This window comes from Pleurodeles waltl, chromosome 3_1 (genome assembly GCF_031143425.1).
Source record: "Pleurodeles waltl isolate 20211129_DDA chromosome 3_1, aPleWal1.hap1.20221129, whole genome shotgun sequence".
Classification (NCBI taxonomy): Eukaryota; Metazoa; Chordata; class Amphibia; order Caudata; family Salamandridae; genus Pleurodeles; species Pleurodeles waltl.
In genome coordinates, this window is record NC_090440.1 from 646,138,037 (window position 1) to 646,210,125 (window position 72,089).

Consider the following 72,089-nt stretch of genomic DNA (forward strand, 5'->3'; position numbering starts at 1 on the left):
AGGTCTTCATAGCCTTCAACTGGAAAAAGGGCCCAACAGGTGAGTTGGAGATTCCAGAGGGAAGTAGACACTTCCACCACCTACAGGTGAATGGAATCCCAGCCACTGCCCTGAGAGACACTTGTGCCAGTCACACTATTGTGCATGACAGGCTGGTGTTCTCAAACCAGTACATCCCAGGTGAGATGGCCAGAGTAAGAGTTAGCCCAGACAGGGTCACTGATAGGCCTGTGGCTTTTGTGCCCATAGAAGTGGGTGGGACTTTTAGCTGGAGAAGGGTGGTAGTCAGTACAGACCTCCCCCTTGATTGTCTCCTTGGAAATGACTACCCAGAGGTTAGTCAGAGCCCAAGAGAGGAACTGGTCCAGTGCCAGTCCTCTCCCAAGGATTCTGGAGTTCCTGCCTCTGCAGTAAATGCAAGTAGGCCCCAGAAGAAAAAGAAAAGAAAACAGTGCAGGAAGGGTGGACAACCTTTAGCCAAGGTTCCAGCAAGCCAAGGAGATTCTGCTCCAGTAGGGGAGAACTCCAAAAGTGGCACTGGTAAAGTCCAACCTGACCCACAAGAAGTCCTGGCTAGTCAGGCAACTGTTAAGCCTGAGTGGATGGCTCCTCAGCTAACGGAAGAAAGAGTGGAAGAAGGGTGTTTACTACAAGATGTGGTAACCCCTCACTCTAATACAGCAGACAGGCACCCTGAACCCAAAGAAGCCTGTAACTTAGCCCCTTCCCTTGTAGGTGAAGAGCTAAAGGTGTGGTTCTGGGCACTGACAGCTGTCAGTGGCCTCTGCTGGGTGTTAGCCTTTATGGCTGCACTATCCTTGGCATGGTGGTCTGACCCCATGCCACATAGCAAGTTAGGCCCCCTGACCCTGTTGGTCATGGTGGGGTTACTCCAGCTCTGGGTAACCTCTTTGGGTAAGCTAGGGGTGACCCTGGCTAAAATAAGACTAGCAGAGGTGGATACCTCTAACCCCAAAATAGAGAGAATGGGTGGAGACATTAAAGACACAGACAAGAGGCAATTCAGACTAGGTCCTATCACTGTGGAAGTGGGTCAGTTCCCCAGAGGGAATGACCTGAGCAGGAGGATGTAAGGCAGAGTAGGCCCTGCAACAAACCAGCCTATTTCCTCTACTCTTCCTCGCCTCCCAGACTAGGAAGACTCTCCCAGCTTTGGCTGAGTCTCCTGGCCTGTGGGCTGGGGGGGGCTTGTGTAAAGAAATGGCTCCCTGTTGCAGTTACCCCCCACTTTTTGCCTGATACTGATGCTGACTTGACTGAGAAGTGTGCTGGGACCCTGCTAACCAGGCCCCAGCGCCAGTGTTCTTTCACCTAAAATGTACCATTGATTCCACAATTGGCACACCCTGGCATCCAGATAAGTCCCTTGTAACTGGTACCTCTGGTACCAAGGGCCCTGATGCCAGGGAAGGTCTCTAAGGGCTGCAGCATGTGTTATGCCACCCTGGAGACCCCTCACTCAGCACAGACATACTGCTTACCAGCTTGTGTGTGCTAGTGAGAACAAAATGAGTAAGTCGACATGGCACTCCCCTCAGGGTGCCATGCCAGCCTCTTACTGCCTATGCAGTATAGGTAAGACACCCCTCTAGCAGGCCTTACAGCCCTAAGGCAGGGTGCACTATACCATAGGTGAGGGTACCAGTGCATGAGCACTGTACCCCTACAGTGTCTAAGCAAAACCTTAGACATTGTAAGTGCAGGGTAGCCATAAGAGTATATGGTCTGGGAGTCTGTTTTACACGAACTCCACAGCACCATAATGGCTACACTGAAAACTGGGAAGTTTGGTATCAAACTTCTCAGCACAATAAATGCACACTGATGCCAGTGTACATTTTATTGTAAAATACACCACAGAGGGCACCTTAGAGGTGCTCCCTGAAACTTAACCGACTATCTGTGTAGGCTGACTGGTTCCAGCAGCCTGCCACACTAGAGACATGTTTCTGGCCCCATGGGGAGAGTGCCTTTGTCACTCTGAGGCCAGTAACAAAGCCTGCACTGGGTGGAGATGCTAACACCTCCCCCAGGCAGGAGCTGTAACACCTGGCGGTGAGCCTCAAAGGCTCACCCCTTTGTCACAGCACAGCAGGGCACTCCAGCTTAGTGGAGTTGCCCGCCCCCTCCGGCCACGGCCCCCACTTTTGGCGGCAAGGCTGGAGGAAACAAAGAAAGCAACAAGGAGGAGTCACTGACCAGTCAGGACAGCCCCTAAGGTGTCCTGAGCTGAAGTGACTCTAACTTTTAGAAATCCTCCATCTTGCAGATGGAGGATTTCCCCAATAGGATTAGGGATGTGCCCCCCTCCCCTTGGGAGGAGGCACAAAGAGGGTGTACCCACCCTCAGGGCTAGTAGCCATTGGCTACTAACCCCCCAGACCTAAACACGCCCTTAAATTTAGTATTTAAGGGCTCTCCCTGAACCTAGAAACTAGATTCCTGCAACAACAAGAAGAAAGACTGCCTAGCTGAAAACCCCTGCAGAGGAAGACCAGAAGACAACAACTGCCTTGGCTCCAGAAACTCACCGGCCTGTCTCCTGCCTTCCAAAGAACTCTGCTCCAGCGACGCCTTCCAAAGGGACCAGCGACCTCTGAATCCTCTGAGGACTGCCCTGCTTCGACGACGACAAGAAACTCCCGAGGACAGCGGACCTGCTCCAAAAAGACTGCAACTTTATCCAAAGGAGCAGCTTTAAAGAACCCTGCAATCTCCCCGCAAGAAGCGTGAGACTTGCAACACTGCACCCGGCGACCCCGACTCGGCTGGTGGAGAACCAACACCTCAGGGAGGACCCCCGGACTACTCTACGACTGTGAGTACCAAAACCTGTCCTCCCTGAGCCCCCACAGCGCCGCCTGCAGAGGGAATCCCGAGGCTTCCCCTGACCGCGACTCTCTGAAACCTAAGTCCCGACGCCTGGAAAAGACCCTGCACCCGCAGCCCCCAGGACCTGAAGGACCGGACTTTCACTGCAGAAGTGACCCCCAGGAGTCCCTCTCCCTTGCCCAAGTGGAGGTTTCCCCGAGGAAGCCCCCCCTTGCCTGCCTGCAGCGCTGAAGAGATCCCTTGATCTCTCTTTGACTTCCATTGCGAACCCGACGCTTGTTCTAACACTGCACCCGGCCGCCCCCGCGCCGCTGAGGGTGAAATTTCTGTGTGGGCTTGTGTCCCCCCCGGTGCCCTACAAAACCCCCCTGGTCTGCCCTCCGAAGACGCGGGTACTTACCTGCTGGCAGACTGGAACCGGGGCACCCCCTTCTCTCCATTGAAGCCTATGCGTTTTGGGCACCACTTTGAACTCTGCACCTGACCGGCCCTGAGCTGCTGGTGTGGTAACTTTGGGGTTGCTCTGAACCCCCAACGGTGGGCTACCTTGGACCAAGAACTGAACCCTGTAAGTGTCGTACTTACCTGGTAAAACTAACAAAAACTTACCTCCCCCAGGAACTGTGAAAATTGCACTGTGTCCACTTTTAAAATAGCTATTTGTGAATAACTTGAAAAGTATACATGCAATTGAAATGATTCAAAGTTCCTAATGTACTTACCTGCAATACCTTTCAAACAAGATATTACATGTTAAATTTGAACCTGTGGTTCTTAAAATAAACTAAGAAAATATATTTTTCTATAACAAAACCTATTGACTGGATTTGTCTCTGAGTGTGTGTACCTCATTTATTGTCTATGTGTATGTACAACAAATGCTTAACACTACTCCGTTGGATAAGCCTACTGCTCGACCACACTACCACAAAATAGAGCATTAGTATTATCTCTTTTTACCACTATTTTACCTCTAAGGGGAACCCTTGGACTCTGTGCATGCTATTCCTTACTTTGAAATAGCACATACAGAGCCAACTTCCTACATTCATCAAGAACCCTAGGTACCCAGAGCCAATAAAAGAGCTGTACCTTGAAATGGGTTTCCATTCTATACCGGGTATACAGCAATTTATTTGCTTAAAAATAAAGAGTGAAATATAGGTAACAAGAAAACCTTTATATTTCCAAAATGGGCACAAGATAAGGTGTTGAGAAGCAGTGGTTATTTGCACATCTCTGAATTCTGGGGCGCCCATGCTAGCATGTGATTTACATGGCATTTCTCAAATAGACGTTTTATTTACACACTGTCTTACATTTGGAAGGAAAAACATTAGAGAAAGACAAGGGCCAATAACACTTGTTTTGCTATTCTGTGTTCCCCCATGTCTCGCAATAAAAATGGTACTTCACTTGCGTGGGTAGGCCTAATGCTCGCAACAGGAAATGCAACATGGACAGTCACATTTTTACATTGAAATCTGAAGTGTTTTTTGCAAAGTGCCTAGCTGTAGATTTTGGCCTCTATCTCAGCACCTAGGGAAACCTACCAAACCTGTGCATTTTTTAAACCTAGACACCTAGGAAAATCCAAGATGGGGTGACTTGGGGGCTCTCAACAGTTTCTGTTACCCAGAATCCTGTGCAAACCTCAAAATATGGTCAAAAAAACACTTTTTCCTCACATTTTGGTAACAGAAAGTTCTGGAATCTGAGAGGAGCCACAAATTTCCTTCCACCCAGTGTTCCCCCAAGTCTCCCAATAAAAATGGTACCTCACTTGTGTGGGTAGGCCTAGCGCCCATGACAGGAAATGTCCCAAAACACAATGTGGACACATCACATTTTCCCCAAGAAAACAGAGCTGTGTTTTTGCAAAGTGCCTAGCTGTGGATTTTGGCCTCTAGCTCAGCCGGTACCTAGGGAAACCTACCAAAACTGCACATTTTTAAAAACTAGACACCTAGGTGAATCCAAGATGGGGTGACTTGTGGGGCTCTCACCAGGTTCTGTTACCCAGAGTCCTTTGCAAACCTCAAAATGTTGCAAAAAAAACCTTTTTCCTCACATTTCGGTGACAGAAAGTTCTGCAATCTGAGAATAGCCACAAATATCCTTTCACCCAGCGTTCTCATCAGTCTGCCGATAAAAATGGTACCTCACTTGTGTGGGTAGTCCTAGCGCCCATGACAGAAAATGTGCCCACAATGTGGACACATCACATTTTCCCAAAGAAAACAGAGCAGTTTTTTGCAAAGTGCCTTGCTGTGGATGTTGGCCTCTAGCTCAGCCGGCACCTAGGGAAACCTACCAAACCTGTGCATTTTTGAAAACTAGACACCTAGGTGAATCCAAGATGGGGTGACTTGTGAGGCTCTTACCAGGTTCTGTTACACAGAATCCTTTGCAAACCTCAACATTTGGCCAAACAAACACTTTTTCCTCACATTTCGGTGACAGAAAGTTTTGGATTCTGAGAAGATCCACAAATTTCCTTCCACCCAGGCTTCCCCCAAATCTCTTGATAAAAATGGTACCTCACTTGTGTGGTTAAGCCTAGCGCCCGTGACAGGAAATGCCCCAAAACACAACGTGGACACATCACATTTTCCCAAAGAAAACAGAGCTGTTTTTGCAAAGTGCTTAGCTGTGGATTTTGGCCTCTAGCTCAGCCGGCACCTAAGCAAACCCACCAAACCTGTGCATTTTTTAAAATTAGTGACCTAGGGTAATCCAAGATGGGGTGACGTGTGGGGCTCTCACCAGGTTCTGCTACCCAGAATCCTTTGCAAAACTCAAAATGTGGCCAAAAAAACACTTTTTCCTCACATTTCGGTGACAGAACATTCTGGAATCTGAGAGGAGCCACATATTTCCTTCCACCCAGCATTCCCCCAAGTCTCCCAATAAAACGGTACCTCACTTGTGTGGGTAGGCATAGTGCCTGGGAAAGGAAATGCCTCAAAACACTATCTTAACACATCAAAATTATCAAATACAAAACTACCTGTTTTTGCGGGAGGGGCACCTGCATTTTTGGTCCTGGGCTCAGCAGCCATCTAGGGAAACCTATCAAACCCAGAATTTCTGAAAACTAAACACCCGAGGGAGTCCAGGAAGGAGTGACTTGCATGGATCCCCCAATGTTTTTGCACCCAGAATCCTCAGCAAACCTCAAATTTAGCAAACAAATCAAATTTTTCCCACATTTCTCTGTGGGATCACTGCACTGGGACAAATTTCCTACCACCCAACATTCCCCTCAGTCTCCTGGTAAAAATGATACCTCACTTGTGTAGGTGGGCTAAGTGCCTGTGACAGGGAAGAGCCAAAAACATGTCAAAACTGAGGGGTAACCAAAGCGTGTCCAAAAGGGCAGTTTGAAAAGAAATATTTTTAGGCTGACAAGTGCAGCAGAAGCTATGTCAGTATAGATGAGACAATGCTGGGTAGTAGGAATTTTGTGGATGCCTGCAGATTCCGGAAGGTTCCATCACAAAAATGTGGGAAAAATGTGTGATTTCCAGCAAAGTTAGAGGTTTGCAGGGCATTATGGGTAAGAAAGTGGTGCGGGGTGCATGTGAAGCACACCTCCCAGGAATCACCCAGATGTTTATTTTTCAGATATGTCTAGGTCTTCTGGATTTTTCTACATGGCAGCATCCCCAAGTTCAAAAAGTGCAGCCCTCACCATTCCAAGTGGGACGATTTTGAGAGTTAGCCAAGCTCTCATAGCCCGAATGTCAAACCAAAACCGAAGATAATCAAATGTCCTCTTGCTGTGGGATAAGATGTTTTAGTGTGCAGCAGGAGAGCTGAAAGACTGTTACCCCCTTCAGTTGGGGTGGGAGCATAACCAGGCCCATACTGGTTGGTAGCCACCACCCCACTATTTTTTTATTTTTATTCCGTGGCATATAGTAGACTTTCTGCCCCCGGGGTGTGGATCGGGGTTAATTGCCCCATCTGCTCACTGGTGGGCAGAAAAACTTTGTTCCCATTTATTTGAAAAAAAAATCTTCCCTGGTCTCTGGTGGACTTTCTGCCCCCCTTGGGAGCAGATGGGCCTTCCAAAAATAGGCCGATCTGCCCCAAGGGGGCAGATATGGCCAACAGTAATGTGCCCCCAAGGGGAGTGAACCTTGCCCAAGGGGCTGCCCCCAAACAAAACACACACATACGCACACTACAATCCCTGGTGCCTAGGTGTTTTATGCCCCCCCCCCGGGGGCAGATCGGCCTAATAATAATAGGCTGATCTGCACCCAAGGGGAGCATGAAATGGCCTAAAATACATTTCCCCCCCCAGGGGAGTGAGGGGTCACTCCCCCATTTAAAAAATAAACTTAAACAAAAAATAAATTATCCCTGGTGTCTATGGGGTATCCTCCCCCCCTCTCCCTGGGGGCAGATCTGGCCTAAAAATAATTTGCCCCCCTGAGAAGCGGTCCTTGCCCAAGGGGCTGCTCCCCTGATGTAAAAAAAAAAAAAACCCTGGTGTCTAGTGGGCATTTCTGCTGCCTGATTGCATCACCATCGGGCAGCAGAAATGCTGAGAAAGGCATCAAAGGAAAGGAAAGGCCTTTCCTTTCCTTTGATGCCTTTCTTGGCCCCTCCATGTGATCGGAGGAGAAATGCAAAAGGGGCAGGCCTCTGATGAGGTCAGGGCGTGATCGCACGCTAGCGTCATCAGATGCCACAGGGGGCAGGAGAGGCTGGGGGTGGAAGAGGAAGCGATTGCCCTTCCATCCTTGCAGTGGGGGCACTGAGGCGAGGCTTATAGGGGGAGTGCTAGTGCTCCGCCCATGATCCGGTCCCAGGACATAATGGTTACGTCCTTGATGCCTCAGCGCCGCAGCCAAGGACGGAACCGTGCGTCCTTGACTGCGAAGGGGTTAATCATTCAATGCCTCTACCTGGCTGTGGAATCAGGATCAGGATAACAGTTGGGTTATTTGTTAATTCACTCTAGACAGTCACACAAAGGGAGCTGAGGTGTGTCCTGCATATCCTGATGGGTCTTCTTGGGGTAGAGTAGAAGGAAGAGCTGACACCTGCATCTGAATAAGACTGTGCCTGTCCTTACACAAAGCAGTCTGCATCCAACAGGAGTGTGTCTTGGGCCAGGACAGGGAGTGTCAGGGTATTCTACACTACAAATACTTTCCTTTTAAGTTTGCCTACTTCAAGGACAGAAATGAGTATAAGTATTGGGCCTCAGAGACCAAAACTTTAGAACACTTCTGGACTGAGGACATTCAGTTAGGGTGAAGAGCTGGATGCCATAAGAGGACTGTTGCTTTTCTGTGCTGGCCTGCTACTTGCTTCTTCTGCGCTGGGAGTGAAAGAACTGGACTCTGTTTTCTACATCCTGCTTTCCAAGGTTCTACAAGAGATTGAACTGAGCTTGTCTCTTGTTAAGAAGTCTCAGTAGCATCAAATACTTCATCTGCCAGTGCCTGGGCTTTTCTGCTGAGAGTCCTGACTTGCTAAGTGGTGCCAAATCCAATCCCTGGGCCCTTGGAAGTGGAAGTTCGTGACCTGAAGATAAATCCATGCACCAAGCCATTGCGACATAAAAATCGATGCAGCGCCTGTACTGCAGCTGAAAAATTGACGCAGTGCCTGTCTTTTGGCTGCAGATCCAATGCATCTCCTGCTTCAGCATGGATTCGTCTTTGCTGTTCATCTGGATTTTCCACACATCATTCCTGGGCATAATTTTCTTCATTGACGCTGTAGGGAAGTAAGGATTCTATGCTTCATCTTACTGCAAGGAAAAGACTTGACGCATTGCCAACTCGGTGGGAAAAGAATCAACGCATTGCTTGCTTTTCTGACTCATCACCTCCTTTGTGGCACGCACCGTCTTTCGGTTTTGACCCATCCAGGGTACTGTGTGTTACAAGGATACAACCACTGATTCGTCAGGATTCATTTTTAAACTTTAAAAAGTGATATTGCTACTTGTGTATGCTGTATTGTTGTCGTTTTGGTCGTATTTAACTCAGACAAATATTAGAAATTTTTCTAAACTGGTGTTGAATGCTTTTGTGGTGTGGTGGTGTTTTCACTGTGTTACTGTGTGTGTACGTACAAATTCTTCACACATTGCCTCTGAGATAAACCTGACTGCTTGAGCCAAGCTACCTGGGGGTGAGCAGGGGTTATCTTAGGTATGTGACTCCTTTACTCTGACTAGAGTGAGGTTCCCCACTCGGATAGGGTGTAAACTGACTGCCTATGAGAGACCCTATTTCTAACAAACAGGCTTCAGCTGGCTGAGGTACGAAGATTTATTCCCAGTAACTAAAGAGGAAGTTGTTGCAGCAAACCACTACAACCGGCTGCCACCAACAAACATCTTTCGAATTCTCTGACATCAGATCTCGGGATCACACGGCCATAGGCATTCCAAGAATGCAAGAAGCCACACTTCTTCCTTCCCACAACAATTAAATGAATAAACTGACAACTATGCATGCATACAAGTATCACATGTTCTGTTGCATTAAGATTATATATCTTTGTGAGACATACTAAATAGAATAATGAGGATAAACAAATACTAACACCACCTAATGATATAAATCAAACATTATATTTGCATGCAAAAATAACCATAAACATCTTAATACATTTCATGGTCTTTGACCCACCCCAGCGCTCTCAGTGATCTTCTCTGACCAGCAAGGAGGCTCATTAGACTGCAACACCTTTCTTGTTCTCCCGGGCTCATTAGTGATACTATCAGCCAACGTAATTTTTTTTTTTACATAACACACATTTCTGTCACTCAGATGAACACTATTAGAACTTGGAAGAGATCTGAGCACTTGGATGTTCCCTTTCTACCTTTGTGTCCACAAAGCACAGACACACAGTCACCAACCTCAATGTGCCAGACACTTTTACTTCCCTTGACACACTCTCTTTCATCTCCCATTTCTTTATTCCGCCTCTGCACCCCACAGACAATAACATTCTCAGCTTCCAGCCCCATATCAACTCACAGGGTATCTTATTAGTGATGCTATTAGGTGCAGTCCAACATGCCCTCATCAAATTCCATGCCGCCTCATTCATGAGCCACTTTGACCCAGAGCCAATTGTAATCCTTCTTTTAATGTTCTGTTCCACCTCTCCAACAATCCATTCCCCTGAGGATAACAGACTGAGGAATGAACGTATTCAGCACCTCACTTCTTCAGGAAATCTCCCATCTTACATGACACAAATTGCACTTCATTATCTGTTACTATTACTTCTGGGACACCTTCTCTGTTCCATAGCTCTTCCAGGAACACAAATACCTCTTGAGTATTAACTTGATGTGTAAATTTCACCTCTCGCCATCTGGAAAGGTAATCCACAGCCACCAGACCATATGTTACAGCATTCTGCAACCTAAACCACTCCACGCACAAGTCAAACAATTTTGAATAGTGTGTTCCACACGGCCATTCTTGCTAGGCAACCAATGCTCAGCTCTTAACCTTTGTTTTGTCACACTCATTCCTGAATTACCTTCATGTGCCATTCCCAAAATATGACTCCTCCATACCTTAAGCATCACCAACACTCTTTCCTCCACAACACCCCTTCAGTCATTGGTAATTCATCTCCCATTTGCTGATACTCATTAGTCGGGTCTGAACCTTCTCCTCTCTTCAGCACCCATTTTTCCCATTTTTTATCACTCCTTGCAACACTTCATCCTCTGCCAAAGCTCGTGCCCATTCATCATGTTAAATTCAGTCCCTTCCACAGCACAGACACCGGCTACCATCCAACCTCTTTCATATAAGTCTTGTTCTTCCAAATAGTTGATTGGCAACCTCGACAAACAATCCGCCACCACGTTCTTTCTTCCTGGCATATATTTCACTACATAATTGTACTCCATCATTCCCATCATCCACCGTCAAATCCTGGAAGAAGCTCTGCCTGCCCCTTTAGTAGTCAAAAAATCAACCAACAAGTGATGGTCAGTACGTAACACAAACTCAGTTCTCCACCTAAATTTTTTTAAATGACTATTACCCCACCAGCATGCTAACGGTTCATGTTGGATCATAGTAATATGTCAATTCCATCTCCCTTAATGGTCTCGTTGCATATGCTATTGTTACCTCTCTTCCTTCTCATTGCTGCAACAACACCACACCGAAACCTACATTGCTGGCATCTGTACAAATTATGATCTTGTCACAAGTGTCAAAGAGTTTAAGTAAGGGAGCTGATGATATGTTTTCTTTCACTCATACAAACTCATGTAAACACAAAACAAACTTTCAATTCTTTGTCATTAGCTTTCTCATGTTTGCTGTCTTGTCCTCAATATTAGGTACACATCTTTAGTAATATTCTGCTAACCCTAAGAATGAGTGGAGTTTGTCTTTGTCCATAGGGGCGGGGGCATCTTGTATGGCTTTCACCAGCTTCACCTTGGGTGACACACCGTGCTCATCCAACCAATGCTCCAAATACTCTGCTCCATCCCACTCAATATTTCACTTTTCCAATTTAATTTTTAACCCACTTGCACGCAATTTTGACAACACATCAAGCAAAGTCTTGTCATGCACTTCCTTGTCCTTCCCATATATCAGGATATCATCCTTCCAATAAGTTCTATTCTGCATCTCCTGGGACACATGGTGCATTGCTCTCTGGAAAATTGCCAATGCAGACGCAAACCCAGAGGGCATGTGTACAAATCTGTACACCACCTCCAGTGTAAAAAATGAAGTCAACGATCTTGATTCAGGATGCAGCAGAATCTGATGATATGCAGATGATAGGTCTAAAGTACAGACTTTAGATCCCTTCACCAACTTCAGCATATCATCTGTGTTGGGCAATGGATGCCTCTCCACCCATATCTCTGCATTGATATCCCAGATAGCCATGCACATTCTTAGATTACCATTAGCCTTCTTAGGTAGCATGGGGCTAGCCATTCCAGCAACTCTATAGCCTTGATAATGTTCTCTTCACACAATATGTGTACATCCTACCTTAAAGGCTCTCTCACAACGAACAGTTCAGGACGTGCTTTATGCACTTTGGTGTGGCATTGTCCTCCACTTAACCTGCCCAATTCGTCACTGAAGACTTCAGGAAATTTCTTCCTCCATTTGCACTGCAGTACACCATTGGCGCTGGATATAACACAAGATTTCTCCCCATCACTTGATCCGGGTGATTGGGGTCTAATTTTATTCGCCAAAACATTTTTTGCGGCCACCCCAATAAACAGGACCCTTCCTTTGCAATCTATACCCTGGTCACGGCTGACACACCCTAAAACTCAAAAGCACTTTAAATTGGTTTAGTGCCAAATGCAACTAACATGATGTCCAGTGATTTCACACCCTTTCCAGGAAATGTACACGTGTTGCTCTCCAATCAGTGTATGATGTACCCCTGACTCCACCATCATTTCCACTTCAACATTTTCAATAGTCATTGTGAAGAAAGGACTATCTGATTGACTTACAGCTCCCACTTCAAACACTTGTAACAGAAATACCTCTGGCACCACTATCTCCTCATTCCTGCTCACGGAGGCAACCATGATTTTAGCTTTGTGAGCAAAACTCCACTTCTGCTTATGCACACTATAGGATAATGTACAAGCAATTTACATTTTTGACAAATATGCCCCACGGCTAGACAATCAGGACTGGTTGCAAAGTGCCTCTTCAGACCACACATCTTTGTTAAATCCTTCAACAGCTTTTCCCGTGTCTCTTGCTGCTTCATATTGATGTCCTTTTGAATTTCCCTAGTTGCATTCTTCACTTTATTTACATCACCAGATGCCATTTCATTCAATCCTTCCTGTGTATTCTCTGCCCTTTCTACTATCTCTACAGCCTTGCTCAGTGTGAGCCCCTTTTTGTGGTATTCTATCCTCTATTTTTTGCACCAGTTGATTTCTCAACATGCCATCCAAGAAATTCCTATAATCACAAGTTGAAGCTAATTGGCACAAATCATCCATAAAGGTATCAATTGTCCATCCTGATTTCTGACTTTTCTTCAGGAACGTGTACCTCTCTATTTTCACATTACATTTCTTTCAGTAATTATTATCTAGTTTGCGCACCATCACTTCAAATTTATCCAATTCATTTTCCTCCTCCCATCCAAAGAAGGAAGATGTTTCAATGTGCATCGGCCCCCTGCACCTAAACAGTGTTTAAGCATAGCTGATTTGCATGCCACCATGAATATATCCTCCTCCATCTGCCAATACATAAACTTCAAAGCCTTCTATCCAGTCTTCCCTTAAAACTATTGGTTCACCTGGGGAATTAAAAAATGCAGTGGGAGCCATTACTCCTTCCATTGTAAAGGTTAGATGGTTAGTTTTCAGATGCTTGTAATTACTATAGATTATGCAACACACAAATAATGATCATAAAGTGTATTTTAGTCAATGATCTAGACTTTGCACAGTTGTGTTTTACATACATACACCAGTTCCTGCTTCAGCCACATTGAGTATGATGCTATGATGCTCTGTCATATTGACAATGAGTATTTGCTAACAATCTTCTTTTTTGTCCAGAAACAAGTTACGTTATTCCAATTGTCACTTGCCACATGCTCACGTCAGTTTTCCTTTACCAATGTCGTGTTCTCATGCTGCACTTTGCCCGGGCCTCACTGCTGCTGCCAGAACAACTCAGGCTCATGTAATAGTGGCAAATACTGTGCCCACGATGAGCTAATATTCCATGGCTTCACAGAAATGAGTGCCTATGCCTCCTTTCATCGTGCCTTCCTGTGCGCACATCACTGGTGAGATGAACTACGAGATACACGTGGTGCAGCAACATTTCCCTCAAGCTCAGGTCTGATCGGACACTAGTTGCCACTATAACATCTTAAGAAGAGGTTTCAGCTGGATGAGCTAAGAAGAATTATTGCCAATAAATACTGAGGAAACTGTCACAGCACACCATTACATCCTGCTGCCACCAACTAACATCTTTCAAATTCTCTGACATTAGATCTCGTGACCACACGGCCAGAGGGATTCAAAGAATGCAAGATGCCACATGCTGTCATACTATAATAGTCAAACATAAGTCATTAGTTTGTATAGTTTATAGTTTTGCTCCCATGCAATGGTGTTACAGGACACAATGTGGCATGAGTAGCTTAAATTTCCACTTTTCCATTACAGTCAAAACTGCCACTCAGGAACTGAAATGTGCAAGCTGATGGTGTCCTCCAAGAATTGCATTAGAGTATAATGGAGTAAAAGGAGGAATAAAGAGTGTTTTCCAAATTGCTAAAGAGGTGGTGTGGAAGAGAAGACTAACATGGCCCCATTTGTTAAGGAAATAGAGATCAATAATCAGTGTCTTAGGGTAAAACACAAAATTTCTTCCCTTAAGGTTTTCACCAACTTCGATTTGTGCTGAGACAGATAAATTATACCACAGTATAAACACCTCACTTTCGAGTGATGAGAAATTTGTAAGGTTTCAATAGCACAGACAGAACTAAAAATAAGGGAACATCACAAAAGTAAGAGAAATGGTGATTCTTAAAGCTTCAACTGTGTACATGGGTGGGGTAGCTAGTGAGGAATCAAGTGTAGCTCAAATAACTCTGAAGTGAGTGATAGGATGAAGGGCGATTACATCTACCAAAAGCATGATGTTGCAGAAAGCTTACAGACCCTTTTGGTTTTTATTTATTATTTGTTTGTTATTAGATTATTGGAATGTTGGGGCTCCATTGCAGACAATTGAGTACTCTGGGCTTTTACTGGCTGGTAAAAGCCTGGAGCGTCAGCATTCCAATGTTCTCTTTGTTCACAGCAACAGTTGTGAACAAAGCCTCACGGAGCCTGATGGGATTTTAATCCCCTTGAGCCTCATGAGGAATTTGTTTTATTTGACAGAACATTCTGCCCTCGATTGGCAGAATGTTCTAATAGCCTTATAACCCGCCGCAGCAGGCTCTATCTGCCATTAAAGACCCTCTCCCTTGTTAAAGCGGGAGCGGGCCTTTAATGGCCGGTAGAGCCCGCTAAAGCAGTATCTAAGGCTACAATATAACGCACAGTCACTAAAGACATCTTAACTGAGAGGGGTGCATAGAAAGTAGATTAGCAGAAGATGAAAGTTTGGGTCCGTTATGTAAAATAGGATCCTCAAGAATCAAACACACCTGAAGAGGGAGTACATCCCACAGGTGAGATCCCAAAACTCTGAAGGAAATTCCACACAATGTGTCTTCAATTCTACTACGGAATACCAAGGCTAAGAAAATCAAGATACAGTAACATCTTGGAGAGAATATCAGCTAAAATATTGATATGTAAGTGCATGTACAGGATGCATTGATTTACTATTCTTATATGCACCCTGGTGGTATATACATGGTCAAGGTACAGCTATGTGGATTTAGGTAAAGAAAATCTATAGTGAGTTACCTTTTGATATTTTGACTTTCGGTAATGTGTCCACGATATTTGGTGACTGTTAGAAATGGGGTCTTTGGTTGGCAGTCAGGTTACCCCCTGTCCAAGCAAGGACCCTCACTCTAGTCAGGGTAAGTCACACACAATCCAAATTATCCTGTGCCCACCCTCTGGTAGCTGGATATTTTCAGGTCCAAATGGTCAAAGATGCAATAAGTAAATGTAGAGATATCACTGAAAAGTGATAAAAAGTGTTTTATGTCTTTTTCAAGCAAACAAAGTCTCTTTCAAGCACAAAGTACCTGGTTCACGTGAAAAATCTCCGCAAAGGGCCGCAGAGGAGGAGAAGCGTGGAAACAAAGGGGTGTGCGTTGATTTCTCGTGACCCACACGGCGATGTGTCATTTAGTTTCCACGCAGGGACGGCTGTGTGTCAATTTCCGGAGCTCGGTTGTCGATCCTCTTCAGGTTGCGGGGTTTTCAGATGCCCCGAGGCCTGTGCTTGGAATCCTGGGCTCGCAGAACAAAGTCACAAGCGCTGCATCGATCCGGTGGACGTTGCGTAGAATTTTCTTCCGCATAGCAGGTGCTGCATCGATTTCCCCACTGGAAGTCGGGCTGTGTTGTCCCAGGTTAGCTGTGCATCGACCCGGTGGGCCGTGCGTCGAAGTATCGGTCGCAATGCAGGCGCCGTGTCGATCTTTTCCTTGCGAAGTCACGCAGTGTTGTTCTGGTTCGGCGTGCGGTGAATTTCTCACCGTGGGGCAGGCTGTGCAGCAGTTTTAGCGAGCTGTGTGTCCAATTTTCACCACACAAGGAGTCCAGTTGCAAGAGAGAAGTCTTTTTGGTCCTGAGACTTCAGGGAACAGAAGGCAAGCTCTATCCAAGCCCTTGGAGAGCATGTCTTCACCACAGCCAGAGAGCAGCAAGACAGCAGGCCAACAGAAAGGCAGCTGTCCTTCACAGAAAGAAGTCAGGTGAGTCCTTTGGGCAGCTAGGCAGTTCTTCTTGGCAGGATACAGATTTTGCTTCTAGTTTTCTTCTCCAGAAAGTGTCTGAGTTGGAAGGGGCAGAGGCCCTGTTTATATACCCAAATGTGCCTTTGAAGTGGGAGAGACTTCAAAGTGTGGCTTAGAAGTGCACCAGGTCCCCTTTCAGTTCAATCCTGTCTGCCAGGGTCCCAGTAGGGGGTGTGGCAGTCCTTTGTGTGAAAGCAGACCCTCCACCCTCCCAGCCCAGGAAGACCCATTCAAAATGCAGATGTATGCAAGTGAGGCTGAGTATCCTGCTCTGAGTAAATGCACAAGGAGCTGTCAACTAAACCCAGCCAGATGTGGATTGTAAGGCACAGAAAGATTTAAGAGCGGAGAAATGCTCACTTTCTAAAAGTGGAATTTCTAAAATAGTAATACTAAATCCAACTTCACCAGTCAGCAGGATTTTATATCACCATACTGGCCATAATAAATAAGACCTTCCTACTCCTTTCAGATCAGCAACTACCACTCAAATAATGAATGAGGGCAGCCCCAATGTTAGCCTATGAAGGGAGCACGTCTCACAGCAGTGTAAAAACGAATTTAGGAGTTTTACAATACCAGGACATGCAAACTACATAGGTACATGTCCTGCCTTTTGCCTACACGGCTCCCTGCCCTATGGGTTACCAAGGGCATACCTTAGGCGTGTCTTATATGTAGAAAATGGGAGTTTTAGCCTTGGCAAGTACTTTTAAATGCCAAGTCGAATTGGCAGTGAAACTACACACACAGGCCTTGCAGTGGCAGGCATGAGACAAGGTTAAGGGGCTTCTGAAGTGGGTGGCACAATCAGTGCTGCAGGCCCACTAGTAGCATTTAATCTACAGGGCCTGGGAACATATAGTGCACTCTACTAGGGACTTATAAGTAAATTAAATAGTCCAATTGGCTATGATTCAGTGTTACCATGTTAAAGGGAGAGAGCTTATGCACTTTAGCACTGGTTAGCAGTGTTAAAGTGCACAGAGTCTAAAAACCAGTGGAACAGTGTCCAAAAAGTGGAGGGAGGCAGGGAAAAGTTAGAAGTGACCACCCTAAGGCTGTCAGGTCTAACAGTGACATCGGGATTCCTACCTCAATATTCCAGGCCCTCATTTCAACCTTGGTGGTCTTTTCACAAGACCTTGAGGTTCTGCCGGGCCGAAGTCCGCCAGTGGTGGCGGTCTTCTGCCAACCATATTATGACTGCTGGCAACCCTCCGCCCTTTTTGGACGGAGAGCCGCCAGCAGCCATACTGGCGGTCAGCGGTGAAGTAGAAGCTGCTCCACCGTCACCACTACGTCATCAGAACACCACCCACCATAATACGACCCAGTATTCGGCGTGGCGGTGTTCTCGTGATGGGTGGAGCAGTCCCCATGGATCCCGTTTCCTCCCGGAGGATCACCGGAACAGGTAAGGTGATCGTCCGATAGGGGAGGGGGGTTGAGGGATGTTGTGTGGTGTGTGCGTGCATAGGGGTGTGCGTGTGTAGATGGATTGTGTGAGTGCGTGTATGCATGCAGGGTGTAATGTGTGTAAGGGAAATGTAATGTGTATGAATGGGTGCATGTAGGCATGTATTTACGTGTGTAGGTGTGTGAGTGGTGTGAGCGTGCATGTAGGGGCTGTGGGGGGTAAGTGTGGGGGTTTCAATGGGGGTGGGGAGGCGGGGGATGGGGTTGGGGAGGGTGTCCTACCACCTTTGCGCAGGTTGTAGGGGGGTTGTGGGTGTTGGGGGAGGACTCAGGGGAGGGGTAGGAGGGAGGGGAAGACCCCAATCAATGGTACATACCACCATGGATTTCGTGGCGGTACGAAACCCCACGAAATCCATGGTGGTATGCAGGGTCCTGATACTGCTGGTGGTTTAGTGACGGTCGCCGTGCTGGAGACCATTGTCTCCAGCCTGGAAGTCGTTACTGCCATGGCAGACGGTGCAGGACATTGGTGGTTTAGCATATGCCAAACTGCCAATGTCATAATGGGGGCGGTAATGACCGCCGGCCTCTTTGCGGTCTCACCGCCCTTTTTCCTCTGTCCGCCTGGGTTGTAATGAGGGCCATAGTGTCTTCATGAACCATAGGATCTTCATCAGGCTATGAGGTCCACATCTCAAGGACCTGGGCATGGTGTAGAGATCAATGTGAATGGAAAGTAACTATGAGCTCATTCAAAAAACAGCATGCTGCATAAAGTACAGCACCTTGAAGTGGAACGTCAGCTTAATCAACAGCCACTGAAGCAACCTATGGGCATCTGAGACATGGTTAAATATCCGAAGGCCAAAAGCCAAATACCCATGTATGGACATTCTGTAGATTCTTCAGGTAATTAATTCAAAGGCTGAGGTACGTAGAAGTCCCATAATTGAAAAAGGATAGAATCAGTAGCTCAACTACTGAGACTTGCTTCTCTTTTTTCTTTAACATACTCAAAAGAAGTAAACAAGGTGAACAGACTTGAATTTGAGGGTCAAACTTGAAGTTGTTACCTAACAAGACCCCACAGATTTTTGGGGTTTGTGGAGCCACAGCTAGCAGGTCACTGAGAGAAGAGGGCCAAGGCTCCAGGATTTCAGCCTTGATGCCCTTCAACTTAAAAAGTTGTCTAAAATCCAAATGTAGAAGACACAAAAACCTCCTCAGCAACCTGTTGTTACTCAAAGATGCAGTTTCTAATTGTAAAAGCAAATGAGTATCACTGAGGTAAGACAAGGCCATAAAACAGAAGCAGTGAATCAATTCATATAGAGCAGAAAATAGAGATGGAAGGAGATAAGGGAGAGTGATGACCCTGAGGGACCTCCATGCAGACAGGGCATTCTGCAGAATGCTAAGGAGACAGAGAAAGAATCTGTAGCTGGCACATGAAGAAAGACTTAGGCCAGTTGAGATATGGGTCAGCCAATCATATCCCTCCGAATGATCTAGCATGATGTAATGGTCGATTGTTTTAATGGCTGCAGGCATGCCAAGGAGCCCTGGGACCATGGGAAGACCCTGGTCTTCTATAAATATCAGCTAATCATGAATAGCTTCAAAAATCCACCTGTAATCAATGAAGGGTATCATCAGTATTGAGGCTAGAAGTCAATCATTTCACAAGGTGCTTTTCCTTTATATTAGACACAGTTGGTAATAAGGTAGTTGGATTATAGCTTTCGGATCACTAGGATCTAGGTTACTTTTCTTTCAGAAAGAGACCTTTCCTTTCATGTCAGCAACAGACACTGGGAAAACAACCTTTACTCCCAAGTTTTTAAAATGTGGTACAATTACCACACATTTTTTACAACAGAATGACTGTTACCACGCATATTTTTATATCACAAATCTTTGCCATGCAGTTCTTTATAGTAGATGGCAGTATTACCCCGTGGGTGAAATTGCAGTATTCTGATCATCTTATATTTTTGTAAAACATTAGTGTTATTTTAAAAAAATATATTTTTTCAGATTACTAATGTGGCAGATGGTGTTGAGATTTTTCTAAAAATGTAAAATACAGCATTAAAAGCATACTTTTTACTTTTATTTACATCTATATATATGAGAGAGTGAGAGCGATACACACATTTAAGTGTTTAGTGGTTGGTAAGTGTATTGGGTTGTAAGGGTGTTTTAGGGGTGGGAAACAGTGTTGGGCGGTATGTGTGATTTCAACATTTGGAGGTGGGTAGGGCTATTTGGTAATGAGGGTACTTTAAGGGTTTTGGGGTGGCATGTGCTGGGTTGTAAAAGTATTTTTACGGTTGAGAGGTGGGTAAGGGATATGGGTGGTAAGGTTTTTTTTTTAACATTTAAGGGTGAGTAAGGTAACTGGGTTATAAGGGTGTTTTTGAGTACAAGGGGAGGGTAAGGGTATTGGGCTGCAAGGGTGTTTTTAGGGTTTAGGGGTGGGAAATGGCTACAGGGTGCAAAGAGTATTTTTAAGGTTTAGGGGGTGGGCAATGGCGTAGAGTTTAAACTGTGTTTTAAGGTTTGGGGCAATGGATGAGTAACTTTGATAATACTTGGGTAATATTTGTAATACCGGAGTATCAATTTGGTAGCAATTTATATGTTGCACAAAAAAATATATGTATGGGAGTGGATGCAACGGATTTAGGGGCAAAGGTTTGATAAGTATTTTGAAACTTAAAAGTGCAGTATTTATTTTTCCTGTGAGACATAAACATGTTAAGTAGATAATTGGCATACAAAATATGTATATATATATATATATATATATATATATATATATATATATATATAGCGAGAGAGAGTATTAGGGTTTATTGTGTAGTAAGGTTTCTGTATTTAGGTTGGTTTTAGAATTGTTACTCATATTGGTCAGTAAGTGGCAGTGCTACACTGTACTGAAACTCCAGGACTGTTTAGTTTTACTATTATTAAAAATATGAAATAATGGTATGTTGTTTGTGTGGTAAGTGTATTTTTTATGTAAGCAATGTAAAAGTGTTGCATTGATATACGTGGTAAAAAACTAAGGCCCATACTTATACTTTTTGAAGCAAATCAGCGCCAGGGAAAATTTGCGTCAAAAAGTTTACAGCCGGCTAACGCCATTCCAACGCGCCAGCCGGGGCCTTATTTATGGAATAACGTTAGCCGGCGCTGCGGCCTGGTTTGTGTCAAAATAAATGACTCAAACCGGGCAGCGGAGGCGAAGGGGAGACTGAGAGTTGAGCGTCAAGGAATGGTGCAAGTCAGGTTAGAGTAAAAAATATTGGCTCCAACCTGACCTGCGCCATTTTTTGACGCACAACCCCCATAGTCATGCTCCCTCCCAATGGCCATGCCCAGGGGACTTCTGTCCCCTGAGCATGGCCATTGGGCACAGTGACATGTAGGGGGCCCAAGTTAGGCCCCCCATGGCACTCTAAAAAAAAAAAAAGTATACTTACCTGCATTTACCTGCACTGCCCATGGATGGGTCCCCCATCCATAGGTGTCCTCCAGGGGTGGCCTGGGGTGGCAGGGGGTGTCCCTGGGTGCAGGGAAGGGCACCTGTGGACTGCTTCCATGGTCTTCCACCATGGAAAGGAGCCCACAGGTCCCTTAAGGCCTGCCCTGACCCAGGCGTTAATTTGTTTACACAAATCGGGGCTCACGTCATTTTCTGGCTCCGCCTCCCAGCCGTGTGCCATTTTTGCCAGGTTGGATAAATATGGCGCACGGGTGTTTAAGTCATTTTTTGGATGGGAACGCTTACCTTGCATGTTATTAACGCAAGGTGGTTTTAGGCATCCAGAAAATGACGCACACCGAGATGTTTTGACGTTAGCGTGGTCTATCGTCAAAGTATAATTATGGTCTTAGTTTTGTGCCGAATTTGCATCAAAAAAATGATGCAACTCCGGCGCAAGCAGAGTATAAATATGCCCCTAAGATGTAAAGACATGAGTGGTAAAACTACGCGTGGTAATGTCATACAACCCAGGCACTGTCCCTTAACTAAATGAAAAGATGATGAAATGGCACAGTACAGGCAGAATTCTGTGAGCAAGAGCTTGAAGTCTGGGAAGTGGACAGATGTCATCAGAAGAGAATAATCATTGTGTGCATTTTGTAGAGCAGGCAATGAGTGGGTTTGTAGATGCTAGATACCATGGTTGGCTTTCATTCCTGGTGTGCAGACAGGGTATCGCTTAGTCCAAACATGTTATCTAGGGCTCATCATGGGCAGGTTTGGTAGGATTTGGGCGGTGCCATCTGCACTGACACTGTCTGTCAGGCAGTCTTGAGCAATAGGGACCCCAGCAGGATGGCTGCCAATTAGTCTCAGTTCCTGCTTCCTAACCATTGACCTATGTGGCTCCCAAATATTTTAAACTCCAAAAGTTATGGACTTTGTATAGCTCCTGTAATGCTAAACAATATATAAATTTGCAAAGCTACGCAAATTCACATGCCCATAATGGCAACATGATCCAACTGACCTATTGGTATAAGTGTCTTCATCAGCTCAGGTTTGATAAGAACATGAAACTGGTGCTGTGCCCATTTGTACAAGTAAGGGTAACAGCTTGTTGGTTGCAGTGATATATATTGTATGATAACATTAGGGAGTTCGAGGTGATAAAAACCTTCAGATGTCAATTCCAGTAGGCAAAAAGATAAATTAGACTAACTGATGGCCTGGTAGAAGAAGGCCTTTTAGACTCCTTGACATGTCAGACATGTGGACAATGACCACATTTATCTGAGATAATGTGCCACATTTAAGGTTGCTGCGTTTTAAGGAACCCATCAACAGAGCCTGATGTAAATTTAATTCTTTAGTCAGTATTTTTTAGATGTAGGTGAGCTGCTGTACATTCATTTGAGAGAGTTTTATGATGTGGATATGACCGGCTTGGTTTCTTGGCAAGGCTGTAAACACTAGATGAACTGGAGATGAAATTCACACCCACACTGTTTGACACGTTTAATTACTTGTCATTGGTGACCAAAGACGCAATACAGTCAAATGAAGTAGATCACAAACTGGGCATGTTTTCCATACATTCTTTTTCCACTATCAACTTTGCTATGACAGCAGGCACCAAAGCGGCATATATGTTACAGGATCTCCCAAAGAATTCTCAACTTCTATGCAGTACAGAATGATGAATATTAAACAGCGTTATTGTCGACGGAACAGTTGATACCACACAGACCTACATTTTACGGATGCACAATGGGTGAGTCTGCCTTCCTCAGAAATAGTCGAACCACAGCCCCAGTAAGTCTTAGTAATCTCTCTAAAAAGGAAGTATGCCACAGAATTACTCCTATAACACACAGTAGGGGAACACTTACACATCTTCGTCACAATTAGGAAGATGTGCAAATATTACAGGTGTTTGATAACTTGTAGAGTGGTGTTTGGGTTTAATGCAGGGAACATATATTGTGATGCAAAAATATTGTATCACAAATATTGGGATGTCAAAAATATGGTCAACAGGAATATCGAAGGTAAAAAATAATGTTTTTAGTGTTGCTTTTAATATTGGTGTAAAAATAGTGATGTATAAAATATCGCAGTACGTAATATTGTTTGTAGGTGTTAATTAGTATGTAATTTCTTGTAGTGTGTTTTGTTCTATGTGTTCATTAATTTTTATTTTCGTATTCTTGTAAGATAATTTATTAGTTATGACATTTCCAAAATGTGTATGTTTAGTTGTATTAATGCATAAAAATAATAGTCTTGTGTTTTTTTAATATTTCTTTTATAGGGATATTGTGTTTTTAGGGTACAAGGGTGGGCAGATTTTTAAAACTTGTGTATTTTAAAGTAAATCTTATGTTATTTAAAGGATATAAAAATAAACATTTTAGAATTTGTAAATTAATTTTGTTACATTAATATTCTAATAATTTTTTATTTTTTGAATATTTAAAATGTGTATTAATGGTATGAAATTAAAACATTTTTGAAATTTCAAAGTAATAAATTATAACAATAATTTAAAATTAACATTAAAAAAATATTTTAATAGCGAAAATAATTTGAACTGTTTTTATATAAAATTTGCTAATTGTATAACTTTTTTGAAAAATAAATGCAAGTATTTTTTACATTATAATTTTTTATTAAAATAAATTTTTAGATTTTTAAATAAAAAATTGGTTTTATGTAATTTCTTATGTTATGATTGTTGCTTTTGAATTATGCTTTTTTCATTTTGTGGTTTATACTTTAGGAATGGAAGGAGATATTTTTAAAATTATATTAATTATTAAAAGTAGCACCATCTTCAAAACCAGCTGCATCGTTTACAAAACCATCACAACCAGCACTCCCTCTTTTGTTGTAGACAAGCTCACCATTTCTGGTGGGTCTTGGCACATGCCACAACCATCCAGTGCAAACTAATATATGGCAAAATAAAAAAAACAAGACTACACACCTTTTGCATGGATGCACCCATGATCTAGGACAACATCTTTATGTCCAACAGGATGATCCAAAGCTGCTCCAATTTAGGAAAGAGTTGAAGGCTCACTCCTTTAAAAAATATTGCATTACAATGCATCAACCATTCACAACTCAGCTTCCTCTCCTGTCAGTTGCCAACTCATCTTTGACCATGCACAGTTCTCCACTGTCTTTTAGCTAGGTTTGCAATACAGAAATACTATACACAGACAGACATATAGAGGTGTGATCAGATTACATAACTGCAAAAGGAGTATGGTGCAATGTTTGGGATAATGCTAAAAAAGGTTTGGTTTACCCAGACCGACCCAGGTGTGAAACACTACAAGAAGACCTGTAGAGTGGCCTGGAAGAAGGCGTGCTTAAATTTATGCTAAACCATAATTTCCATTGTTCAGTAGGTACAAGAAGATTCAATAATAGATAGTACAAATAGTTCTAGGAGTTTGTTTTATTAGGAAACTGGTGGAAGCCAGAGAAATGCAATTAAGAATTTCAAGCAAGTTTTTTGAAGCTTACACAGACATGAAGATAAGGTGACACCTCACTTAACGTCAATACAGACACCAACTCTAGTCCTGAACTTTCCAGATATAAGTAATTGATTTCAAGTATTTTATGATAAGAAATAGCCATTTTTGTTTAGTGTACACCTAGATTTTTGCCCTATCTGTTTTGCTGGCTGCAGAACTCTATATATTTTACCCCTCTAACTAGTGGCAAACTACAGAAGCACCTCTGAACAGGGTCAAATGGGCATACCCCTTATTGGCATATTTTACTTGTACTTGTATGAGTATGCCGTACACAGTGTGCTCAGTGCCTATATGTTAAGTGTCACTGGAGAACTGCATCGCCCATTGTGCCATCCTCTAAAGTGACAGTACAAATACAACTGCAGGCCTACCATTTGTAGCCTGCTGTGGCAGTTGTACACTGCCAATTTGACTTAAATATTATTGCATCACCTTCAAGGAGGCCTTAATACCCTTAACTCAGGGGGTGCATGGTATTTGAAAGTAGACAATGTAGAAATTTAATGTTACAAATTACCTTATCGTGGAAAGACCCCAAAGCTATTTTCACTGTAGCAGGCATGGCTGTTCCATAGGAAAGCACTGGGATGCAATATTAAATTCAATAATGTTATATGTGGCTAGGAGACACCTAGACATTTAATTTATGGATTTGTTAAATATTTGCTAAAAGACCAATTCACTGATAAAGTGGGATTTCTAATAAATATTACAGAAAAGGTACTTTTAGGAAGTTACCTTTTCATTGTCTAAAACCTCTGGAGGCTAATTTGTGTTAGCCTCCAACTGCAGCCATCTGAGCTCTCAGCCCTGAATGAGCTGTGAAATATGTTCCCAGAGCAGGAGTCAAAGGTTTGGGTATGAGGTTGTGTTCCTCTATCAAGATGACCATTTGGGCTGTGCAAGGAATTTTATTATCTTCAAAGAAGTCCTGTCCTGTCACAGTCAAATTTAGTTGCCACCCAGTCAGAGTCAATGTATGTTCCCTCAGCCGGTCAGTCTCCAATCACAGTGGGAGAGGCAATGCTCCAGATCTGGTTTTGAGTGACCACAAGGACAGGATTACTCATTTCCTCAGGTCACACCTCTGGGTTGGACACACTGGAGGAAAGATTTTACAATATTGGCTGTGGGCAGAGAAGGGTGCTGTGGGATTGTTTGCTGTAGAACACCCAGAAACGACTGCAAAAATGGATAGGGTTATCACTGGGACATGTGGAAGATTAGAATAGAACTGAACCTACTGTACAAGACTTGAGAAGAGACTAGAAACTGGACCTGCTCTCCCCACCTACTCCCAGGACAAAAAAGAGGACTCCAAAGGTCATAAGGATGACCACCTCTTCAAGTTACAGGAACACAGCAAGTAAAAGAGGCCTTTCCTGCATATGCCTAGCAGCCCTGTTCCAACTAGATGTTCTGTGGATCCACCTAGTGGCTTCTGCTGGAGTGACCTGCACTTCATCACGCTTGGCCCCAAATGGCGCTTATGTCCCAGTATACCGGTCTGTCATTTTGATGTAATTTTAGTTATTAACATTTACTGTATTTTTCTAAATTGGTTTGGGATTTTCTTGTATTGTCTTTTGACCTTATTACTGCCTTGTTACTGAGTAAATACTTTACACATTGCCTGTAAGAAGTTGTGCCTGTCTGCTCTGCACCATAGATACAAGTGAATTGAGCTTAGGTTAATTAAATGACTTTGGTGATAACACTAACACGAATTGTGGTTATTATTTGAGGTGGACACTTACACCCCTCAATTAATACCCCAAATTGTACTGCTAGTCTTGTTAGTTTACTGGAAGCAACACGAGGCTACACACCTATAATGCACCTGCAATCACACAAAGTATTGGAAACAGTGTCCTTAATGACCTGGACTGAGGTGGTCATCCTACAGAAGGAAATGCAGGGTTTGTGGCACAGATTATGTTTTCTAAGGATAGTTTAAGGAATGGAAACAAGCTATTAGGTCCGTTAGAAAGGGACTTTGGTGTATGTATCATATACACTAATAAGGGAGAGTTTTAACACATCTCTTCACAATGAAGCATGATCAGAAGAAGTTAAATTATGTCTTTTTGCGTAGCGATGCAAAGACACACTGAGTGATTATACTGTTGTAATTGGCAGACTGACACACACCCTAAGATAAGTGAGCACTGGGGTAAAATTGGAATCTCAAGATGATTTGATTTGAGAGGAGCGGTTTCATGGAATCTGAATACTGTGATGTAAGCTCTAATGCTGTTATGGGTTGATAATGGGATGAGGTGTGGGAACGGTTGGCCATTGATAACAATTATTCAAGTTTACAAGAAAGGGAAAATTGATTGGTTTTCATTTGCAAAACATAAACTAAGGTACTATGGTTTTATTGTATGCCCGGTGCTATTAGGCTCACTGTTATTTTGCATGCAATTTCTCTCATGTGACGAACAGATTCAATTTGTAGCAGATGAGCGCCTTAGAGCCAGAATGGAAACAAAACAGCTACTTTTGCAGGTTGGCATGTTCTTGCTTGGTTACATGTGCGTGCCTGTGTGCAAGTGTGTATGACTGTGTGGCTTTTTGAGTACAACATTTCAAATCCACTTTATAAGTAGTTGTCATTGCTCATTTTCAGTCCTCCATTCACTGCTTTCATTATGGATGCTTTTTCTTTCTCCTTCAGAGCAAAAAGAAGCTCTACTACTTATTCCACATCTAATTTATAGATTTTTCACTTTTCATACTTCACATATTTCTTTGCTAACAGTCTAATTTAATTCTGAATTATTCATATTTGCATGCATGTTATGTTTTGGTACATATAGCAACCATTTGTTACGTTTTGTTATTAAAGGGGATTATCCATTTGTGCCCAAATCATAGGCATCAGTAAGACCTATATCTCCCTCTCCGATTTTCTGCCCTTGTTACTCTCTCCTGGCACTGTAAAGTAACATAATATTCACACATCAACACAGATCCTGTTCTATTTCCAAGCTTACTCACTGCCAGACGTGACCCTTACATGCAGGGCCTGATCCATCCTGTCTGGATTCATCCATGAGAATAAAAGGGCACAAACAACAAGAGTATACTACACCTTATTGATAAAGTCCACAAACCTGCAGCTAATGTGCTTCTGTTTGCCATGAATGTGGGTAAGGTGTTTGATAGAGTCCAATGGCCCTACCTCATGTAGACCCTTAAAGAGTTTGGCTTCCGAAATGTGTTCTGGAAGTGGGTGCAATGTGGGTACTCTTCCCCAGATGGCCAAATAAGGGAGAATGAGGTCCTGTATGCACCCTTTCCCATTCAAAAGGGTTTTACAACAGGAACGTCCCCCGCCACCTATTCCATTCAGCCTCTACATCCTGGAATCAGAGCCCGTGAAAACATTAAAGGTATCTTTAGGAGGGAGAAAAGAAGCTCAGCAAATACATGGAGGTGTAAGCTGGAAAACAATTATTTTTTCTTTTTTGTATTTAGCAATTAATATTGGTGTTTTTCCTGTTTCAATTTCTCTCAATTTTGCAATATAAGGTAATGACTTGCTAAGTTTAACTGATGTTTTTACTATTAAGGTAGCTGTTAGTATAACATTCATGCAGCACACTAGTGCTTAATTTGTAAAAGAAAAATAATAATAATAAAATAAGTGCCAGGGCTCTCATCAAGAGGCCACTGCAGCTTGCCCACACATCACCCATGCCACGTGTCCAATGATAGCAACAACACAACTACTAACCATCACACTGATACAAGAGGGACACTTTGGACTATTTCAGGCAGGTAATAGTCATTTTTAATGTATATTGAATTAATAATTAACTGTTGTTGTGGTCATCTCTAAAATAGCCAGGCAGCACCACGTTGTGGCCGACTGTCCCAAGCACCAGTGTTGACAATTAAGTGCCTGTGTTGAGCACCGAAAACCACCCGCTCACTGAAGCACTGCAGCACATACATCCCACTGCACTGTTTCTTGGTGTTTAGTTGAAGAATATATTACCAACTAAAAGTTCCTCTTAAGAATGAAAGGCCAAACAAAGAATTATAGATCTTTGCCCTTGACTACATTCAACCTTCTGCACCTGGTATAAAAGGTGTTGTAATTTCTTGTCAATGTTTTGCAAATGTATAATTCCCTGCTTTGATCTTTCAGAAATTCTTCACAACATCTTTGCAAGGACAGGAGTTCATTGCAATTAAACACCAATGTTGTAGATTCAATTAACTTTATCTATTTGGTTAATTTGGTTTATATAGCACAAATAAACTGTCTTACTGAACTCTCAATAAAACATACTCATTTAAAGAAAATGCAACTTGTGCATGGTTATGGGAACATGGTCTACAGCATACCTATCTAGCAGTTTCTCAGTGTGCCACATTATCTTGTCACATGAATGTGCGAACAACCACAGACACACGGTTTATAATCCTTATGTGGTACATTATATTGAGGAATACCTGCTCTGGCACTATCCTACTAAAAACATTCCCGAACCTAATATTATTTGCAAGATTGTCTTTAATGGAAAAGCACACTGTTGCTAAACACGATTATTGAACTGTGGACGATATATTTTTTTGAATACCTGTACAGGCTTATAAAAAACCGGAAGCACTGTGTATGAAAGATGCCTCACAAGAGGTTGGTGATGTTTGTACAACTATATTTACTGTGAATTGGCCTCAAATGGTACTCGTGTCAGAAACCCCTTTACAAGAGATCTTTCTACTACAGTCTCATTGGTCAGTAAGTGTCAGAGGTCCCGCCCCTCATTTAGACCTGGTAGGCTGATGCCAACAAACATTTTAGTCACCTCTTCTCTTAATTGAGTAGGGGCACAACCAGGTTCACTCAAAATAACAGTGAATTTGACTGTGTTAAATCAGAGAAAGTAAAAGCGACATATACCACTAACAATATACCTTTCTTCTCCCTCATTTGTAACAAATCTTCTAAGCTAAAATACATTGAGTATTGGAAAACTGTTAGCTAAAAAGTAGTTAGTAAACAGCAATTTGGTTAAACTACAAAGCACTCACGATCGATGATCCGCTCGCCTCCTTCCATTTGAGAGTTCGTAGGATTCTTACTGTATTTGCCAGAAGAAATGCATTGTTTGACTTGAGCTATAAAATCAAATGATATAATTGATTGAAATCAGAAGTCAGATCTATTAAAGTACACTTTTGAAATCCTATATGGCAGCTCTAATCGTGAATTTCAATGTAATAACACTCTGAAATATCCAAGTCATACTAAATTCAATGAATCCTAAACAGTGAAATATTGAGTAGAATCTAGACATTGTTACCATCCAGATTGTTACTTCAATTAAACAATATTGTAATCATTGCACTTAGATGAAAGAGAGCTACAACTTTCGTGTCTTTACATAATTTCTGATGCTTCATAAGATGTGTATGTCTGACTGCGTGCACGCGAGTGGATCTGTATGTTCCAGTGCATGTGTGCGAGTGAATGGGTGTATCTGAGTGAGTGTTTGGATGTGAGTGTGTGGGAGTGTTTGTAAGTGAATGTGTGGGTGATTGGGGTGGTGACAGTAGGTGTGTGGTCGTGTGGGGTGTGTCTGCCGGAAACAGGAATGGAGATTCCTGTCGCCGGGTGCATGAGTGCTACGAAAATGCTGGTGTCTGCCGAGTCATAATGCTGATGGAGGTATTGCGGCTACCCCCGGGATTTAAATTGTAATGTGATATGTGGTGTTACTAGAGATGACATCCATGATACAATCCGTAATACCATCATTAGGATCATGTGTGAGGTTATGAGCAGTGAACTGGGAGATGTATAACTTCACATATATGCTGATTTTGGGGTTTACAACCTATCCCCAAGGTACCCTTATTTGTGCAGGTCTTTATGGTGTGAACTTTGTCCGAGGTCACTAGAGTGATTGGCAATGTAACAAAAATAGGCTACAGATAATAAACAACAAGACATTGTACACCTGGCACATGTGTAAAACAAATCAAAATCAGTAAAAAGTGGGACACGAGGTTACTAATAAATCCGGCACAAGAGTCGGATGAAGTGGCATATGTGGACGAGAAGCAGGATAAAATAGACCATTTTGGGGGGACAAAGGAGAATTACATAAATTATTTTAAAAATGGTAAATAAATCATTCAGTAAATGCATAAAGAGCAATTATAATGGTGAACACTTAGCGAGGGATGTACTGTATGGTAACATGGGAGTGGCGCAGAAAGCCAGAGATGGGGGTGACATTGGAAGGAAGCAGAAAAATTGAAAGAAGGGAAACTCAAGTAAGGTACTCAAGAAAGTAAATAGAAAAGGCTAGAGCTCTTCGGAAGCGGTGAGAGAGTTGTAACAGCAACATAGTGGGTATTGGAGGTGCTCAATCGGCAGTTGGGCAGCAGTTAGGACTTGGGAATTAGAGGGGTAGACATGTTTTGTTTCAATCAGATGTCTTTGGAACAGGAAGATTGTAAGATTCTTTTTAAAAGTTGCAAGATTAGAAGTGTACATAGAACTGTGAAAAGTGAATTCACACTTATGAGTTACTGCAGAGCAGGATTGCTTCACATTATTTGTATGTAATCTTCAACTAAAAATAAAGCACTGTTGGCATGTCACGTTTACTAACATTCAGGACTGAAACTCATAGAAGGTATTTAAAAAATACAGAGAATAATGGAAACCAACCATATCGATCTAGGCATCAGAACAACGTGCTAATAAAGTAAAAATTTTGGATCTACTGTATGGTAATGACTTGCCAAATCCCAATCTTAGTAGTGATGCCTGTACATGCATTCATATTGGCTTTTATTCAAAGAGTTAGGCCACGCAATTCTACCACTGATTCAAAAGTACTTAAATTTCGTCATTTTGAAGGGAATAGTATAGTCAGTAGGACATGTTTTACACTTCTTAGATGGATAATAATGTCACACTTTTCAGAACTTGTGGCCACTAAAATTACAGTTCCATTACGAACTGTTAAGTTAAATATTGCAGCTCTTCCTCAGTGAATTTTTCTTCCAACGTCCTTTAAGTTAAGTGAAAACAGATAGTGCAATGTAAAAGTTGACTATTAATTCGGATGAACGGGAGTCCATCACAAGGGATAAAGCCACGAACCTGATAAGATAAAACACAGTTTCTATAAATTATAGCTGTATTTATCACCCTGGTGACTATGGTATATAGCATACTCCTGTAACTTAAAAATATGTACAAAAAGTGGAAAGTACTTAGCAGTAAGAAAACAGTTGAAAACTAAAATCATAACACAATCAAAACCCCACAGCCCATTTAGAAAAATGGAGAATACAGAGAAAACATTAATGAGTAAAATCATGTGAAAACAACAAAAATCCAATAAGGGGAACATAAGATATTACATTTTGAAGACTTGAGCAAAATGATCAAGAAAAAGTAATGTGCCAATTAGTAGTCACTGTTTGTGGCAGACTATGGGGGTCATTTCAACCCTGGCGGTCATCGACCGCCAGGGTGGATGGCCACGGAAGCACCGCCAACAGGCTGGCGGTGCTTCTTTTGGGATTCCGACTGCGGCTGTAAAGCCGAGGTCGCCCAGCCGGGTCCGGCGGTTTCCCGCCGGATTTCCCCCGGCTGGGAGAATCCTCCATGGCGGCGCTGCAAGCACCGCCACCATGGGGATTCCGACCCCCTTCCCGCCAGCCTGTTTCTGGCGGTTTTTCCCGCCAGGAACAGGATGGCGGGAACGGGTGTCCTGGGGGCCCCTGAACTGCCCATGCCACTGGCATGGGCAGTGCAGGGGCCCCCTAACAGGGCCCCAGCATGATTTTCACTGTCTGCATAGCAGACATTGAAAATCGCGACGGGTGCAACTGCACCCGTCGCACCCCTGCAACACCGCCGGCTCCATTCGGAGCCAGCTTCTGTGTTGCAGGGCCTTTCCCGCTGGGCCGGCGGGCGCTCCCTTGGCGGGCGCCCGCCGGCCCAGCGGGAAAGTCTGAATGGCCCCCGCGGTCTTCTGACCACGGAGAGGTCATTTGAAGAGGTAAGTTTGGCGGGCGGCAACCGCCGCCCGCCAAACTTGGAATGACCCCCTATGTGTGATTTCCAGGCCAACAGCAAGGCCGGACTGGTATTACTGGGCCACAAGTGGCTATCCTGGAGGCTGGAATGGTGGTGGTCAGTTTTGTTGCTGGGAGCTGTTTTTGGTACTCGGGACTGGTTTATCACTAAGTTGGGGGCACTGCGTTTTGCAAATTGTTATGAGTTTAAAAGCACCTACAGCAGAGTTACATTTATAGCCAGCAGCTTTCAGGCAACAATAAAAATGTCATCTCTGGTGATTAATGCTCCTCCTGGAGAGGGATTGGCGTTTTGTCTAGCGGCAGTTGTGACTCATTTAAAGGAGTGCAGAGGGGTTACATGCTTGCTGCAGAGAACATGTAGCATGCGGATCACAGAACTGTATTTTATGTGAATAGCTCAGTGGGTTACTGCTTTTGTCATAGAGCTCCTTTTGTTGCTCACAGTTCATAAGTTACAGTCGCAATATAGCACAGTGCAGTGATCTAGGTATTACCATAAATGCAATCTGCAGGGTACACTTTAGAAAGTTAGATTTTTCCCAGTCTTTCATTATCCTAATGTTGCTAAAAAGGTTTGTTTGGGTATAAATAAATATTAGTAAAGTCAACCCTAACCACAGTGTACGTTTTGAATCCTGAGTGTGAGTCTCTTAGATCAAACACTTTAAAAAAAGGCCTACCAGTATGGATGAGATTTGAATCCTACAACTTTTATCTTATGTAACATTTTCTATACACTGATGCATGTATGTATTATGAATGTGTGTGATATAAAGCACTCTGACACCCTAAACTGGTGTTATAAAACAAAGGAAACACATGTTAGAGAGGAGCTATGAAGAGATGGGGGGTGCTGTTGAAGAGTGATAGTGAGGGAATATATGGAGTGAGAGGTCAATGGGAGGGGGGTCGCCCACAAATATTGTCACACCAGCCACTACCAGCATTAAAACCGGCCCTGCTATGCTTATTGGGGTGGAGGATGCTAACATCCCTCCAGTCTTTCATTGTGTTCTCAGATTCTGGGCTGCACTGAACAGTGAATGTGTGCACTTATGTGATCTTTAAATTCATGCTTCATTCTTGACAACGTATTTTTTTAGTTCTCTATACGAATGTAGGTGAATATGCTTGAGAATCCTGGTGCACTGTAAGGTCATCATTTACTATGCTTTAAAAGCTAAAACAATTAAATACATAATGAAAAAATGTGTTGTAGAATGCACCATTTTTGACAATTTTTCCTATTGTTTTGGGGGGAACCCCAATCCAGACCCCTATTGTAGTGGTCAAGCTTGCCCGCTGCACTTGCTTGCTATGCACCATGTGGGGGCTGACCTGACAAAACTTGCCAGCGCTGCATAGGGTCCCCAGCCATACCCTGGTCAACAGTGATAAGGAATGGTTCAGATGCAGCAAGTGGGTTCATCCCAGTCAAAAAATTTACATTTTGACGTAATCTCTGAAATGGAAGTCAATATTTTCTAGTGGAACAAGGTTGCAGTCTGTATCTGCTGAAGTCCCCTCAAAAATGGATAGCTGCTGGATAAGGTCTACTGAAGCCATTGGTTTTGGTTGTTTATGCTCAAATTTCAAATTTTGGGGCTGATTAGGACTTTGCATCAGGCGGATACTTTTCACACCCTGATGAGATCAAGATATCTACCTTCTGAGCTAGTGCCTTTGGTAAAGCACAAAATCCTCTAGCGGGACAAACCTAAAGTTGTATCTGACAAAGTTGTGTCACAATTGTACACCTTTGCTGCAAGAACAGGTCTTCTTGGTCACTTGGGACGTCTGGGACAGAACTTAGGGACTAAGACCAGCTGGGTCCCTTCTAATTGCTACTGGTTTACTGGGCACATCCAGAAAAAGGCCTTTGCAGGTTGCTGCACAAAATGTGTAAAACACACACATACATATGAGCCCTTGCCATTACTGAATAGTGAATCGCAAAAAATTGCTATTTGGTAATCACAAACACCTTTGCACATGTGGCTCCAAATGTAAAATATCACATACACAAGGCATCTTGAAATGGAACCTCCATATTTTTCATTTATCGTATTCTTAGGTGGCACATCATTCACATAGTAAGCTAACACAACATGCCCTGTAGGAACTGGGCAGGTTTCACTCAGAGTCAGAATGCAAACTCTTCTACCAGGGCTACATGTAAAAAGGCATGTGCCCCACACTCAAATCCCACCTTCTATCAATCCCTAATCTCCCCAAAGCGTTTTACTATTACAACGTACAATTTGAGCCAGCAGAACATTGTGCTATGCTGGTGGAACATTACAAAAATATATTACCCAGTGGCATAAGGAAACTTAATCCCCTCCCCCCTCCCTGCAGAGTACATGGAGGGGCCACCCATGAACGGTGCCAACCCAGTCAATGTACTGTCCCGAGGGGGCCTCTGGATTTTGGGACACCCCCGCTCTGCAGGGGCAGCGGGAGGTAATGTTACACCACTGATGTCAACATCAATGGACTGGTAGAGGGTTGAGCATGCATATCAAAACAAGAAGAAAACAAAGGAGCCAAAAAGTGGAAAAAAGGAGGGTGACACAGTGTAATTTACCATGCATGTAGTTTGGTTGTTAGAAGATGCATCCTTAAGTCTGAAACTGAGGCTGTGCTTCTCTTTAAAAAGAGAATCTACCTTCGCCACTCCCAGTTTTTTAAATGAATAATTTCAAAACATTGTTCATAAGACTGCATTATTATTTACAAAAAATGTCGAATGCAATATTATGACTGGTTAAAAAGACGTCCAGCTTAATTGTTGGTCGACTTTGTGGAATATGTTGGTAGCTAAGCTTTTCAAACCCATTTGTATGGAAAGCAAAAAACACCAATTATGTTATAACATTCTGTGCAACAATTGCCTCTTTATGACAATGCAGATTGAGAGAATAGCATGAAACAACAGAGAGGGAAGTTCTTACGACTACATAACAAAATGTCACTGCGAAACCTTCGCCTAGATTGTTACTTCGTACTTCCCACAAATAACTAAATGAATGAGTTGAATACATTTCATAATCAAAGTCTAAAAATGGATGAGCTGAATACATTTCATATTCAAAGTCTAAATAAGGAAGTTGTATAGCTAAAAAAGTGGCAAAGAGAGTAGATTGTCCAGTATTGTCTCACTGCTCCTACTAAGGAAAAGGTTTCACCTCTGACTCTCACTTCAGCTGCCCCTGGGCTCCTGTTCCTATTTCGAGTTTCAAAGGTGTGGTTTTAACCATCTTCGCCTCTCAGTTATGAAGTGCATATATTTCAAAAATATGTCTTCGAGGCCAACTCTAGGAGTTTGCGCTGTAAATTCCGCCCTGCCTGCCGAGTTAGCGGAATTGTGGCGACTCCGTTTCGAGCATGGAATTCAGAAAAAAACCTCTGCAGGATGGTGGAGTTTACCGGCGAGCTAACAGCCACCCCCAGAGATCTGAGCAAAAAGTCAAAACTGCTGACTTGAAAGGGCAAACGGCAGCAGGAGGCGAAAAGCAGACTGACACACTGCCTTTCTGATACCGCTTTATGCTCTTATCAACATGAGAAATACGGCTGTTGCTCCGAGTGGCCCATACGGTATCGGCTTTGATGTGCTGGAGCCAGTTTTCCTGCTGAGACAGCAGGCTGGTCCGGCACGGATGGGTGAGAGCCAGGCAGTTCTCTGACAGCAAACTGGGTTCTTTTCTTGCTCACCTTAATTTCTGTTTCATTCTTCTGTGTGAAGTGACACGGGTTGCCCTTAGCTATAGATTATTAAAACTACAGCTTCTTCGACGGAACGGCAGTGAGGCAGCGACATCTACTTACTCGGTACCTTTTTAACTAACCACTAATTGATGTCTGGCCATTTCAGAAGACAAAGGGGGTCATTCTAACCCTGGCGGTCGGCGACCGCCAGGGCTAAAATGACGGAAGCACCGCCAACAGGCTGGCGGTGCTTCCTGGGCCATTCTGACCGCGGCGGTAAAGCAGCGGTCAGAAAAGGGCAACCGGCGGTTTCCCGCCGGTTTACCCCTGGCCCAGGGAATCCTCCATGGCGGCGCTGCTTGCAGCGCCGCCATGGGGATTCCGACCCACTTACCGCCATCCTGTTCCTGGCAGTTTTCACCTCCAGGAACAGGATGGCGGTAACGGGTGTTGTGGGGCCCCTGGGGGCCCCTGCACTGCCCATGCCACTGGCATGGGCAGTGCAGGGGCCCCCTAACAGGGCCCCATAAAGATTTTCAGTGTCTGCTTTGCAGACACTGAAAATCGCGACGGGTGCCACTGCACCCGTCGCACCCCTTCGACTCCGCCGGCTCCATTCGGAGCCGGTATCCTCGTAGAAGGGGGTTTCCCGCTGGGCTGGCGGGCGGCCTTCTGGCGGTCGCCCGCCGGCCCAGCGGGAAAGCCAGAATGGCCGCTGCGGTCTTTTGACCGCAGTGCGGTCATTCGGCAGTTCCCGCTTGGCGGGCGGCGGTAGAATGACCCCCACAGTCAAGGAATGTGTGGGCGGAGCACAAGGATTGAAAGCCTTACTCTGGCGCTCAGAGACAAGTCTGACTCCACAGACTGTTTCCTTTTTAAGGAGAAATCCTTTGTGAAGAATCTTTTAATCTTTGTGAGATTAACTCGTTATTTATAAAGACACCGTTTATTACATTGGGAGACGTCTATAGCTCTAGTCTACAAATGCATCAGCCCCTCACCTCCCGGTCTCCATGCCTCAGCTCTCCCTCGGCTTCCCATCACCTCCACCCACCAATTCTCTACTTGGTTTGTGCTGTTGTCTCTGCCCCACTGCCTATGGCCCTGCCTCTCCCTCAGATTTGTGCTTCCACTCTTGCCCTGCAGCCTAGGACCTTCATTCTCTTTCTTGATATAGTTCTGCCTCTGCCCTCTCCACTAATGCTCTGTCAAGCTCCCAACATTTACGCAACACTGCAATCTGGCAATTGTAATTTCGCTTTTTTCAGCATGGTTATCTGATTATTTCATTTGTTGACAAGGTCCAGCATGCTGAGTACCGTTTACCAGATCTTTTTGTAATCTCGATGTTTCCTTTCCTCATGGGTTGCCACACGAATGTGTGGCGTATGGGCAGGTGGGCTTTTCCTTAACATTAGCTAGGTCTCCTGATCTCTTTTCGATAGGGTTAGTGGGAAATTTCACATGTAGAAGTTGTGCTGCAACCTACACATATGACTCGGAGAGGGACAAGGGGTTGAAAAATGTCTAGTCCCGAATAAGAAAGGAAGGGGAGAATGTGCCACAGCTGAAGATAGAGCCCAGGTTCCACAAAGGCAGATGCTCGGTCATCTGGAAACGGAGAGAATGAGGTGAAATTAATATTATTATCCTGAAGGAGGCTGCGAGAAGGGAATGAGAATGAAGCAAAAGGGGGAGGACACACATGTCATGAACAGAAGAGACCCCAGCTTACAGCCAGACTCAGAATTACAGCGCTGTGCACAACTCGTGTCCTTCCAGGCCCTGTGTGGAGAGCCCATATCAAACATTCAATAGCTAAATGTAGACATGGTCCAAACACCACAGAATCTCACAGAGTTTTTATATAACTCTGCGTTATTCCACATAGTCCAACTCCATTAATTCGATCCACCCCAGTCACCACACCAAGCCTACTCTTTGCTTCAGTCCACAGCACATAATTGTAATCCTTAACAAGTGCATCTATCTACTAAGAGCTAAAGGCCTGTGTTAGAAATGGGATTCCTGGTTAGCTGAGGTATGCACCCAAGCCCGACAGGATCCACCACTCAAGTCAGGGTAAGCCACATATACAACTCAGATAGCCTGTGCTCACACTCTGTTAGCTTGGCACAGATCAGTCATGCTTTTCTGAAGAGACAATATGTCAAGTATTTATGCAACACACACATATAGCAACTCAATGAATGCACCACAAAAAGACTCCACAAAGGTTTATAAAAATAATGAATATTTATATGAATAAAATAAGAAGAAAAAAAAAAAAGTCCAATAGTTAGATTATGTTTCTTCACTCTTAAATACATCCAAGCAGTGCTTAATTCAACTGGGCTCCATTTAGAAACTTCACTGTAAGTCTTCGGTGGGAGAGCGACTCACTGTCAAAAGTTTCCAAAACTGGACTCAACACGTTCTAACGTAGTTTTACAGGGGGGGGAGGACGGAAATGCAGCCAAATAACCTCCCATTGATATATGAGTGGAGTCGCTGGGCAGTGAGTCACGCTGCGGCACAGCTCATCGATGAAGTGAGGCAGACAACTTTTCGGCCCCCATAGAGATCGGAGAATGCATGTCCAGCTCATCGTGGTCATCAGGGCAGGATATATTTAGAAGTGCTGCTATCCAGGCACTCAGCAACAGGGAGGCACTGCTTCTTGGCACGTGGGAAATAACTACACACAAAAGAAAGGGTCACTTCTTTAGGGCAATGCGAGGGCCAAAATGAAGCACTGTGCTTTATTCAAACACCCGGGAAATAACAAATGAAGGTTCCCTTGTGTAGAATGGTGCAAGGGGCTATGATCAGGCACTGCACTCGGTCCTCAGACTAGTCAGCAGAAAACAGGCATGCTTTTGCAACACAGAATGCTTGAGCTGTATTTACAAGGTCTAGGATGTCCCTGAGACCTCAGAAAGAAAAGGGGACAAGCCAGCAGTCCCTTGCAGACTTACAGGGGTTTTAGTCCTTAGTCCTCTAACAGGGCAGAGGTCAGAAAGCAACAGGGCAGCTCAAAGGACAGCAGTTCCAGGGAACAGTTAGGCACAGCAAAGTGGTAATACTTCCACCTGAGCAGCCTTTATTCCAGCAGAGTTTCTTCCAGGTTGATTAATGTGCTGATTTCAGGGGGTTAGAGCCCCATTGCCTATACTCGAATCTGTCTTTGGTGTAGGGGTACCTTCAAAGCAGCTCTCTCAAGTGCACAGGTCTCCCTTTCATTCCAGCCTCAGCTCCAGACTATCAGTTGTGGGTAATCAGTCCTTTGTGTGTCCTCAAGCCACTACCCTTTGAAGTAAGTGTGGGCCCTTTCCATCCTCCCTTCCCAGGAAGCTCCATCAGTGTGCAGATGAATGCATATACAGTTGAATGTCATGTGTTGTAGGTGTCTGAGAGAATGCACACATGTAGCTGTCACCTAGACCAGACATGTATTGGAGACAGGCTGTTAGGGACACAGAGCAGTGAGAGGAGAGAAATGCCCACTTGCTAAAAGTGGCATTTCTAAAATTGTAATAATAAATCTGTCTTTATCAATAAAGAGGATATATCGTTACCATTCCAATTATATGGAACATGATGTTGCTGCTCCTTTTGATCAGGAATTGCAGCCTAAAAGGAATTCCCGAAGCTGGCCTATGAGAGGAGCAGGCCTCATTGTAATGAAAAACGACCTTGGGAGTACATTTCCTACTTTTTACTTACATAGCACCCTGCCCTATGGGCTACCAAGGGCCTACCTTAGAGGTGACTTATATGTAATAAAAGTGTAGTTTAATGCTCGGTAAGAGGTTTCAAATGCCAAGTTGAAGTGGCAGTGGATCTGTACATGCACATTCTGCAGTTGCAGGCCTGGGACATGTTTAAGGGCTACTGGAAGTGGGTGGCACACCCACTGCTGCAGGCCCAATAGTGGCATATAATTTACAGGCCCTGGGTATATGGTATACCACTTAACAAGGGACTTACAATTGAATTAAATATGTCAACCATGTGTAAACCAATGTTACAATGTTTAGAAAAGAGAGCACTTGCACTTTAGCATTCATTAGCTGCGGTAAAGTGCCCAGAGTCCAAAAGCCAACTAAAAGATCAGAAAAAAGGAGGAAGGCAAAATGTTTGGGGTGACACTGCAAAAAGGGCCATTTCTAACAGCTTGCCTTATTTGTATTCTTAAAAGGAAAGATTAACTTGGAAAGCTTGCACACTATTGACTCCTACACCACCTGGGACATCCTTTCACCCGATAGACATTCCTTCAGTCCAAATAAGGGCTGCATCAGTTTGTTATTCCAAATAGGGTGATCAAGCTATTTTTACATGGATACTCATGAAACTGCTGGTATATCTTGCTTTAAGCTTGTGAATGCCTCATTGAGTAAATAATGTTTCCTTCGTCTTTCTAGGTAGTAAATTTACCTTTACCAATAAAAACCCACCCACCTACAGAAAACGAATCTTTACTTTTTTGCTTACAAATGTTTGAGGATGTATATATATTTTTTAAAGAATCGCTACTCTTGTGTAAAAAGACCCTGCTAACTAACGTTTGCAAGCCGTCAACAACGTGTTGTCTGTAAATTGAGTTGTTTGTGGTGGGGAGGTTGTGTACTGTGGGATGGTAACAAAGCATTGGCTGGGATATGAGTGGGTTAGGAGAGAAGGATGCAGTCTCCACTTATGCATTTGTGCTCTCTTAATACAGAGTTTTTTCAGTTTTCTTTTAATTTTCTCTTTTCTCAGCATAAACGATTCTCCGAATTTAGTTTTACACTGTATTACGTTTGCAAAATAGGGAATAATTTGGTAGAAAAAAAAACATATTTTGTGGTCAATTCTGAAAATACATTGGGTAAATGTAGCGATCAATTTCAAAAGCAAACTTTTTCCTTATAATATATGTCTGAAGTTGGGCAAGCATTGCTGGTTGACTAAAATCATGATTAAGCATATTGCATTTGAAGGCTGTTTTCGAAGTTAGCAGTAGGCGCTCATTACGAGTTGGCTGTACTTAGATTATAGAGATACCGGGGTGGGAATTACTGATTACAGGTTGTATCTCCGGATCTAAATCCACCCATCAGGAGCTTTTGTGCCAAAATCGGGAATAACCATGTGGACATGGAATTTCTGGGTATTTTTACTTTGGTTTTCAATGTTTCAGGGGACAAATGTGCCTGGCTAGATAAAGCACTGTTTCCTCCCCCTGTGATGTTGGAGGGGGCAGGAAGGTGACAGTCATTTGTGCTGCTCACAGCCACTGCCCCCAGTTTTACTGGGTCTGGATCCGCATCAATCAAAACCAGGTGCCACATTTCTAACCCAGGATTACCTGCTCTGCAATTCGCAGATCCGGTGATTGCTGGTACAGAAACTTCAGGTGACACACGACAACTGGTAATGAGGGCCCACATGTCTGTTCCAGAATTCCTATGCAACTGTAATCCCTCTGCTTCCTAATGGTTTGAAGGAGCTGTTCTGTTTACAGAAAAAAAGCTTATCCTCATACAACAGAGGAATTGTCGAATCATCGTTAGTCAGGACGGAAAAGTGTCTAGTGTTTGCTCAGCTTCACTATATATACTTTCAACAGAGAATATTAGGGGTCATGAAGAGCATTTTGCGGAAATCAAATGTGATTGAATATATTTTTTTGAGTAAGGGAAAATGTACATATTTTGTAGATACGTTTTAATCATCCGAGGTTGTAAATTACTACTATTTTTTTTTCCGTGCGTGTATCATATTCTAGATAACGAATGTAATGTCTTTTATATTATTCATCTTATTCATACATGGTACCAAGAATTCTTCCTAATGAATGTTGCATTTCAAAAGTACATGGTGTGTCCGGTGGTACAACCAGTAGGCACAACTCCTACCTTGATCAAATGAGTGAAGTGTACCACAGCAGTCTCTGGTGCTTTCATAAATGAAGAAATATCAAAAACTATAAGGGTGCTTACCATTTCCCGGGAGAAGGGCCATTCCTAATATTAAAAGAATGCCCCACAGTGGCCTTGTGGCATCCTCGCCGGTGTCCATCCTTGCCACTGTTCGATTCCAGAGGGACTGCAGCCAAGCAGCGCTGAGAAAGGAGCTTTTATAGAAGCAGTGGCTGGCCGCTGACCACTCGTTTTGAGAGGTGGAGCTCTGGGAACACCTCCTTCCCTTCACCGTTCCTCAGAAGAAGGAAAGGAGGTATGGGCATCCTGGTTCCAGATGGTTAGATTGAGAGGTTAAACATGGGTTCGTTGTTCCACTGGAGAACAATGCACGCTTTTTCAGTCGCTTTTCATCAATCCATTGTTTTTTGGATGTGAAACGTTTGTCTGATCCAGATGAACTGTCCAGAGTAATCGATTGGACCATCAGTCCCTAAATATCGAAGATATCGTAACAAGAGAAATATAGTGCATTCTCTTGCGGAATTGTCCAAGCAGAATCGGAAACATTCCAAAGGACTGGTAGCTAAAAATGCTTTAGATGTAGGTATCTGTGACTGCTGAGAAATAACTTTATAAAGTGACACTTCGCACAATGCAAAAGACTTACAAAAACAACAACTGTGTGCAGTGAGACTTGCAACACGGATTTTTACTTGACGTGTCGGAATCACTGACTGTTTTCCTACAAAAGCGTCTCCATTTTCTTCCCCTTGCTGCTGCCTTCGAGTGCATCACTGTTTTAACAACTGGCTGAGGTAGAGCTGTGATATATGGTTAAAATAGTGACAGGATGCACGTGCGAAGTGTGAGATCAGCGGTTTACAAAACTGTAATTGCAATGCGGTTAAACTGGGGTACCTCTCTTTATTGTAAGTTATGAGGCATTTTAGAATCAACATTCTTTGCTGAAAAAAACAAAAGTACAAGATATTACTGGAAGTGGGTGCAGGAGAGGAAAGTTTGTGTGCAGGCATTTGGGCACAGGTGTCACCCCGGCATCATTTTCTTTAATGGAAACCCAGTAAAAACATTTCAGTTATGTTCTAGATGGCATGTTATGTTTTACTGTTTCAGGCATTTGAAGTCATCAGTCTTCTGCCTTCCAGAGGTGAGGTTATAAAATATGCATGCCCCTTACCCAAGGCGTATGACATCCCACTGCTTCAAAGTTACTCAAATTTCTCAGTGTGTAAGGATGGGTGTGTGGGGAATGGCAAACTGCAACCCTAACCAGGAATTTGCAATGCAGTAGTTCTTGCATTTGCTTGAGTTAGAGCTACTGGTGTTGTAAATTCATAAGTGGACTTTTCTTGCCACATAAATTGGTCAACCCTGCCTCATAATTTAGTCTTTCTTGCCACATAATCCCAGTGGCTGTGCATATAACTACAGCACTTCCATTTACCTTTGTCCTATATGTGCAGGAAGAAATTACAATGTTGCCATTTAGCATCCCAATTTAATTCTGTCATCCTAATTCCAATAGAATACCACTTTCACCACCCCACTATCAGAGTTGCTGGCTGGCTAACACAACTCTCAAAAAATACACACAAGACAGCCACAGAGGAAAAATAAACTAGAAGGGTCACCCAAACATATCAAGAGTGTTCAAACAGTAGTAGTTTAATAAGGATATTAAGTTGGCCTGAATCATGGTCATAATTGCAATAGCAAGAGATTATAAAAACATATACAATAATCATATAAACATTTATCAAGAATACACTTTTGGGATCAGACTGTAATGCTCAAAACAGCCCCTAGAGGACACCATAACAAAAATATTGTTTGTAAGAAACATGGTTACCACTAAATTGCACCTGGTTTAATTTTTTTAATAAAGTCACTTCATAAATGCAGACTATGGTTAATTCAATACATTAATAGGACACCAAAAGTTGTAAACTGGAAACATGGTGCCTCATTTGACAAACCGCGCAACTGCATTTGGGAGATCTCAAGTCCCACTTACTGAGCAAAAGTTTCATGATCCCTGACAAGGCTGCATACTGTTAGTACATGGCTCAGCGCAGCAGCGTTAGAAGTGTAGATCAGGCGTGGATAAGCTGTTCACTTCCTCGCCCCCATGCCTACGACACCACTAGAACCTCAGTGTGCACACCTGAAAGTGGTCAGAGAGAAGCTGTAAGCGCACTCCGCCATCATCTTCTCAACAGCTGTGACTGTGATAGACCAGAAAACCCAGCTGCTACTGCGTGGAGCTAGAAAGAGGACCACAGTGTAGCATCAGCTTACAGAGAAGCAGCTGCTGTATTGGAATAGTAGTGACGTCTCTGTCCATTAATAAATCCTTAACATGTCCTTTTATGATACAACGTTTTTTTAATAACAGTTATAACACTTTTTGAGTTATTATATTATGCTACTTTCAGTGCATATTGTTTTTCTAAAAATACAGTATTTGTTATTATAGTTTCTGCCTCACTACATACAAATATTCCCTTAAATACAAATAAAGCAATCATATCTCCAAATATAGAACGTATTTCAATGAGAATTTCACTCTCTCATTGTTTCACCCCTAAAGTTTACCTATCAAAATGTCTACTTAGTTTCAATCCACAGCGGAGGATGTGCTCCTGCTACCGTACTTTTGGGATTAACTAAATTTTTTGTCTTTTCATATTGTGCAAGCGTCAACACCAATCAGTGTTGCAAAGTCTATAACTCGTGAATGAACAGGATTTTGCGCAAATGCCAGTGCACATTTGAATGCCAGCCATTTACCTTATGATGCTGAGGAATAATAAGACTTGAAAGTGCCATGGAGCGCGAAAGGGGAACAAACTAAAAAATGAGAAGTAACTGGTAGTCCTGCAAAGAGCTCCAATATTGCAGATTCAGTTTGCGCAGTGTCAGACTTGAAAACGCCATGGAGCGTGGTGGAGGAGGGAAACAAAATAAATAAAAAAGTAGTCCAGAATAGTAAAGCATATATACAATCATGTAATTATCTATAGAACAGGTTCGGAAACCAAGGCCGTAACAAAGCAGCCTTAAGGCAGGACAAACGTAAAGCATTTACCAATGACATCCGGGCACTTTTGAAAGACAAGCCCACAGACAGTTGAAAGTGTTGTTTATGAGGTGAGCAGGGTTAAAAGCTCACGATACTAACAACAGGTCAGACGTGCTTGTGCTTGATCTAAAAAGCACTCCTTAATATCTGTTGTGGTTGCAGGTGGTGGCTGCTGGTACTCATTGTTGTAGACCAGGGCATCATATTTCTAAACGAGAGACAAAAAGGCAGAAAGGGGACTGTAAGAATGGAGAGGAAGATAGGGTAACAGTGACAAAGGCAGAAAGCAAGAAGTAAAATCTTGCAAGAGTGGGAAATAGTAATAAATCTCAATGGCGAGGTGGGGGCGTAGCAACAGATGAGCTTGGGAGGGGCAATATGGAGGGTGAGGACCTGATGTTGGAAAGGGAATACAGTGGCGAGAGCAAGGTAACATATGTACTTCCATGGACTGTTGAAAACAAGGAAAAATGAGTTCCCTAATGTGGAGCAATAGAAGGACAAAAGTCCTAAAGGAGGGTAAAAACTTATGCTCAATGGGACGGATAAACACAAGAGGAAAGAAAGCCATTTATAAATATGTAAGCATACAGGATTGAAAAGAAAGACAAACATAGGGAAGCAAAGGACTACCCCGAAGCCCACTGTATTTTTATTGTCCACAATATGTCTTTGACGTTAAAAGGGATCTTTAGGAAAGGCCAAAACACTGGGCTCCTACACTTATTTTGTGAGTAGTTAAAAACATATGTTTTGAAATAGCATTAAGACAAACATACATTCTTTAAACTGCAGAGCATTCCTGTAAAGCAGAAAGCTGTAAAGCAGGCAAGCTCTCTCTAAAGTTGAGAAGGGGCAGGGTCTTTAGATGATATCATTAAAGGGCTGGAGTGGTTGTGTCTGGGTTGAGAAGGCCTGCAAGCTATGTATTAGTATATTTCTTGATAAACACAGGGCACCATCAACCTTATGTTGCCAGCTAACCAGTGCTAAAGTGCTGGTGCTTCTGTATAAAATGTATGTGTAACAGGTTCTCCATGATTGACATATTTGATTTATTAGTATGTCCCTAGTAAAGTACACTAGAGGTGCCCAGGGCCTGTAAATCAAATTCTATTAGTGGGCTTGCAGCACTGGTTGTGCCATCCACATCAGTAGCCCCGAAAACATGGATCAGGTTTGCCAATGCAGTGTATGCAGTTTTAAACTGCCAATTCGACATGGCAAGTGTACCCACTTGTCAGGCCTAAACCTTACCTTTTATACCTATTAGAGACACCTAGGGTGGGCCCTAGTAGCCCCATGGTCAGGGTGCAGTGTATGTTAAAGGTGGAACATGTACTGATGTGTTTTACATGTCATAACAGTGAAATACTGCTAAATTCAGATAGAAATATGGAGTTTGGGGTCCCTGAACTCACAATTTAAAAATACCTTTTTTAGTGAAGTTGGTTTTTAGATTGTTAGTTTGAAAATGCCACTTTTAGAAAGTAGGCATTTTCTTGCTTAAACCATTCTGTGACTCTGCCTGTTTGTGGTCTGTCTGTCTGGGTAAGTTCGACTGTTGGGCTGTTTGTGAATCCCCTCTAGAGAGTGAGACAAACGGAGCCGGAGTGTAGCCTGCATATCCTGATGAGCCATTTGTACTAGAGTGGAGGGAGGAGTGGTCACTTACACCTCAATGGGCTGTGCCTGCCCTATCACAATGCAGTCTCCAACCCCCTGTGTGTCTGCAGCCTGGCCTGGGCAAGGCAGGATCTTGCAAACAAGAAAGACTTCCCTTTGAAGTTACCAACTTCAAAGTAAGAAAGGGGTATAAGTATTGGACCCAAAACGCCTGAAAATTAGATTACATCTGGACTCAGGAGGAACCTTGGCCAAGGAGAAGAGCTGAAGAGTTGAGGAGAAGTGTTGTCCTGGCCTGTGACTGTGATTTGTTGGGCTAGCCTGTAGTTGCTGCTTCCGCTTGTGAAAAGGGGACAAAGACTGGACTTTTTTGTGCATTCCTACTTGAGAGGTATCTCCAAGGGCTTGGAGTAGAGCTTGCCTCCTGCTTTGAAGCCTCATGGACAGCAAAGGCTTCACCATCTAGTCTACATGCTGGTGACTCTAGCTTGCCAGAGGGTGCCATTCCAGTCCCTGGGCCCCTGAAGTGAATTTCTAGTGAATTCCTGTCTAAAGATGCCGGATGACACTCTGCAACTTCTCTAAGGACGCAGCTGCACAGAAACTGCAATACGGCATGTCCCGAAGCTGGGGATCTGGCAGAAGCGCAACAACCCCAATGACTCTGCAGGCCTTGCGTCGCTGCAGCCTCTGACCCCGCATGACCTCCTGAGATGAGTGTGTCATAAGTCTGACATCCATGACATACGATGCCATCGCAGTGCCTGTGTCCCTGTGATGTCATCGTGACCCCGTGAGGTCGCCCAGCAGCATTGTGACTTTGCTGGACTTGGTGCCTGCCAGAACCAGGGGACCGACACCTTGCAACCAATGCCACCTCACCTCCACCGCTCTGCAGTAAGGACCCAATGCCTCTTTGCAATGCTTCTGCTCCTCTGTCCCATAGCACCGGAAACAATGCCACCTCAGATCCAGCGACACCTCGCTTCCCAACTCCGTGCATCAGCCTGTTTTCTACTTGTTTTACAAAGGTACTGTGCCTGGGGATTGTACGACTCCGTAAATGGCGCCAGTGGCGCTGCATTGTAGGAAACGACTCCGTCACAACTCCTCTTAACATCAAATTGCAGTATTTGTATCTCTAGGCACTATTTTTGTGTTTTTAAGTGGTAAGGTCATATTTCTAATGTTGTATTGTGGATTTGTATTGCATGTGGTCTTGTTTATTTAGATAAAATATTTACTATTTTTCTAAACCTGGACGGTGTCCTTTTGTAGTGGTTCACTGTATCACTGTGTGTGTAGGTACAAATGCTTTACATATTGCTTCTGAGTTAAGCCTGCCTGCTCGTGCCAAGCTACAAAGGCGGTGAGCGGGGATGAACTGTGTGTGATTCTCCTTTACCCTGACTGGAGTGAGGGTCCTTGCTTGGACAGGGGGTAACCTGACTGCGAACCAAAGACTGCATTTCTAACTTTGGTGGCAGCGGTTGGGATTGCATTTGTATTTGTACTTGACATACACAAATTAAGTGTACACTAATGTTTTGAGTTCAGATCACTACGTGACCACATACTACTTGTCTTGTGATTTTGCTATTTTTCTTGTGGGACTCCTTTTTGTTTTACCTCCATGCTTTTGCTGATCCCTTGAGTGACTTTTCTTTGAACTTCATTGGGAACTGTTTTCTGCCTTTGGAATTTTGCATTTGTGACCATCATGTTTCAGTCTGGAGATGCAACAGCTGGAGCTAGGTTTGAAGTAGACAAACTGAAAGAATATTCAGTTGCCCAATTGAAACAGTTCCTTAAAGATCTTGCCTGTCCCATTAAGAACTCCACCAGGAAGGGGGAGCTGTGAATGGCACAGAGGGCCTGGGTGACAGTCAAGGAGGCTGGGGGGGCACACAAAGGAGAAGGATATGGATGGGGAACTGCAGAGGATACACACAGTGGTGTAGTGCAGGTACCTGTTACACCTGGGGGGAGGGCCCTCAGGAGGGGTAGCAGGGTGTCATCCAAGGGTCTGACTCCTGAAGAGTTACAGGAAAGACAGGCAGAGAGGGCTCACCAGTTGGAGTTAGAAGAGTGGAGAAAACAAATGGAAGAGAAGAGAAGGGACTCAGAGATAACAAAAAATGGTTTTGGCTTATGAGCTAAAACTGAAAGAGCTGGAAGTTATGAGGGCTGAGTCCAGTTAGAAATGGTGGGAGCAACAATTCTATATCCAGTACTGCTGAAGAAGTGCCCATGCCAGAGACGTGGTGCCCTACTTGAAGGAGGGAGTTCCTGAAGATCAGGAGGTTCAGGAGAATGAGGTAGCTTCATTAATGCACAGGGTCCCTGAGGTGGATTGGGGAACTGGCATGGGGAGTCATATTCCTACTGGTGGGAGGGACACTCTACTGACTCTAGGTGACAGTGACAGGGAGAGGGGTTCCCCCCCAGGTAAAAGTCCTGGTTATGGAGTGTGAAGACGTCCCAGAAGAGTGTGGGTTGAGTGTCAGGGACAGTCAGGTACTGTCTCACCAGTCTCATGTGGGTGATGTGGGGTTCTTTTCGAAGGCTGAGTCACTGGATGGTTGGGTGAAGGGTACTATGGTTAATTCATGTGAGGGGCTGAGTGATGTAATTGCTGGAGAGCATATGTCTAGTCCTTATTTTCCAGAGCTATGCCAACACCAGGTAGAGTGTGAGTTCTCTCATCCCAGGGAACCTACACTGGAGGCAGACCTCTGGGTGAGTACCAGAGAGTTTGAAGAGGCATTTCGGGGTGCTCCTGAGGGGAGTGTTCTAGGTATTCTCAGCCCAATTGAGGTAGGGAAGGATTGTAATGTCCCAGGTAGGTCCCAGTGTAGTGGGATGGGGATGGGTGAGGAACCAAATGTCCAGTCTCAGAGAAGAGGGAATGGGAATAGGCTGAGGCCCAAGGTGCCCGAGATCCGGTCCCAGGTCCTGGAGGGTTCCGTGAGGGAACACCAGGAGGGGAGCCAAGTCTGTACCGTAGGGCCATCTGCTAAGGGAGACCCCACAGTGTCAGGAGAACTGGGAGGGGGAGGCTGTAGCCAGCGTCCCACCAGTTCTGGTATCTGGCAGTACCACTCCTAGGGACGGGGTACAGAAGTCCAGACAGAGGGTTTAGAAGGGGTTGCGGAACCCAGTGGAGAACGTGGAGGGTTAGGGGTCAGCTCTGAGAGCAGAGCCTCCCAGGAATGACCTTGGTGAGACCATTTCTGGGTTGGGGGAAATCCAGACTCTGCCAGATGGGCAGGGGTCAGGAGACCTGCACCAGCCAGACTCTTGGGTGACGCTTAGCGATGATGTGTCCCTTGTGGGGGGCAGGTGTGTCCCCCAGGAAGTCCTGGTGTGCCAGGCAATGGTTCAACCGCAGGGTGGTGACTCTGGGTTAAATGATCAGGTTCAGGGGGTAGACTCTGACCTGATGGGGAGTAGGTGTACTCCCAAGGAAGTCCTGGTGTGTCAGGCAGTGGTTCAACTGCAGGGTGGTGACTCTGGGTTGAATGATCAGATTCAGGGGGTAAACTCTAACCTGATGGGGAGTAGGTGTGCTCCCAAGGAAGTCCTGGTGCTTCTGGCAGTGGCTCAACCGCAGGGTGGTAACTCTGGGTTGGATGACCAGGATCAGAGGGTAAACTCTGACCTGGTGGGGGGTAGGTGTGCCCCCCCAACAAAGTACTGGGTTGCCAATTAGTGGTCCAGTCTGAGGGTACAGACCCTGGACTGAAGGATCAGGAGTGGGGGGTAAACCCTGACCTGAATGGGGGGCGGGTGGCCCAATCACCCCACCTTGGTGTGATTTCTAGGGGTACTCTCCCTGAAGGGGCAGTATAGAACCCTGAAAGTAGGGGCATGGGAGGGAGCGACTCACCCCTGACCCCAGTTCAATCTAAGAGTACAGACCCTGGATTGGAAGGCCAGGTTCAGGATTTCCCCTCTGACCTGGAGGAAGGGGCTACTGCTAACAGTGCCCCTACCATGTTGTCTTCTGGGGGGCCACTCATAGTTGGGGGTTGCAGGACCCCAGAATGGAGGGCAGGGGGAGGGAAGCCTCATCCCCGGCCCTGGGCCAACCTGAAGGTACAGACCCCAGGTTGGTGGACCAGTTGCAGGTTAGCATCCCTGCACTGGTGGAAGAATTGTGCAGGACTCTTTCTACAAGCACCCTAACAATTTTTTACTCTGGGGGTGCCGCTCTTGGAGGGAGGGTACAGAACCCCAGAAGGGAGGACCAGGGTCAGGTTGTCATCCCTGACCTAGTGGAAGGGAGAATAGTCAAAGGGTGCCAGGCATCTGGAGCTACCGCCCCCCACTCTCCACAGTCACAATGGTTGGAGAGGCGTGAGGTTGGGCTCTCATCCTTGACAGTTGTCAGGGGTCACTGTGGCTTGCTGTCCTGGTGGACAGAATGGCCCCGGGGGAGGGGGGGGACGAGAATCACACCCTGGGGGTGGATTGGGCAACATCACTTTTTTGGTCCTGGTGGTGCTATCTACCCCCTGGGATACCTCTGTGAGCAAAGTAAAGTTAGGTACTGCACAGATGCTATCTGCAGATGAGGAGAAGGGCTCCTCATGGGTTAGCTTAGTGGGCCCTGAGAGTACGGACAGAGGGTTCCAACTGGAGTCAGGAAGGCGTGGAACTGGAACATGCCCCTGCTGTTATGGGCCTGAGTCCCTGTTCTATCTCCCCAATCAGAGAAGAACATCCCTGACTTTAGGATGGTAGGGGGTCGTATTGGACTTTTTTGCTTATGCAGGGTCATCCCCAATCTTTTTGCCTCCTGTCTCCTATCTTTTCTGACCTGTTGCTGTTAGCATTTGAACTCTGAGCACTTTACCACTGCTATCCAGTGCTAAAGTGCATATGTTCTCTGTGTAAGTTGTATGGTTAATTGGTTTATCCATGATTGGCATATTTGATGTACTAGCAAGTCCCTAGTAAAGTGCACTAGAGGTGCCCAGGGCCTGTAAACAAAATGCTACTAATGGGCCTTCAGCACTGGTTGTGCCATCCACATAAGTAGCCCTGTAATCATGTCTCAGACCTGCCACTGCAGTGACTGTGTGTGCAATTTTTAACTGTAAATTCGACTTGGCAAGTGTACCCACTTGCCAGGCCTAAACCTTCCCTTTTCTTACATGTATGCCCAAGGTAGCCCCAAGGGCAGGGTGCAGTGGATGGTTAAGGTAGGACATATAGTAATGTGTTTTATATGTTCTGACAGTAAAATATTGTAAAATTAGTTTTTCACTGTTGCAAGGCCTGTCCCTCTCAAATGTTAAGATGGGGGCTACCTTTAAATCTGATTAAAATATAGATTCCCTGTGTGAGCGGATAGACATGTGGATTTTGGGGTCTCTGAGCTCACAAGTTAAAAATACATCTTTTAGTAAAGTTGGTTTTAAGATTGTGTGTTTGAAAATGCCACTTTTAGAAAGTGGGCATTTTCTTGCTTAAACCATTTCTGTGACTCTGCCTGTTTGTGGATACCCTGTCTGGATCAGTTGGGCTGTTTTCACCTCTCTCTAGACAGTGGCACAAAGGGAGCTGGGGTGTAGTCTACATTTCCTGATGAGCCATCTGTGCTAGGAGGGAGGGGAGGAGTGGTCACTCGCGCCTGAAAGGGCTGTGCCTGCCCTCCAACTCCCTGGTGAGTGTCTGGGGCCTGGCCTGGGCAGGGCAGGATTTTACAATCAAGAGCGACTTTCCTTTTAAGTAGGCCTACTTCAAAGGGCAAAATGGGTATAAGAAGGGCACCCAAAACCACAGTCTTGAGAACACTTCTGGAAACCAAGAGGAACCTCTACCTGGAGAAGAGCTCAAGAGCTGAGGAAGAAGACCTGCCCTGCCTGTGACTGTGCTTTGTGGAGCTATCCTGCAGTTGCTGCTTCTGCCTGTGCTAAGAGGATAAAGACTGGAGTTTGTGTTGCCATCCTTCTTGTGAAGATCTCCAAGGGCTTGATTTAGAGCTTGCCTCCTGTTATTTGAAGTCTCAGGGACAGCAAAGACTTCACTCTGCCAGCAACTGGAGTCTCTGGAGAGGCTCCTACCCTTCCAAGTGGTGCACATCCAGTTCCTGGGGCCCTGAAAGGATAAGCTGGCAGCTCAAGAGTGAGAAATCCACACACAAAACTCTCTGCGGGGAAAAGATCGATGCAACTCCGATCTGCAGCTGAAAAATCGATGCGCCGCCGGCTTCGTGACTGAAAATTGACACTTGACTGCGACACAACCAGAAGATCGACACCCGGGCTGGAGAAATGAAGCACAGCATCGCTGATTGAGGCTGGTGAGATCGCAACCCGCGCTGCATGGTTTTCGGATCATTGTGCAGCTGGATTTCTGACGCAAACACCGCTGGGCATGTAAAAACGATGCAAGGCCTGCCCGGAGCCAAGAGTGCTGACTGGATCGATGCATCATTCTCAAGCGGAGAGAAGAAACGACGCACGCCGACCTGACTAAAAGAGAAACGATGCAAGGTCTCCCTTGTGAGTGATATTGACGCATTGCAAGCCATTTTTGACCCACACTCGCCCATGCGGCGTTATTTTTGACGCACCCAAGGTATATTTTCACGCTAACAGCGTTAGTGTGTGTTTAATATTACATGAAGACTCTTTTTGAATTTTTTGTGATAACATGACTTGTGTATGTCGGATGTTTGTCATTTTGGGCTTGTTTTGTTTAGATAAATATTTACTATTTTTCTAAACTGATGTTGTGTCATTTTGTAGTGTTTTCATTAAGTTACTGTGTGTGTTGGTACAAATACTTTACACCTAGCACTCTGACGTTAAGCCTACTGCTCTGCCAAGTTACCAAGAGGGTAAGCAGGGGTTAGATGAGGGTGATTCTCTTTTACCCTGACTAGAGTGAGGGTCCTTGCTTGAACAAGGGGTAACCTGACTGTCAACCAAAGACCCCGTTTCTAACACAGACATTTTTTTTGTTCACTCAGTAGGAGAGAAAGCTGTCCTAAGAAAGGGAGAGATGGTATTCCACATGGGTAGATCTGCAAGGGGTCAACCCACTCCCTCTGTAAAAGATGGCTGGGGTCATTTCTGAATGGGAAGCACTGGGAAGGTTTACAATATTTCAATAGTAGTGTTGAAAAAAACATATTTTTGTGTACATATTGTCAGAATTGGGTGTACAGAATTCTCCAATCACTGGTTAGTGCACAGTATAAGAATGGCACCTCACGACTATCTCCTCAAAACATTTCTGGATTTGGAGTCCACCTGAAAGGAGCAGAAGAGTCTCCTAAAGGATGCCTGATCTCCCCTGGCACACAGGGCACCTAGGATCTTGAACCACCATTCAAGAATCATCTTACTTGATCCCTGTTCACTGCAACAGTGACTGAAAATGCAGAAGAGCTCCCTGTTCTGTAGAAGATTTGGCTGGCCAATTGTGTGAGAGCACTGCAGTGGCCGCTGAGTCTGGGCTTGAGAGAGGCCTGGTGTTCAGAAGCTGGCCCTGTAGTGGAAAGCAGGAGTGTGTTGTCTAGCATCAATAAAAGAAATAGAATTTAGTGATTTGTCTGAGTTTCCGCAGACTGGGCTGGACTAAAGGAGAAAAGAGTGGATGATTTGCAAATTAACCTTGTTAGGAGCTTTTTGCCATGAATTAAGGGAACTTGTGATGAAGGTATCAGGCCGCCTGGACCCCTCCCTAGCAACTATGGTCAGTCTTCCTATGTTTAAGAATTATTTTGGAGCCAAAAATGGGCTGATGGTGTTATTGAGAATTTGATGTGATATGCTTTGTTCTGCCAGAGCAGGGATGTACTCTGCTCTCCTGGCGGACCACAGCTTGCAATTATCAGCAATCTCCCCCTGCCAAGTAGATATCTCTAAGCCTACAGAGTAGGCACTACTATGCTAGATCCTTTGAAGGCACTATTTAGTGTACCCGTATAGCAATGTTGATTTTTCAAAAACAAGCTCACAAATTCCAAATATGGGAGTTGTTTTTTCAAAAAACAAAAATCTAATGTCACTTACCCCCTGGCAGTTTTCTCCCAGTGTATAGGGATCATTTATTTGCTTTCCAGTTTGAGACGCCCAGGATTTTAATAGGGAGGAATCTAGTATGGTAGTTTGGTTTATGGTACTTATAACGATGGCATGATATCCATAGCTGCCAATTGTTTGCCCAGCTCTAAATAGAGCAGGAGAACAGAGAGTTTGGTGGACAGTGTACTCTGCCACAAGCATGGTGGACTGCCCTGTCTGGCAAACTCTATATAAGCCCATGGGAAATGGAGCTGATAAGAAGCAAAGATTATATTTCCAGGGCAAAACAACCTCCATGACCATTAAAATCAAACCTTGGGGGGGCGTGGCCAAGGCGTCAAGATGGCTGTAGGAGGCTGGACTGGCTTGTAGTGAGTACCAAGGGGTACTTGCACCTTGCACCAGGCCCAGTTATCCCTTATTAGTGTATAGGGTGTCTAGCAGCTTAGGCTGATAGATAATGGTAGCTTAGCAAAGCAGCTCAGGCTGAACTAGGAGACGTGTGAAGCTACTACAGTACCACTTAGTGTCATATGCACAATATCATAAGAAAACACAATACACAGTTATACTAAAAATAAAGGTACTTTATTTTTATGACAATATGCCAAAGTATCTTAGAGTGTACCCTCAGTGAGAGGATAGGAAATATACACAAGATATATATACACAATAGCAAAAATATGCAGTATAGTCTTAGAAAACAGTGCAAACAATGTATAATTACAATAGGATGCAATGGGGAAACATAGGGATAGGGGCAACACAAACCATATACTCCAAAAGTGGAATGTGAACCACGAATGGACCCCAAACCTATGTGACCTTGTAGAGGGTCGCTGGGACTATTAGAAAATAGTGAGAGTTAGAAAAATACCCCTCCCCAAGACCCTGAAAAGTGAGTGCAAAGTGCACCAAAGTTCCCCTAAGGACAAAATAGTCGTGTTAGAGGGAGAATGCAAGGAAAACACAAATCAGCAATGCAACAACGATGGATTCCTGTCTGAAGGTACCTGTGGAACAAGGGGACCAAGTCCAAAAGTCACAAGCAGCTCGGAGATGGGCAGATGCCCAAGAAATGCCAGCGGTTGGTGCAAAGAAGCTCTTACTAGGCTGAAGAACTGTGAATACTGCAGGAACGACAAGGGCTAGAGACTTCCCCTTTGGAGGATGGATCCCCCACGCCTTGGAGAGTCGTGCAGAAGTGTTTTCCCGCCGGATGGACGCCAACAAGCCTTGCTACACGCAAATCGTGCGTTTGGCGTTTTTGGACGCTGCTGGGGCCCAGGAGGGACCAGGAGGTCGCAAATTGGACCTGCAGAGAGAGGGGACGTCGAGCAAGACAAGGAGCCCTCACTGAAGCAGGTAGCACCCGGAGAAGTGCCAGAAACAGGCACTACGAGGATGCGTGAAACGGTGCTCGCCGAAGTTGCACAAAGGAGTCCCACGTCGCCGGAGACCAACTTAGAAAGTCGTGCAATGCAGGTTAGAGTGCCGTGGACCCAGGCTTGGCTGTGCACGAAGGATTTCCGCCGGAAGTGCACAGGGGCCGGAGAAGCTTGCAAAGTCGCGGTTCCCAGCAATGCAGCCCAGCGAGGTGAGGCAAGGACTTACCTCCACCAAACTTGGGCTGAAGAGTCACTGGACTGTGGGGGTCACTTGGACGGTGTCGCTGGATTCGAGGGACCTCGCTCGTCGTGCTGAGAGGAGACCCAAGGGACCGGAGATGCAGCTTTTTGGTGCCTGCGGTTGCAGGGGGAAGATTCCGTCGACCCACGGGAGATTTCTTCGGAGCTTCTGGTGCAGAGAGGAGGCAGACTACCCCCACAGCATGCACAAGCAGGAAAACAGTCGAGAAGGCGGCAGGATCAGCGTTACAGAGTTGCAGTAGTCGTCTTTGCTACTATGTTGCAGGTTTGCAGGCTTCCAGCGCGGTCAGCGGTCGATTCCTTATCAGAAGGTGAAGAGGGAGATGCAGAGGAACTCGGCTGAGCTCATGCATTCGTTATCTAAAATTTCCCCAGAGACAGAGACCCTAAATAGCCAGAAAAGAGGGTTTGGCTACCTAGGAGAGAGGAAAGGCTACTAACACCTGAAGGAGCCTATCACAAGGAGTCTCTGACGTCACCTGGTGGCACTGGCCACTCAGAGCAGTCCAGTGTGCCAGCAGCACCTCTGTTTCCAAGATGGCAGAGGTCTGGAGCACACTGGAGGAGCTCTGGACACCTCCCAGGGGAGGTGCAGGTCAGGGGAGTGGTCACTCCCCTTTCCTTTGTCCAGTTTCGCGCCAGAGCAGGGGCTAAGGGGTCCCTGAACCGGTGTAGACTGGCTTATGCAGAATTGGGCACCTCTGTGCCCAACAAAGCATTTCCAGAGGCTGGGGGAGGCTACTCCTCCCCTGCCTTCACACCATTTTCCAAAGGGAGAGGGTGTCACACCCTCTCTCAGAGGAAGTTCTTTGTTCTGCCATCCTGGGCCAGGCCTGGCTGGACCCCAGGAGGGCAGCTGCCTGTCTGAGGGGTTGGCAGCAGCAGCAGCTGCAGTGAAACCCCAGGAAGGGCAGTTTGGCAGTACCAGGGTCTGTGCTACAGACCACTGGGATCATGGAATTGTACCAACAATGCCAGGATGGCATAGAGGGGGCAATTCCATGATCATAGACATGTTACATGGCCATATTCGGAGTTACCATGGTGAAGCTACATATAGGTAGTGACCTATATGTAGTGCACGCGTGTAATGGTGTCCCCGCACTCACAAAGTTCAGGGAATTGGCTCTGAACAATGTGGGGGCACCTTGGCTAGTGCCAGGGTGCCCTCACACTAAGTAACTTTGCACCTAACCTTTACCAGGTAAAGGTTAGACATATAGGTGACTTATAAGTTACTTAAGTGCAGTGTAAAATGGCTGTGAAATAACGTGGACGTTATTTCACTCAGGCTGCAGTGGCAGGCCTGTGTAAGAATTGTCAGAGCTCCCTATGGGTGGCAAAAGAAATGCTGCAGCCCATAGGGATCTCCTGGAACCCCAATACCCTGGGTACCTCAGTACCATATACTAGGGAATTATAAGGGTGTTCCAGTAAGCCAATGTGAATTGGTAAAATTGGTCACTAGCCTGTTAGTGACAATTTAAAAGTAATGAGAGAGCATAACCACTGAGGTTCTGGTTAGCAGAGCCTCAGTGAGACAGTTAGGCACCACACAGGGAACATATACATGCACACCTATGAGCACTGGGGTCCTGTGTGACAGGGTCCCAGTGACACATACATATAGGCCACAACCTTATGAGCACTGGGGTCCTGACTAGCAGGATCCCAGTGACACATAACAAACATACTGAAAACATAGTGTTTTCACTATGAGCACTGAGGCCTGGCTATCAGGATCCCAGTGAGACAGTGAAAACAGTGACAAACACCCTGACATACACTCACAAACAGGCCAAAAGTGGGGGTAACAAGGCTAGAAAGAGGCTACCTTCTCACACAACCCCCCCCCAAACGAAGGACAATAAGGCTAACCTTGGCCAGTTGAGACTTTATTGTCTAAGTGGTGATAAGTAGAGAGTAGCTCTGCAATAGACTGGTTACTCCCTTTATCATCCACTATATGGTTACTTCCCTGTGGGGATGTAAACCACCCTGTTTGAAGTTTTTTAGCTAAGCAACAATGTGAAGATGTATTTTCAGAGTTTCTATCAGTAAGTTTTAGTTTAGAGCAGTGGGATTTGTCCACTGAACCTATTTGTAGTGATGGAAATGCCAGACAGGGATGCTGTCTCAGAAAAGCCATAGCTGGGCAAAAACTTTGTCCATCTGGCTGGAAGAGAGAACAGGGATGCTGTTTCTCTTGAGTTGGAGCAGGGCAGGGATGCTGTCCTATGAGCTCCACACTAGGGCAGGGATGCTGTCCTAAGTGTTGTGAGGCAGTACAGGGTTTCTGCACTAAAGTTTCTCTGGGAGGGTTGGAGGGATGCTCCATGTTAACTAAAATGGTGCTCTTTTTGTCACCAATGTTAGTTATCCCACAGAGAGGTACTTCTACCTCAGGGAGTCCAGCTTTGCCAGCTGATGATTCCCTTGGAACAGGTGCCACCCCAGGAGAGGTTTCTCCCACCACAGGAATGGTATCCTGAATGGTAGGGTGGTTAGGGGATACTGTGATACCCTTTTTACCTGTTGATGGAGAGGGATCCTGAGTTTTCAGGCCTTCTCTCCTTTGCTTTTTCATTTCACTTGAAATGAGAGGGAACAATTCCTCAGGGATGCCCAGCATGGCTGCATGGGCATAAAACTCTACATCAGCCCAACCTGAGGCCTCTAGGTCATTACCTAAGAGACAGTCTACAGGTAAGCTAGGTGATACCACCACCTGCTTAGGGCCAGTAACTCCACCCCAACTAAACTGAATTATAGCTAAGGGAAGAAACTTAGTGGAGTTATGGACATCAATAATCTTATACTGTTGTCCAATGATGTGTTGTTCAGGAGGCACTAGGTTTTCAGTCACCAAAGTGAAACTGGCACCTGTGTCCCTGTAGGCCAAGGCCTCAACACCATTTATTGAAACTGTCTGCCTGTACTTATCCATTGTAAGGGGACAAGCAGCCAGTGTGGCAAGGCCAATGCCACTAGGTGTGACAGAAACTGTCTTGGGACTGATTACATCAGTTTCCACTATGGACCCATAAGTGAACCCAACTACACCCTTTGCTTGACTGTTGCCAGCAGTCCCACCACTAGTACCACTACTGCTAGGGGCACTAGAGCTTGATGTATTAGTGGTGGTAGGCTCAGGGGGTTTACCTGGACAGGACTTATCCCCTGGCCTATGGCCTCTGTTTTTACACACAAAGCACCAAGGCTTTTTAATGTGTGCAGGTTGGGAAGAAGAGGAAGAATTTGTTTTATCCCCACCCGCTGAAGAGTGTTTAAGATTTGAAGTGGGATCTTTGGTTTTACCCTTATCCCCATGCTTATCTTGAGATTTTTCCACATCTTTCTTCTTATTGCCATCTTTGTCACCCCCTGTATGAACTTTTCTGTTCACCCTTGTTCTGACCCATTTGTCTGCCTTCTTTCCCAATTCTTGGGGAGAGGTCAGATCAGAGTCTACCAGGTACTGGTGCAACAAATCAGACACACAATTATTAAGTATATGCTCTCTCAGGATTGTGTTATACAGGCTTTCATAATCAGTAACTTTACTGCCATGTAACCACCCCTCCAAGGCCTTCACTGAATGGTCAATGAAATCAACCCAGTCTTGTGAAGACTCCTTTTTGGTATCTCTGAACTTGATCCTGTACTGTTCAGTGGTTAAGCCATAACCATCCAGGAGTGCATTCTTAAGAACTTGGAAATTGTTAGCATCATTTTCTTTTACAGTAAGGAGCCTATCCCTACCTTTTCCAGTAAATGATAGCCATAGGATAGCAGCCCACTGCCTTTGAGGGACATCCCTTACAGCACAGGCCCTCTCAAGTGCAGCAAACCACTTGTTAATGTCATCCCCCTCCTTGTAAGGGGGAACTATCTTATGCAGATTCCTGGAATCATGCTCTTTTGCAGGATGACTATGGGGAATACTGCTGCTGCCACCATGGGTATCTAAACCCATTTTCTGTCTTTCCCTCTCTATTTCTAAAGACTGTCTATCCAAATCCAGCTGTTGCTTCTTGAGCTTCAGTCTGGTTTGCTCCACTCTCAATCTATTGAGCTCCCTTTCCAACAATCTGTCATCAGGGTGGGTGGGAGGGACATTTCTAGATACAGAGGTATGATGGGAATGAACAGAAGGAGACCTGTCCCTTACAGAGGGCACCCTAACAGCTTGGCTACCAGTATAATGTGAGAGCACATCATCAGTATGATGTGATTCAACCTCTGTACCAACTATGCTAGACTGTCTAGTAATGGGCAGGCTGAGAAGTTTCTTTCCTGAACCTTTTCCTGGGGGAGTCCCTGGATCAGATTGAGAACCATTAGCTACTTTTTCTACAGATTGGGCACTTATGGCCTTATCCTGTACTCTAAGCATATTAATTAACAGTTCTAAGGAAGGATTCTTCCCTACACTCAAACCTCTCTCTATGCAGAGACTCCTTGCTCCTTTCCAGCTAAGGTGATCATATGCAAGTTTGGACAGTTCAACTTTTTGGCCTGTGCCAGACATTTTTTTAGAGAGAGTTAAAGTGATAGACAAAGAGAAAAAAGTTTTCAGAACTTTTTGGAAAGACAGAAAAAAACTTTTTAAACTTTTAAGAACTTTTTGAAAGTTTAGAAGTACTTTTCAGCACTTAGAAAAGAGTGAAAAGAGGAAATGCAAAACTTTTTGGCTATGTGTATATACACTGTCCTTGTTTTGTATATTTTTCTCTTATGAAAAGTACAATGACAAGAGTGGTAAGCAGTCTCAAGCACTTATCCCACCACTGCACAACCAATGTAGGAGGCTGGACTGGCTTGTAGTGAGTACCAAGGGGTACTTGCACCTTGCACCAGGCCCAGTTATCCCTTATTAGTGTATAGGGTGTCTAGCAGCTTAGGCTGATAGATAATGGTAGCTTAGCAAAGCAGCTCAGGCTGAACTAGGAGACGTGTGAAGCTACTACAGTACCACTTAGTGTCATATGCACAATATCATAAGAAAACACAATACACAGTTATACTAAAAATAAAGGTACTTTATTTTTATGACAATATGCCAAAGTATCTTAGAGTGTACCCTCAGTGAGAGGATAGGAAATATACACAAGATATATATACACAATAGCAAAAATATGCAGTATAGTCTTAGAAAACAGTGCAAACAATGTATAATTACAATAGGATGCAATGGGGAAACATAGGGATAGGGGCAACACAAACCATATACTCCAAAAGTGGAATGTGAACCACGAATGGACCCCAAACCTATGTGACCTTGTAGAGGGTCGCTGGGACTATTAGAAAATAGTGAGAGTTAGAAAAATACCCCTCCCCAAGACCCTGAAAAGTGAGTGCAAAGTGCACCAAAGTTCCCCTAAGGACAAAATAGTCGTGTTAGAGGGAGAATGCAAGGAAAACACAAATCAGCAATGCAACAACGATGGATTCCTGTCTGAAGGTACCTGTGGAACAAGGGGACCAAGTCCAAAAGTCACAAGCAGCTCGGAGATGGGCAGATGCCCAAGAAATGCCAGCGGTTGGTGCAAAGAAGCTCTTACTAGGCTGAAGAACTGTGAATACTGCAGGAACGACAAGGGCTAGAGACTTCCCCTTTGGAGGATGGATCCCCCACGCCTTGGAGAGTCGTGCAGAAGTGTTTTCCCGCCGGATGGACGCCAACAAGCCTTGCTACACGCAAATCGTGCGTTTGGCGTTTTTGGACGCTGCTGGGGCCCAGGAGGGACCAGGAGGTCGCAAATTGGACCTGCAGAGAGAGGGGACGTCGAGCAAGACAAAGAGCCCTCACTGAAGCAGGTAGCACCCGGAGAAGTGCCAGAAACAGGCACTACGAGGATGCGTGAAACGGTGCTCGCCGAAGTTGCACAAAGGAGTCCCACGTCGCCGGAGACCAACTTAGAAAGTCGTGCAATGCAGGTTAGAGTGCCGTGGACCCAGGCTTGGCTGTGCACGAAGGATTTCCGCCGGAAGTGCACAGGGGCCGGAGAAGCTTGCAAAGTCGCGGTTCCCAGCAATGCAGCCCAGCGAGGTGAGGCAAGGACTTACCTCCACCAAACTTGGGCTGAAGAGTCACTGGACTGTGGGGGTCACTTGGACGGTGTCGCTGGATTCGAGGGACCTCGCTCGTCGTGCTGAGAGGAGACCCAAGGGACCGGAGATGCAGCTTTTTGGTGCCTGCGGTTGCAGGGGGAAGATTCCGTCGACCCACGGGAGATTTCTTCGGAGCTTCTGGTGCAGAGAGGAGGCAGACTACCCCCACAGCATGCACAAGCAGGAAAACAGTCGAGAAGGCGGCAGGATCAGCGTTACAGAGTTGCAGTAGTCGTCTTTGCTACTATGTTGCAGGTTTGCAGGCTTCCAGCGCGGTCAGCGGTCGATTCCTTATCAGAAGGTGAAGAGGGAGATGCAGAGGAACTCGGCTGAGCTCATGCATTCGTTATCTAAAATTTCCCCAGAGACAGAGACCCTAAATAGCCAGAAAAGAGGGTTTGGCTACCTAGGAGAGAGGAAAGGCTACTAACACCTGAAGGAGCCTATCACAAGGAGTCTCTGACGTCACCTGGTGGCACTGGCCACTCAGAGCAGTCCAGTGTGCCAGCAGCACCTCTGTTTCCAAGATGGCAGAGGTCTGGAGCACACTGGAGGAGCTCTGGACACCTCCCAGGGGAGGTGCAGGTCAGGGGAGTGGTCACTCCCCTTTCCTTTGTCCAGTTTCGCGCCAGAGCAGGGGCTAAGGGGTCCCTGAACCGGTGTAGACTGGCTTATGCAGAATTGGGCACCTCTGTGCCCAACAAAGCATTTCCAGAGGCTGGGGGAGGCTACTCCTCCCCTGCCTTCACACCATTTTCCAAAGGGAGAGGGTGTCACACCCTCTCTCAGAGGAAGTTCTTTGTTCTGCCATCCTGGGCCAGGCCTGGCTGGACCCCAGGAGGGCAGCTGCCTGTCTGAGGGGTTGGCAGCAGCAGCAGCTGCAGTGAAACCCCAGGAAGGGCAGTTTGGCAGTACCAGGGTCTGTGCTACAGACCACTGGGATCATGGAATTGTACCAACAATGCCAGGATGGCATAGAGGGGGCAATTCCATGATCATAGACATGTTACATGGCCATATTCGGAGTTACCATGGTGAAGCTACATATAGGTAGTGACCTATATGTAGTGCACGCGTGTAATGGTGTCCCCGCACTCACAAAGTTCAGGGAATTGGCTCTGAACAATGTGGGGGCACCTTGGCTAGTGCCAGGGTGCCCTCACACTAAGTAACTTTGCACCTAACCTTTACCAGGTAAAGGTTAGACATATAGGTGACTTATAAGTTACTTAAGTGCAGTGTAAAATGGCTGTGAAATAACGTGGACGTTATTTCACTCAGGCTGCAGTGGCAGGCCTGTGTAAGAATTGTCAGAGCTCCCTATGGGTGGCAAAAGAAATGCTGCAGCCCATAGGGATCTCCTGGAACCCCAATACCCTGGGTACCTCAGTACCATATACTAGGGAATTATAAGGGTGTTCCAGTAAGCCAATGTGAATTGGTAAAATTGGTCACTAGCCTGTTAGTGACAATTTAAAAGTAATGAGAGAGCATAACCACTGAGGTTCTGGTTAGCAGAGCCTCAGTGAGACAGTTAGGCACCACACAGGGAACATATACATGCACACCTATGAGCACTGGGGTCCTGTGTGACAGGGTCCCAGTGACACATACATATAGGCCACAACCTTATGAGCACTGGGGTCCTGACTAGCAGGATCCCAGTGACACATAACAAACATACTGAAAACATAGTGTTTTCACTATGAGCACTGAGGCCTGGCTATCAGGATCCCAGTGAGACAGTGAAAACAGTGACAAACACCCTGACATACACTCACAAACAGGCCAAAAGTGGGGGTAACAAGGCTAGAAAGAGGCTACCTTCTCACAATGGCGGTCGAACTTTCGTAGTGCTCCGGACCCCTCCGTCATCCGCCTTTGGCAAAACGCATAATCCTACATCATCTGCCCCGCAAAACAGACCCCGGAGACCCTAACACCACGCTGAGCTCAGCAAGACTCCCGCCAGCCGTTCCACCAAACCGTAAGCAGCTGTGCCGCGAATAACCATCCGGGGCCAAGATGGCGGACGGGGGGCAGAGACGTGAATTGGAGCACCAGTAATTGAAGAGGCCGGGGTGGCGGCGGATCGTCCCTCTGGCACTGCGGAGGGTCCGGAGGTGAGAGGCGGGACACCGAGTTGCTGGTGGGTGCCCGGGGCAGCCGCGGCACACAGAAAGGGCGGAAAGCAGACGAGGCGGTGGCCGGAGCCTGCCGGTGATCTCGGGCCTCGCACGGCCGGTAGCGGCGCATCGGCTCTGTGGGGGACGGGGCGTCTGCCCCCTAAAATAAAAGGGGGATATGGGGTGCCTGCCCCTAAAATAAAGAGGAGACGACTGGCGCCGCTGTCAAGGGGCGCGGCGGGCTCGGTGGGACCTGGCTGGGACGGTGATCTTGAGGCGGCCCTGCCCCTCCTGGGGCCGAAGACCTGGGACCGGGGTGGTGACTGACACTCGCTCTCACTGGAGATCTCCGCATTGCCAGACAAAGCGGCTCAAACTTCAATATCATCTGGCCGTGGGCCCACTCACAGGAAGTGAAGACAATAAGTCCTGCCGGGTGGGAGCAGGGAGGGGAATAACTGCAGAAGTGGGAGGGTGCTATACCGGCACATCTGGGCACAGGGAGAGGCCTGATCTCCGTCTGCGCGGGAAAACCGTAACATTGAAGCCCTTGGGGCTCCCACAGAACTGAGCAAGTACGAACCGGAGGTTGTGGCCCGGGTCCCCGACGCCCTGCACTCACACAGCTGTCCCCCGGAGGTGGGGAGGTCCATATGTTCCGAGGCCCGGGCGGTCGCCCCAGCCCCTGCTGCAGAGAAGTGACTTTAGCAGGCAGCGGCTAACCAATTCGCCGAAGGCTACGCAGAGAAGAGAAAGGGACTAAACTACAATGGGCAAAGACAAGACAACGAGGCAGGCAGCGGTCCAAACACGCATGGACCAGTTCACCACGAGCGCAATTGGTCTCCGGATGGAAGACAATGCCCCAAGTGGAGAGGGCCACCCCCAAACGGCGTCCAGTGATCTGATAACGATACTCCAGGCGATACAGGCGTCCCAAGTGGCTGTTGAAACGAAAATAGGAGAGGTGAGGGTGGATGTAGCCTTGATCCGATAGGACCTCCAAAATGCCACAGCCCGAATCACTGAAACTGAATCCAGAATCTCCTCAATGGAAGATGATATGACTGCGCTTAATGCCCAGGTCTCCGCACTGACCACCCGCACTTCTGAACTACATAGGAGAGCAGAGGATGCTGAAAACAGGTCTAGGTGTAACAACCTCAGTGTGGTGGGCCTTCCAGAAACCAAAACAGAATCGTCTGTGGCCAGTTACCTGGAGGACTGGTTCCGCTCCTGGATGCCGGCATACCGTCTCACGCCATGGTTTGCAATCGAGCGAGCCCACAGGGCCCTTCAGTCGAGGCCCCCGCCCGGATCCCACCCAGATCGGTGATACTGCGTCTTTTCAATTTCAAAGACAGGGACGCGGTACTACAGGAGGCACGCTCCAAGGGAGATCTTGTCTGCGACGGGGCGAAGGTCCTACTCTTCCCTGACTATACAAGGGAGGTGCAACAGCAACGCCGCTCATTCACAGAGGTGAACAGAAACTAAGATCGATGAACATTCAATATCGCCTCCTCTTTCCAGCACGACTCCGGGTGGTCTACAGCAACAAAACTTACTTCTTCGATCAGCCAGCCACGGCCTGGACCTGGTTGACAGAGGAGGTCCCCTTAGATCCCTACAGAGATGGATCTCGACTCCAGCAAAAACCAGCACTGTGTGACCAGAAGGGGTGACAGTCCGATCGCCGCCACCGCACCCGTTCTAGGCGGCGCAGGGCTGACCGCAGAGCCCGCCTGGATTCCCCTCCTGGGGTCCTCCGGATGGGGTCGCTGAGCCCACGGTTGCTGGGAAATCGGAGGACCCCCCCCCGGAGCCGAGACCCTCGAGACACAAACCGAGCCCGATCCCGGTCTCCGGAGGACACAGACCTATCTTGCAGCCCAGAACTATGATCTCGCGGAGAGATCCCTTGACAAAAGCATCACTTTGCCAAGCAGATAATAACTACATTAGTCATTAGACTAACATGTCCATTGTATTCTTGATCTTAATCCGATTTTATAGAGGGGTCCACCACCACTGTTACCCTATTAGTTGATGTTCCACCTCACCAGTCCCACAAGGGAGGTGCAACACATGGGTAACAGATGCTTCTGGGGGGAAGTATGGGGTGGGGCGGGAGTTGGGGGGCAAGGGAGTTCCAGCCTAGTTTCAAAGGCAAATGTTATAGTTCTTTTGTTACTATCAATTCTGGGCTTTCCATGTAAAGTACAGAACAGGGACAATAGAGATTTAATAGATACAGCAGCGACGCACGCTGGCAATGACATGAATGACATGGGGACTCTTTGCTATCCCCAGGCTCGGCAACAAGAAAGATTGACGGACACCACAAGACGTTTCTAAATACCCATCCACCATGACTCAAACACAGGTAATCTCTTGGAACGTTAACGGCCTCCTAGATAAAATTAAACGGACTTTTGTATTCACCTTCATACACCAACATAAGCTCTGACAAACATCCAGGTCCGGAGGGACCGATAGGGCCGACACATAGCCATCACTGGCAAGATCGAAGGAGTCACAACTAAGATAGTCAGTGTTTATGTCCCCCTCCCACTGGTTTGGAAAACTCTCGACAACCTTAGTAACCTACTCGCTGACCTTCCATCCGGGCGTACGATGGTGGGAGGAGACTTCAACGCAACCCCAGACCCGACTCTAGACGTGCAGGTCCGATCTCAGCACATAGACAAGTAGCAGCGGCGGGAATAACAGGTTGGCTCTCCGCGACGGGGCTCTGCGATGGCTGGCGGGTGTGGCACCCAAGATGGCGACAATTCACACACACTTCAGCGCCCCATGGTCACACGCCAGAATCGACCTGGTGCTGCTCCTGAGCACAGACTGCACAACCCTCTCCCATATTGAGATATTAGCGAGGGGAGTCTCCGATCACGCCCCAATTCAGTTTGTCATAGGTCCTACCCGATCCCAATCTCAACGCATGGTACCTTCAAGACGAGAACCTCACAGAACAATTGCGACGGGAACTGCAAGACTACTTTGTGTTGAATGAAGGGTCGGTGACCTCGGCGGGTACTTTCTGGGCAGCAGGTAAAGTGGTATCAAGGGGCACAGCCAAAGACTTGATACAGAGACAAGAGCGTGCACGAACCCAACACATTGAACAACTAGAGCTTCGTGCAATGAAGCTTGAAGAACAGAACACAATAGACCCAAACGACAGAACAGAACGACAACTAATCCTAATCCGGGAGGAGATCTGAGACCAGTCCCTAGAAGCGGCGAAACACCTGTGGAGAGCCACCACGGCGGGGGTTTATGGGTGGGGGGAAAATACGTGAAAATGCTATATTGGCTGGTGTCACGTCATCATGCCTCCAGGATAGTCTCGGAGGTCTATGATGGGGAAGGAAACCCTGTGGTAAAACACTCAGAAATAGCGAACACCTTCACCATATACTACCAAACACTGTATCAAAAGTCTGCCCTGGTTGACCTGGAACTGGCTCAACGCATGCTAGACGAGGTCCCTCTCTCACAACTTCCGGCTTTGGAGATGCAAATCCTAGACAAAGCTATCAGTGCTGAAGAAATAGGAACAGCCATATCGTCTCTTTGCGCCGGGAAAACGCCTGGACCCGACGGGTTCCACGCTGAATACTACAAAGCCTTTAGAGAGGACGTAACACCGTACCTGCTAAAACTCTACGCAGAGGTCAAAGAGAGTGGAGCCTTCCCCTGAGAAATAGACGCCACCACCATTGTGGTGCTCCCTAAATCCCAACCTCCCTCACCATATGTAGGAAAGTACCATCTTGCCTGGCATGTTACCCCCATATTTCACTGTATATATGTTGTTTTAGTTGTATGTGTCACTGGAACCCTGCCAGCCAGGGCCCCATTGCTCATAAGTGTGCCCTGTATGTGTTCCCTGTGTGATGACTAACTGTCTCACTGAGGCTCTGCTAACCAGAACCTCAGTGGTTATGCTCTCTCTTTGCTTTCCAAAGTGTCACTAACAGGCTAGTGACCAACTTCACCAATTAACATTTGCATACTGGAACACCCTTATAATTCCCTAGTATATGGTACTGAGGTACCCAGGGTATTAGGGTTCCAGGAGATCCCTATGGACTGCAGCATTTCTTTTGCCACCCATAGGGAGCTCTGACAATTCTTACACAGGCCTGCCACTGCAGCCTGAGTGAAATAACGTCCACGTTATTTCACAGCCATTTACCACTGCACTTAACTAACTTATAAGTCACCTATATGTCTAACCTTTACCTGGTAAAGGTTGGGTGCTAAGTTACTTAGGGGGTGATTCTAACATTGGCGGGCGGCGGAGGCCGCCCGCCAATGTTCCCCCGTCAAAATACCGCTCCGCGGTCACAAGACCGCTGAGGGTTTTTTAAGATTTGCCCTGGGCTGGGGGCGGGTGCCAAAAGGCCGCCCGCCAGCCCAGGGCAAATCTACCTTCCCACGAGGACACCGGCTCTGCAGTTGCACCCGTCGCGTATTTCAGTGTCTGCTTTGCAGACACTGAAATACTTGTGGGGATGGCATGGGCACGGGCATGGCATGGGCACTGCAGGGGCCCCCAGGGGCCCCGCGGCACCCCCTACCGCCATCCTGTTCAGGATGGCGGTAGGGGGTGTCAGAATCCCCATGGCGCGCTCCGCCGCCATGGAGTATTCTGTAGGGCAGTGGTAAACCGTCGGGAGACCGCCGGTTTACCCTTTCTGGCCGCGGCTGAACCGCCGCGGTCAGAATGCCCTTGGGAGCACCGCCAGCCTGTTGGTCACCGGCCGCCAGGGTCAGAATGACCCCCTTAGTGTTTGGGCACCCTGGCACTAGCCAAGATGCCCCTACATCGTTCAGGGCAAATTCCCCAGACTTTGTGAGTGCGGGGACACCATTACACGCGTGCACTATACATAGGTCACTATAGTAACTCCAAACATGGCCATGTAACATGTCTAAGATCATGGAATTGTCACCCCAATGCCAGACCCCCGAGTCACTAGCACAGACCCGGGTACTGCCAAACTGCCTTTCCCGGGGTTTCACTGCAGCTGCTGCTGCTGCCAACCCCTCAGACAGGTTTCTGCCCTCCTGGGGTCCAGCCAGGCTTGGCCCAGGAAGGCAGAACAAAAGACTTCCTCAGAGAGAGGGTGTTACACCCTCTCCCTTTGGAAAAAGGTGTCAGGGCTGGGGAGGATAGCCTCCCCCAGCCTCTGGAAATGCTTTGATGGGCACAGATGGTGCCCATCTCTGCATAAGCCAGTCTACACCAGTTCAGGGATCCCCCAGCCCTGCTCTGGCGCGAAACTGGACGAAGGAAATGGGAGTGACCACTCCCCTGACCTGCACCTCCCAGGGGAGGTGCCCAGAGCTCCTCCAGTGTGCTCCAGACCTCTGCCATCTTGGAAACAGAGGTGCTGCTGGCACACTGAACTGCTCTGAGTGGCCAGTGTCAGCAGGTGACATCAGAGACTCCTTCTGATAGGCTCTTACCTGTGTTGCTGACCTATCCTCCTTCCTAGGTAGCCAAACCTCCTTTTCTGGGTATTTAGGGTCTCTGCTTTGGGGAATTCTTTAGATAACGAATGCAAGAGCTCATCAGAGTTCCTCTGCATCTCTCTCTTCACCTTCTGCCAAGGAATCGACTGCTGACTGCTCTGGACGCCTGAAAAACTGCAACAAAGTAGCAAAGACGACTACTACGACCTTGTATCGCTGATCCGGCCGCCTTCTCTACTGTTTTCCTAGTGGTGCATGCTGTGGGGGTAGTCTGCCTCCTCTCTGCCCCAGAAGCTCCAAAGAAATCTCCTGTGGGTCGACGGAATCTTCCCCCTGCAACCGCAGGCAACAAAAGACTGCATCACCGGTCCTCTGGGTCCCCTCTCAGCTCAACGAGGGTGGTCCCTGGAACTCAGCAACTCTGTCCAAATGACTCCCACAGTCCAGTGACTCTTCTGTCCAAATTTGGTGGAGGTAAGTCCTTGCCTCACCACGCAAGACTACATTGCTGGGTACCGCGTGATTTGCAGCTGCTCCGGCTCCTGTGCACTCTTCCAGGATTCCCTTTGTGCACAGCCAAGCCTGGGTCCCTGACACTCTAACCTAGAGTGCACAACCTCCTGAGTTGTCCTCCGGCGTCATGGGATCTTCTTTTGTGACTTCGGGTGAGCTCCAGTTCACTCCTCTTTGTAGTGCCTGTTCCAGCACTTCTGCGGGTGCTGCCTGCTTCTGTGAGGGCTCCTTGTCTTGCTGGGCGCCCCCTCTGTCTCCTCACACAATTGGCGATATCCTGGTATCCTGGGCCACAGCAGCATCCAAAAACCCTAACTGCGACCTTTGCAGCTAGCAAGGCTTGTTTGCGGTCTCTCTGCGTGGGAACACCTCTGCAAGCTTCTTCACGACGTGGGACATCCATCCTCCAAAGGGGAAGTTCCCAGTCCTCTTCGTTCTTGCAGAATCCACAGCTTCTACCATCCGGTGGCAGCTCCTTTGCACCCTCAGCTGGCATTTCCTGGGCATCTGCCCAATCTCGACTTTGTCACGACTCTTGGACTTGGTCCCCTTGTTCCATAGGTACTCTCATCCAGAAATCCACTTTGGTTGCATTGCTGGTGTTGTTCTTCCTTGCAGAATTCCCCTATCACGACTTCTGTGCTCTCTGGGGAACATAGGTGCACTTTACACCTACTTTTCAGGGTCTTGGGGTGGGCTATTTTTCTAACCCTCACTGTTTTCTTACAGTCCCAACGACCCTCTACAAGCCCACATAGGTTTGGGGTCCATTCGTGGTTCGCAATCCACTTTTGGAGTATATGGTTTGTGTTGCCCCTATACCTATGTGCTCTCATTGCAATCTATTGTGACTGTACATTGCTTGCATTGCTTTCTATTGCTATTACTGCATATTTTTGGTATTGTGTACATATATC